Raw genomic sequence first — 72,089 nt, forward strand, 5'->3', positions numbered from 1 at the left:
CTTGCATGGGTTATTTTTCTTTTTATCAATATCTCTTTTATTAATATATCTATATCTATATATCAAAAGACAAACTTATTTTTTAACCTCTTATAAACGACTTGAAGATTTTTAAGTAATTATAAAAAACTCATTAAATCATTTATCATTTCTTATAAATTTATTATTTACTTTATTTATTTTTTTTGAGATTTTATAAGTCTTTATTGTGGATCCTCGTTGTTTGAAAAGTAAATGAAGAGAAAGGAAAAGCTTTTGAACATACATATCATTGGAGAAGACTAAAAAGTGCATAAAAATGGTCAACAAATAAAAGCGTCATGGTTTTTGCTCTTTCCACTAAAATCCATTCGAAAGAAGACTTTGTCTTTCTTCATTTCAACGTTCTAAGTTTTAACTCGTTTTCTTAGGACAACTTCATTCCCCGTTATACTCTTATATATACCCGTAAAGTTTATTTCTTAATTAATCTCAAGTCAAACTATAAACTAAAGCCGTTTGTTTAGAGGTGCAAATTAAGTTAATGGATCACAAACGAGTCATTGATGAGTTGATCAAAGGAAAAGAGTTTGCCAAGCAACTCAGGATTCATCTCAACAATTCGACATCGTCTTCTTATGAAGTCCAAGAATTGTTGATCCATAATATCCTTAATTCCTACGAAAAGTCGCTATCTTTACTTGCCACTCATGGAGTTCATCTATATCGGAGTACTAGTCACGAGTCCTATTTGCATTTCGAAAAAAGAGTCAAAAAGATGGAATCACAAGCTCCTTCGAGTCAAAGCCCACATAGCGAATTTTCAGACCTTGATCAATTTAAAGTTCCGAGTCACCAAATTTTTAGTTCCAAGAAGTAAGTCTCATGGCATTATAAACATGACATATATATTGTTTTGTTATTTGTAACACCCTTGTTTTGAATGTACATATATATTTGTAGGAAGAGTAGTAGTGATGAAAGCATGCAAAAGTTGAAAAATATTCAAGTGAAAGTGAATGGAGATAAGGGGTTTCAAGAAGCACTTGATGATGGTTATAGCTGGTCTAAGTATGGCCAAAAAGACATTCTTGGTGCCAAACACCCCAGGTATACATTTTGGATCCATTTAATCTATCTTTACATTCATGTAAAAAAGAAAACATGCATTATATATAGTTTCTTGAGTGTATTCAATTTTATTGGAAATAGAAAGCCTAAAAATAACCACCATAAAGGCATGAATCAACTATTAAAAGAGAATGATTAATGTGCCTAATCTATTTTCTAAAAAATGGTCTAAAAGAGAAATCAAACCACAAGCTCAAAGATAATTAATGAAAAACATATGTTATATAATGTATGAAGTAGACTTATTTTTAGACATATGAATAAGGTATATATCATTAATTACCGGTATATATCATTACCGGTCCAAATGTTCAATCTAGATCATACTCTATTTTTGAACAATCCATTTATAGACATAATTTTATTATTATCTTTAATATAATCCACAATCAATAGAAAGGAACCTCGTTACCCAAATAGATAGCAAACGATAAAATAACAGATAATATTAATTTAATATCGTATGTTATCCTTTTCTAGTGGATATGAATAAAAAATCTCTAATAGTCTTACAGAATTGGGCCTTAAAAAACTTGGGCCCTATGCAATAGCACACCTTAACTAGCCCAAGTCCTGCACTCCTGCAGTCCCGCTTAGCATATTCATACAAGAATAGGTTCATTTGAGATGTATTTTGCTGATAAAAAACATTTATATAAAGGGAAATGCTAAATATAGCCCTAAGGGCTATATTTAATGTGCATAAAAACTTGTACCTTCCATATTAAACGTCCGCCTCCTAATTTTCATGGTAAATGTACAAACAATTTATGCACCTTAAACACAGCCCTAAGGGCTGTATTTAGCAAACCCCTTATATAAATTGAGTAAATATAGTTATTATTATTTATTAAATCACAAAACAAACACTAATCAAGTATATTCTATTGACTCCATTAAGTTCTAGACATATAGAGCCTGTGGATCCAAGTAAGGCAAATCTTTATTGCCATTATTTTACGGGATTTGTTAACTGTTTTCAGGATATCAGTTAGTGGGTATTTAATAACCACTGAGTTTTTAAAAAATATCAATAATTGTAATTAATACTTATTAAAAGTGTATTTAATATTTATTAAATTAAGTTAATTCTTAACATTTTAAACCGAATTATAAATATCTGTATCCCCTTGTATTTTACAATTATATAATTTTCAATTGTAAAGTTCTAAGTTTGATTGGACAATATGGAGCTATTATGTATATCCATGGATTTTACGATAATTAATTAGGTTAAAGTAAAATGGAACAAATATTAGTATTGCGAAGCAAAAAGAGTAAGGAAAAGACGAAGTTTTAGCCAAGTCAACTTGAGTCTTCGTTGAATTGGACTGAGTTTAGTAAATTTTTTAATAAGTTGACCCACTTATTTTTTTTTGAACGCCAATAAAACCCGTTTTATTATTAATATTAACAAAACTACCAAGGAGTAGATTACAACGCAGATACAATTACACTTGGCAACCCGTCTATGCAACTACATTATAAAAGAAAACAACAGAGCAGTGATATCAACTAAATTTCATATACATGCATATTAAAGGGTTCTTTTTTTTCTTTTCATAATTTTGGGTTTTGTGGATTTGCCTCTTTAATTATTAAATTTATTTATCTTCGAATAAAAAAAAACTCAGTTATTTTTAGGAAATTTTTGGTCTTCCACACGAAAAATATTGATCTAAATTTCAACCAATTCATCTATTGACTCCTTTTTATTTAACATATGATGCATTTTCCAAACATTCTAATAAATTCATTTATTTTTTGTGAATTGCATTTTGTAGAGGTTATTATAGATGTACTAGTCGACAAACACAAGGTTGTCTTGCAACTAAACAAATTCAAAGAGTTGATGATGCTACCATTATCTATGACATTACTTACCATGGAAATCATACTTGTAAGCCTTCATCTTCGACACCACAATTAGAGATCCAAAATCAACCATCACAACAAAAGCAAGTCCTTAAATCCCTTGATATTATATCAACCTTCAAAACCGAAAACCTAGAGTGCCCTCTATACAACCTCCCTTTGACATCTACCTTTAATCTTCCAACGTCCGCAAACACTATTAGTCGTCCAACAACACCAAAATCAACCTATTACATAATGTCACCACACCGAGTTGGTTTGGGCCAGAAGGATGAGAACCCGGTTGCTTTGGAAACGGAACTAAACCACATTGTTTCAGCTCCCACATCTTTTAAAAGTTCTCTTGATGACGATTCAGGCTACACATTTGGTGATCCAGGATTTGGTAACGACATCAATTTTGACGATCCAACATTTTTTTGACTAAGGTAGTATAATTGGCATAAAAGATGGAAATTGTAGTTTTTGGAGATTGGAACTTAATTGGTTCCAAAATAGAGTATCAAGTTGTGTTTTTGTTGTTAATAGCATTCTATCCATGTGATATAAATTTTGTATTTTAACTTGAGTAACATTTTATTAATAGTAGCATCAGTTATTTCCTTTACACGTTACTTAGTTGTGGTGAGCAATTTCAAGTAAGAAAATTGTGCCTAAACTATTTTAATTATTAAATAAATATTTTGCCATTTTTTATATCAAAAGTAATTTCGAGCACTACAACATGAGAACAAAGGTAGGATTAAGCTGTCATTGTGAATCAAAGATTTCCCTCTGTTACCATATCATCCTGTAACAGGACTACAAGGGAGGGCCTTGGGCCTATCCTATTGGCCTTGTGTATATGCATATACAATACAATTAATATGATCCAGTAGGACCAGTATTCATTTCAGTTTTTGCTTTTAAGCACCAACACTTCTAGACTTCTAGTTGCGTAGACAAAGATATAGTCACTAGTCCAATATCGATTAATGACAAGATATTTTCTAATATCACATTTACTTAATGACACAATTTTTGTCAATAATAAGCTAAATCTGTTTAGTATTGTCATCATAGACGAAACTTTAAATGGTCTTAGTCATTATTGTTAAAATTATAAATGTAATGTGCAGATTTGTATTTTGTACTTAACTAGTTTTTTTGTCCCCGGGCGTTGCCCCGGGAGACATTACGTGACATGTAAACATGTGACAAAATTATATAAAATGAAATTTTCGTGGCAAAAGTTAAAAAGTTATGTGATAAAAAGTAAAGAAAAATGAAACGTTAGTGGCTGAAGTTGAAAAAATAAGAGTATAAAAAGTAAGTAGAACAAAACTTTGTGTAAAAAGTAGAAAAAATAAAAATGATGTGGCAAAAAGTAAAATGACGAAAACTTCGTAAATTTATGTGATAAAAAGTAAAGAGAATGAAACTTTCGTGACAAAAGTTAGAAAAACAAATGTATAAAAAGTAAATAACACAAAGTTTTCGTGCAAGAAATAAAAGATATAATAGTTATGTGACAAAAAGTAAAAGTTTAAAAGTTTCTGTGATAAAAAGTAAAAAGAATGAATTTTCGTGGAACAAATTAGAAAAATAAAAGTTTAAAAACTAAATAAAACAAAGCTTTCGTGCCAAAAATAAAAGAAATTAAATTTAAGTGAAATAAAGTTAAAAGTTTCCATCATAAAAAGTATAAAAATGAAACTTTCGTGACAAAAGTTAGAAAACATATGTTTAAAAACTAAATAAAAGCAAACTTTTGTGCTAAAAGTAAAAGAAATTAAAGTTATGTGACAAAAGTTAAAAGGTTAAAGTTATGTGGCAAATATTAAGAAACCTAAAATTAAAAGGTTAGAGTTAGCTGATAGGGACCATTGTTGTAACAAATTTAACGAAAGGGACTATAATTGCAGGAAAAAATTAACAGCCGTTAGATGATGAGGACCATTTCTGCAACAAATTTAACGACAGGAACTAAAAGTGTTGAAAATGTATGGTGCACGCAAACTGATTCATGTTTTTTAGTATATATAATAATATGTAAATGTTGTGCAAGTGTTGAAGGGGTTAGAATGTAACTTTTGTAATAGGTATATAAACCTTTCGATACATGCATTTTGTTAACTAAAGATGAGGACCTTGCGCAACACATTGTTTTCACTTTCTTTGGCAAAATTTTAACCAGTAGTTTTCATATGTGGCTCATATAATCACATGGTGACGGTACCATTTAATTTATTGTAACCGGACAACTGAATTATATCCAGCCAGCCGGTATCAATTTTTTATATGCTATCGGCTTTTAGGAACTATAAAGTCAAATACTTCTGTAAACAACATGGAAGAAACTTACATATATAAATAAACTCATGAATATTTAGATTAACAAGTTGAGAGTAGTGAATAAAGATGTTAAACTAACTGATTAAAGGAGAAATACAATTCACAACTTATCTATTACATGCAGTTACGTTGATAAATGATAGAAAATCTTACTCCAATCTTTTATTGTTATAAATAGATTGAAATAGATATATGTAGTTAGGGCGATAATTATGTAATCCTCCTTTGCCATCCTTGCTTCCTTAGATGATTGTACCGTGCTCTATAACATCATGCCCAATGCATAAGATACGATGTATCGGATATGGTCTTAAAGCAACAAAACCATCGTCTAATGAAAGGAGGCCGGTGGTGATAATTTGAACCAACAAACGTACGTACTAGCAAAAAGTGAGCTGAATGTGTTGCGCAAGGTCCTCGGCACTTAACTTGCATTCGATTCCAATCTACCAAAAGAAAAGCCACAAACGAGCAATGTTAGTATATTTGTACTTAACACAATTACCTCATAGGTTCTAGGTAAAATAAAACAAGTATTAAAGTAAAACAAATCAAATAATAGGTTCTGTTTCACTAAAACTCACCGTGCATTACGAAGTTCATTGTACATCAATATATATATAGTTGTGCTTCGTGAATCTTCATGCATCAGTTTTATCATGATCTAAGGGTCAAGATTTTATCCTATTTGTTTTTTTACTTTAATACTTGTTTTACAATAATCAACCTCATACATCAATGATATTTATACATGTCATGTTTTTCTATTAACAGCTAATTAATACACCATTCCTACTACTGCTTCTAAATTACCTCAAATATTTCTAAATGCATACACATATGCCGGAGATTGAATCATAAATTTCTCTTCTCTCTCAAAAGGTACGTATGAATCTCTATCAAGTGGGCTAACCCCACTTTGATATGAATTCTTTTCATGAACATTAACTAAAAACTACTAATACATATGTTTATTTAATGTTGTAGCCATACTCCAAAATAAGACAAAGTTGTCAGTTGGTGTGCTGTACAGACTTAATAGCTAGACATGGTATTAAATTTTCAGTCACAAACAAAGATGGAGTACCCTTTTGAAATCTGAAGTTACATATATTGTTATAATTTCTTTCTTTTGTGTCTCTTATAATTAAATTTATTATATATTGTGGTACATATAGTTTAGCATTTATAGATATCAACTTGATTTCATGAATTATTGTCTGTACCCTATCTGCTACCTTTGTTGTTACCTCTTTTATCTCCCAAATCTACCTTTCTGAACCTCCTTTATTACCCGGCCACTGTGCCTTATTTACTGTGTCTCATTTCTGTATGTATGCGTGGATGCTATAAAGAACAGAATAAGCCAAAAAATCCAAGCAAGAACAAGTTCAAATATGTTTTTTTACAACTGTATTTGTCAATACAACTATACAAATAAAGTGGTCCACCAAAAAAATACATGAAGAGAATGATGTTTTCTTCTAAAACACTAAAGGAAATTGCATTGCTCTCTCCAATTACTATTGATTGTTTTTGGATTATAAAACTTAATTTTTATTAACTAAGCAAATTAACTATTGTATTTGGCCCTTTTGTGAAAATCAGCAACAGGTTAAATTTTAGGATATTCCTACATAATACTAAAGTCATTAAACTGTAATGAGCTCTAAAATACTTGATCTAGCTACCTAATCATCTGTTTCAGATTGTTATGTTACGTTTCAATCTACTATTTGGTTAAACGGTATATGAATGCATCGGTAATAATTAGAAATATATATATTCTTATAAATATTTGAAGTAATAGTATTTAGATAAAAGATCACTAATTGAGATATAATTAACTCAATATATATTCATATCATCTAGACATTCTTTTAAAGTTCACAGTAAGAATAGGTTTTTTTTTAATAATTTTGTTTATGGATTAATTAATGGCATATATATTGCATGTTACATATATTTGTAATCATTGTGTATATATTGAGATACGCCTTGAAGAACAAATAAGCATACATATATAGGATTTACCTGGAAAAAAAATCATGTGAAACATAAATGCAACCTAGTACTCATGCAATACATGAAAATAAAAATGCTTCTTCAGAAAAAATTAAATAAGGCTTTAATTAAATTAAAGAATGATACGAGTAGTACGATCTAACCTTTATGGTAAATGCATTAACCATTTTTTCATCAACAATGTTGATTGTAGCCTGAAGAATTTCAAGAGACAAATCTTCAAGAACCGAAATGATCTTGGTCGCTTGGCCTGGTAACCGCGGTGATAGAGTCTTTAAAACAAGGTTAGGGCCCGAAAACTTAACCTCAACATCAGCAAAGGATGACTTTGAATTTGCAACAAGCTCGTTGATGGTGTCGGAATTTGATGAAGAGTTACAAGGTGAGGCTGGTGGGATAGTACTAGCCATGAATGATGGTAACTTGTGCCGGTATGGGCTTGCTGACTGAGGGGTTCTTGGGCTTATCGGTAAGGTCGGTCTCGGGCTCAAAGGTGGTTTTCTAGGGCTTAGAGGTATGGTTCTAGGGCTTGAAATGAACCTAGGGCTTAAAACATCAGTGTAGATTTTTCTTTGCTTTTTTGCTTCTAGAGATTGTAACACTTGTTGTAATTCAGTAATGTAATCAATCACTCCTCCAATGATTGATGCTTGATCACCCTACAAGTTGCATAGTTAAACACAACATAGATTACGTACATGTACAAAAAGTATATAGGTGTTTGATATTGCTTATTAAAACTACTAATATTGTTTTAGAAATATAGATAAGCAGTTTCGGATCATCAACAAATTGTAAAACTCATTATTTGAAAACTGCTTATTTCATCTACCGATCAAATAAGCAGTTTAGATGAGTAATAAGAAACACTCTTATTTTTTTATAATAATTTGTTTAATATTTTTATCTAAAGCAAGGTATAAACTGCTTATTTAATCTTAAATAAGCAGTTTAGATGAACAATAAGAAACACTCCTAATTTTGATAGTAATTTTTTTAATATTTGTATGTAAAGCAAGCCCAAATATTCTCTAGCTAGAATTTTATGTTAGTGCATGAATAAAAGGGATACCCTTTTAACATAAAAACAAGGCATGAGTGACCGAAGAACGGTTAAGTGTTCGTTCATTTGTTTTCTCCGGTTTCTCTCGACAGTGACATGATTCATCTTCAAAGGTCCATCCGAGTTTTCACCGCCTTCTTCTCCTCGTGGCGACACCTTTTGTCTCTTAGTTTTCGGTGAGATAGTCTCCATGCCACTTGAAGAAGTTGATTTCTGGGACACCAAACCACCATCCTTCACACCACCAGACGTCTCATCTATCAAAGACGGGAACTCATCTGACACACCTTCTAACGCCTCGAGAATACTAAAGATGTCGTCTGGAGACGCAACTCCTGCCGACAAGAATTTGGTTCCACCAAATTGCTCGGCAGAAGTATCAAAAAAAGAAGATAAAGAAGTGGACTCGCTTACCATTTTGATTGTGAATGAATAAAATTAGGAGAAAATGGTAGTGAACACGATAAGAACAAAGATAGAAGGTCGAATGTTATATGGAATTGAATATGTGTGCAGGGAATTGAAGGAGGAAGATGGTTAATTGGTTCCTTTTGGAATCTTGTGAAGATCGAGAAGAAATCAGGAGATATTAATAGGCATCTGATTTTGGAAAGTGACTTCTCTATCGATATCATCTTCTCTTTCATAAATAAAATCATGTTTTTCCTAACCCTAGGTACACTTTTTGTGAAATGTATGTGTCGGTACTGTTTTACTCAAAACAATTTCACTGTTCAGTCATTACATTTGTTTTGTTTCTCTTGTGTCCAAGTAATTGTTATCTATATATAATTTTTCATAAACCCAGCCTACAAGGAAATCTAACACCACAACAAGTTAGTAATTAATTTTACACACTTTATTTTTACACAATTTTGAAAAATGTGTAAAACTTTGTTGAATTGTTCACGCTTTGAAAATGTGTACAAGTAGTATGTATTTAACTAGTGCATTAGGGGCACTAGTTAGCAAATCAATTAAAAGTGTGAAAAAAGTTACAAGCTTCACATTTAATAGTGTGAAGAAAAAATGTTCACGCTAATAAGTTTGTACAAACTTTTACTTTATGCACTTATAAGTGTAAAGATCATTTCTTCGCGAATGTACAAAATGTACACACTAATAAGTTTGTATAAATGATTTTTCAGTGCATAGAAATCCCCCGCGAATAAATTGATTTATACATTTAAAAGTGTGTACAAATCTAATATTGTACACTTTCACATTTTTAATAGTGAAACATGTAACCTTTTTCCGCACTTTTTTCGGTAGATTATTTATCCACACTTTTAATTACGAACGATTTAACAAAATTTTACGCAGTGAATAGAAAAAGTACATATAAACGATAAATTTGTTGTAGTGCAAGTTGCAATCGCAGAAGTAAACTTCCATCTCCTAGATCCAATCATGCACAGATCTTTCTATAAATTGGAAGCACTTTGCATCAGCACCAAACTTAGACTCTATTGTGTACACAAAGAGTGTATAATTATCATCAATCATCATTCTATCTATTGTTTAATTAGCTAGGTGTGATTAAGGGCGGTTGCTATGAGGCTTTATTCTTCCGTCAGCGTCAACATAAATCCCTCCTTAAAAAGCCCCCAAAACACGCATCGCCTCTTTTTTTTTTAAAGGTGAATTTTGCTTGAAACTTCGTGTCATGATTCGACAACGGGAGGTATAGTATACGTTGTGTTAATCGAGTCCGCGCTAGAGAGCTCTCTCTCGAAGTAGAAATGTCTATTTCAAATATCCGATGGAAGAAAACCCCCTATTAATCCGGCCGAAGGCACGATGATTAATAGAGGTAAACCTTGTCCCCTCAGACTTGAACCTGAGGATACCCAAATCAAACCAACATAAAGAGACTTAATTCCTATGTCCTCCTCAAGGCTTGAAGACAAGACCTCATGTAAGGCTGGGGGGAGAGCTTACCCACTCCTCCCCTCCCCGATTTTTCTTCTCTTCCCTTCCCCTCCCCTAATGCTAGGAGCACCTCGCCACCCCTCCCCGGCCTCCCCTCCCCACCCTTTTCTATTTAAATTCATTTCTATTTATTTATAAAACTAAAACATTTTATTTAATAAATTAAAACAAATACAACTTAAAAACACAATTAAAACACATAACTTTATTCTAACACACAAAAACAAGTAAAACATACAACTTAATCAACATAAACAAACAACTAAGGCGCCAGTCATCCGTACTGCTTACAAAGGGCGCGTTTCTGCGCCAAAACCATCTCCTCGGCCCGCTGAGGTGATCGTGTGGCCTGATCACGAAGTCCATATCTTTATGTCGCTGCTGACTCTGGACCATCCGTGTCATTTCCTTCTCCCGTTTCTTCCTAGCCTCTTCCACCGCCATATAGTTATCCATCATCGCCTTCTGCATCTGCATCTTCATCTTCTCCTCCCTAGCTCGTTTTTTATTCTCATTGTCGCATTTCAACTCCGCGACCATCTTCAAGAACTCCTCAGATGTAGTAGAGGCGGAAGTAGCAGCCTGCTTACCCTTAGCTTTACGGCGGGGTGGCACGGGTCTAGCAGCATGTACTGGTGCATCCATATCGTTCCCACCCTCATCTTCTTGCTCCAACTTGTCCTCATTCAAGTAAATATGGACCGATGCCTCCCCGGATGAACGTGATTGACATTTGACCATTCCGTTCTTGCCCTTTTGCTACCCTACTCCTCACAAATCCCCTCCAAAGTAAGAACCTCCGACCATTTCGGCCCTTTCCTCAAAACTTGTCACGCCTCTACATGCGGAAACCCGGAATTGTTATTGTATTTCCGCATATACAATGCCACGGCCGCCTTAAACACATCCTCGTCATTTTGGCCACTCAACATCTTATTTTCTTAAGATTGTAGATACCACAAAAACCCGACACCTTATGCTTCAAATCCTTCCATTTTGACCGACACATTTCCGGGGTACGTCCCGAATCACGTTTCAAGTGTTCGTCCATCTGAAACTTCACCTTTTCCAAAATGAACCCGCCGTTTGGGCGTTTCCGACGTATGGATCCTCGGAAATGTTTAACCAAACTTTTGTCAAACACGCCTCTTCATCCTTCCCCCAATTTCGACACCCTCTTTTACCTTTAACTGAGACTTGGGTCTCGGGTATTGCTTCCTCTTCTTCCTCCTCGACCTCTTTTTCTTCTTCTTCTTGAACCTGTTGACTTTGGCTCGCGAATTGTGATGATGAACCACCCACGAATTGCGAAAACCCGGGTTGATTTTCATTCGTGAAATTCATAAACCCGGTATTAATTTGTTGGACACTTGACGGGATGGATTCGAAAAACAATGGATCCATTCCATTAAAGAAATCATCGACGGGTTGTGGCCTATACACATTTTCGGTCGTGTTTCCTTGCGAAGGAGAAGGTGGCATAACATCGTGATTGTTTGGAGGTGCTGGGTTTCTGCGTTTTTTTTGTAGATTTGCGAAAGATAGATCTTTTTGTTTCTTCCATCTATTCATTTTTGTGATATTTGATTGTATGGATTGAATGAAAAAATAAAAGAAAAGAGAAAGAAGTCGAACAGAACAAAGAAAGAAAGAAAGAAAAAAGAAGAAGAAGAGACAGAGAGAGAGGAAGAGAGTCGTTGTGGTGGGCCCCGGTGGCTTTTTTTTTAACCTAGTAACGGTCGAATGAAATGGCAGGGGAATAGGCACGGCGCTCCCCACTTTCCTCCCCACCCCACCGGTACCGGAGGGTCGGCGCGGTGTGCCAACCGGTACCAGTCCGGTACCAGTTCCCTCCCATACCCACTCCGTCCAGCCTAAAGGGGATGGTTTTTCAACTATCTAAGCTCTATTCTTCATCTCATCCTCAATATTTTATTATTTTATTTTATTTACACAAAATTATATAAACACTTTTATTGATAAAAAAAAAATTACATCAACATTAAATAAAAACATTATACTAAAAATTAGACTCGGAATTTTAAAAATATAATCAATAAAAAACAACAGATTATCATTAACAGTAGTTTTTCGGAAGGTTCCAACCGTGTTCAATTAGAGCATTTACGAAGTTCATGGTGCACCTTTCTAGCTATTTGTAACTCTCCATACATTCGAAGTTGTGTTATGACCACCAATCACCGCCGCCATTACATCGCCACCGTCACCACCACCACTTATCACCACCATCGACGTCTTCATTATACCTCCGCATTACATGAAAATACATTTCTAGTAATGCTTTAATCCAAAGTCAATTTGATCCATAATCAATTAAGAGTTAAATACTAAAAAGAGGTTTAACTACTTATAATTTTTGAAGAGGTGCGGATTTTTAGCTCAAATATGACATTAATCATTTATTTAAATATAAAAGTTAACATAAGATATATAATAACACAAGATAAGATATACTACATGATAACAAAATTCTTGATGAATCTCATTGGTGACAAAAACTCTAGCTATATTGTAACTAAACTGTCCACATTAATATATTATAATCTTTATAAAATCTTTTTACGTTAACAGTAACTGTTAGTCGTATCTTTTGGTTAGTGATTAATATAACTTTTAAGGAAAATATATATTAGAGAAGTTCAAACATGATACACAAGATCAATATATGGTTGATTATTTTCTACCTTTACCTATATTAGCATATATAGGTCCTGGGTTCTAAACCATCACCTTGCATTTTTTTATTTTTTTTACTTAATGTGGAGTAGACTAACCAAGTTGTACCTTTTTTTTGTTTTATTATTGTTGTAGCTTTTTTAGTTTAAAACTTTAAATTAGTTTGTGCGTTTAGATTTCTAACGATATCTTTATCTATTTTTTAGTTAGTATGTTATGTAAATGTTAGCTTGCATTTTTTGAGTTTTTATTTTTATTTTGATTTATACCATCACTTTTAATGTGGTAAAATTTTAGTGTTTCACATTTTAACCATTAAATCTATTTTAAGACTTGTGTATTCTTAGTTTCATACTTTCATACCATAAAAGATTATTTTCGAAGATTTATGATGCTGCAGTTTAGGTTTTTTTTTCATTGTCAAAATTTTTAGCTCCTTTTTCTTTTATCTTCCTTGAAAGTATGAAATTTTTTATTTCCCCACCAAAGGTTTGTGTTCTACCATTTACTTTGTATTGTTTAACACTGTGTTTTTTGGTACAATAATACGGTTGACATATTAAAAATGACCTACATTCAAGTATATGTCTGATTGTTATCTCCGGCTAACGGACGGTTATAACACTAGTTACACTATAACAAATAAATCATTGTAACTAGTCCTGAACACCGGTTTCAGGCGAAACCGATTTCTAACCGACTGAACTGGTTATTGGTCGATAAAACCAAAACGGTGTAGACCAAAACTCAGATCAACTTTTAACCAGCATTGTGAAGTGGAGTGCTCAACCGGTATAATCAGATTGGGACGGTTTCTAACCGAGTCTGTTAGAAAAACCGATTAATAACCGATTATTTATATATGAACTTTTAGTTTCTACGTAATTCATTATTTGGTCAAAATACTCAGACATATTTGCCAATTAGTCAACACTCGGCCTATATATTCAGCATATTTTGAGTCGGCAAAAAAGATTGTAGTAATTATTAATAATTTACTTAAAATGGCTAAAAATGACAAACAATTCAAAGTTTTTCATTATTAATAATTCAATATTTTGGTCACATAATTGCTAATAACTCATCAACACTTATTCAACAACTTAATTGGTAATAGTTCACGAATTTACAAAAACTATTCGTCGTAGTTGCTAATATTTCAATTAAAAATGGCTAAAAATTCATGTTAACTTTTCACGGTAGTTGCTAATAATTCAACATTTTGGTCACGTAATTGATAAATATTTAACACTTAACCCAAATATTTGACGTAATTGATAAGTATATATGATTTGACAAAAGTAATCAACGTAATTATATATATATATATATATATATATATATATATATATATATATATATATATATATTAAAAACAAAGGTACGGAAATGCGTGTAAAAAATGGTAACGGGCCATTTTATTTTTCTTTGGACCCATTTTCATTTTTTTAATGGGCCGCTTCATTTTCTTTTAGACCCATCTTATATTCTTAATTTTGATATTGACAAATTATGTTTTGATCTTTTAAATTGCTTCCAATTTATTTACAAAAGATCACTTATTAATATATATATATATATATATATATATATATATATATATTAAAAACAAAGGTACAGAAATGCGTGTAAATAATAGTAACGGACCATTTTATTTCTTTGGGCCAATTTTCATTTTCTTAATGGGCCGCTTCATTTTCTTTTTGACCCATCTTATATTCTTAAATTTGGGCTTGACAAATTATGTTTTGATCTTTTAAATTGCTTCCAATTTATTTACAAAAGATCACTTATTTTAATTGTATATTATTATTTTTTAAGTTTGTAACATTTTTAAAAAGGGGAAGGGAATATGAAGCTGTTAGGCACCTAAGTTGGGTGAAAAATTTCTCACATATCTTATATTAAACCATAAAAATCATAGGGGCCAAACATTTATTCAAAAATTAAAATATTGGTATGTGAGAGGTTTTTCACCCAAATTGGGTGCATAACAGCCTCATACTCACTTTTCTCTTTTTAAAATTATTTCATCTTAGTACAAGTGAACTATTACATAGTATATATATATATACATAACAGTAGGGTGTATGTTTTCAATATATACACCTAACCATCTCAGAAAAATTTGTTTGCAATACTTATTAGTTTCAATGTTATTTCGGTTGATGTTTTATTATTATGGATTATTTTGGTTTCACTTTCTATTTTTCAATGATTTGGGAAATTAGCTTTAATTATGTTTGTATTATTATTTGGTTTTTTTATTTTAAATATTCTATTTTCATACTTATTATCTTTTAATTTATAAAATATATTAATCTGTTATAAAATTATACCGTCGAATTTTTCTAACTTATAATTACTTACCCATTAAAAAAACAATATCAACTCAGGTTTTGACCTAAATAATGTTTCTAAAAGCATGTAATAATTCTTACATAGTACGGAACGTAATAAATATAATGTCTCCCGGGGCAACGCCCGGATAACGTATCTCGTTGCTAGTATATATAATTGGTAACTGATTGGTATCATAGTTGGCCCATTCACATAATGTCTGCTTACGGCCCAAGCCCGTGATTTTAGATTCGTACACAGTGCTCGTAGTGTAGACTGTAGACTGTAGACCGGGAGCATAGCGCTCCATAAGAAATGAGGTCCCTAAAAAGCCAATTTAATGTTTTAATTTATTAATATAATAATAATTGGTTTTTTTTACGTCAATCATATACTCTTACTCTGTAGTCAGTAAAAGTTGATAATTTGGAAATATAAGAACAAAAAATAAAATTTTCATATACCTTATAACATATATTTATTTCTAACATCTTGCTAATTGTTAATGAATATTTACTGTTGAAAAAGAAAAAAACTAATAACCTTTGTAGAATGGACACACAATAATCAGTTGTTAAGAATAAAAGTTATATATATGTTGTAATATATATATATTAAGTCATAAATCTATTATTGTATCTAAAAACTTTAATGGATTAGATTTATTTGAAAAAAATATGACTGATAGGCATGGATCAGTTCATCTGTTTTGCATGCATGCATCTATTACCACTATTTAATTCATGCCATTTACTGAATTTGAATTTAGTTAAAATAGTGGTCCCTTCATTCTTGGGCATCATCTCTTTTGCTTTCTTTGAAGGTAGATTGAATGACAATTAGTTCTATCTGTAGTAGACTCTGAATCAATATATATATATATATATATATATATATCTAAAACTGTAAACATATTAAACGTTCGATGAATAGTTCATCAACTATTTGATTCAATGCCTGATCGACATCGAACTACCGATCAAAAATAAATCTAAATACCTTATACTAGATAGGGTAATTGGATATAGTTTCCACGAGAAGCATATGTGGTTATAATCAAGTTGAACAATTTCGATTGGTTTTGACGATAATAGTAAAACTAAATTTGATTGACTAAAATGACAATGAAAATTAATTAACTAGACTTATGCTAATTAAACTACGCAATAATAAAAATAAGATTGTAGAACAGTAATAAAAAGGCGCATGCCTCCCGGAGTCCCGGCTCCTGGATAATTGAATAAACTAGTTTAACAAACCCAGTGAACTATTTGTTCCAAATCACATAGACATAATTTGTTAAGTTGAAATAAATTATTTTGGGCACAACCTATGTTTACCACACAACTTGTCTTAATCCCTAATCTAGTTGGACTCGGCACAAATTGTTGACTCGCAATAGACTGTCTTACAATAATCAAATAACAACTTCAATAAACAAATATTCAATTACTTGCATAAATTACCAACAAAGAATTAATGTTCATAGAAATAAATAAAAAGTTTGCTAAACATAGTTAAACAAGAATCATTCACCAGAAGAGATAACGAGAAGTTTAGCCGGACATCTCCATCTTCAAATCTTCAATGATTGATGAAGACAACCTTTGATGCATGATGGAATGATGGTTGGAATAATTATGAATGATGTGGGTGTTATGGGGATGTTGCAAGGGTTTAGATATGACGAAATACCTTAGAAGCAGCCCCAAAGTCAATTGGAATAAGTGTCTTCTGGCCCTAGGGTTTTAGAGGGGTATTTATAGGTTTTCGGATAAACCCTAGTTGAACCGACCTTGGGAGCGGCACTGGTAAGGTCCCCAGCGGCGCTGGTAAGCTTCAGGATCACTTTCAGCAGCGCTAGAAAGAAATGAGCGGCTCTGGAGGCTTCAGGTTCAACACGACAGTTGTAGATCTTTCTCTCGCCTTTTTGTGGATTGCTTACTCGTCAGAAACAGAGTCTGTATGAAGAAGTTATGCCCAAAATACTAACACATGGTCATTGGCTTCATGTTGGCATAAGTTTCTTCATCTTAAGTCTTGAATCTCGACCCGAATCTTAATCGAACCATCATTTATCTTCCATTAAGTCCTTTATCATCATTTTTTGACGTTTTCCTTCATTCCACGAGCAATGAACCTGAAATCACATATACATGTTATTGAATATCATAAGTTCACTCAAAAGACTATAAAATGGTCAAAACTAGTGCGGTAAAGTCTTTAAAATTGTCAATCATCAGTGCCGACTCAAGCTTTTTTTGTGGCCTTAAATAAGATCAATTTTGGAGGCCTAGTTTTTTAGCTTACGGAAAAAACGTACTTGCAGTTAACTTTTTAATTCTTTTCGAATTACCACATTTATATTGACGATATCGGTCCGACATTGACATTCAATAAGGAAATTTAGAAAGTGAGAAGTCACTAATTCACAAATTCACATAATCAAGGATGAAATTACATAGAAATAAATTAACATAAATAAAAATCAAAATTTATAAAAACCACATAAGGAGCTGCGTTTAATCTTGCTTTCCCTTTTTATTTAGGCAATTCTTTTCCCCATTGGTTTTAGCAACAGCCCGCTGCTGCTTTTATAGTTCTATTTTAGATTACATATAAAAGCTTTTAGCAAAAATTGGAGGGCCTTTGGGTTTTGGAGACCCAAAGCCCATGCTTGACTTTAGTATACAGTTGGATCGGCTCTGATTTGATTGAGAAGTTTGTTAAATGAAATATGAGTAATATGAGTAAAATTTATTAGTGTAGTTAAATGAACGAACAAGAACTCTAAACTTATGTTCATTCATATTTCCATTCATGAATGTTCGATTATGATCTATTTGTGAACATTTATTTTCATTTGTTCTTATTTTAATTTGGTTCTCATTTGATTGTCACCATATATATATATATGGGACCCTTATTTTGAGAAACTTTTTTTTAAGAACCGTAAGAACTCCTAAATTTCATATTGGATCACATGTTTTTTTTGTTCATTCACATGTGAAAGTCATAAAAATATATGTTGTGGAAGAATTTTTTTTTTTTCAAAACCTTATATATAGTCGTTTATCACATGTGAACAAAAAATGTAAACAAATTCATTCACAAGTTCACAAAAGGCTATTTTAAATGTTTCTTAAAAAATTTTCTTTTACAACATACATTTTTATATTATTTCATATGTGAATGAATAAAACAAATATGTGAGAAAATACATATTTTAAGAGTTCTCATAGTTTTTACAAAAAAATGGTTCTCAAAATAAAGAAACTCTCTCTCTCTATATATATACTAGATTGGTGCCTGTGCAATGCAACGACGGTAACGGCGCGGTGATGGTGTGGTTATTAACGTAAAAGTAATTTCATTACGTTTGGAGATGTGATAAATTGTTGTCTGAGATATGGAAGGGGGGAGAATTTGAGTTAGGGTTTTCGCTATGTGTTTTTGCGTGAGAGAGATAGAGATTGAATTTTTTTTAAGGGCATGTTAGTCACAGTCAATAAAATAGAAATAAACATGTATTAAGATGGAGGGTAAATGTGTCATTTCAGGTTCTTAGAATTAAAGAGTATAAATATATATATATAGTGAAGGGATCAAGTGAGAACCAACATATATGGTGAGAACCGTGAGAACCATTATAAAACCATCTCTAAGGTTTTTGTTCTTAAAATTAAGGGCTACACCCGTACCGTATCAACCCGCCACCATCTTTTGGATCACTGCCCATCAAATCCATATCATTCTTATATGCGTCCGATGACAACCCCTTTAGAATGGATGAGGGCAACGCCCCTACCGTATCCATACGTTTTCCATTCGTTTTCAACACGTAACGCATATGATTTTTTACAAAAAATAAAAAACAATTTTTTTTTTTTAAAAAAAATAATAATAAAAAGCCACACCAAAAAAGGCAAAAGTGGGGTGGGGGGGGACTAGTGGTTCTCAAGGTTCTCTCCATATTTGTTGTTCTCACATTAACCCTACCCTATATATATACATAAATTAATATATATATATATATATATATATATATATATATATATATATACTAACACGGTACCCGCTCAATGCGGCGGTGGTCATGGCTGTAACACCCCGCTAAAGCGGAATATACGGGATGTACAGATAAGCACAAGCACGCACAGTACAAGTTCAAACACAACCTACAACATTAAGGAATAAGAAGTATCATAAGTTATTACAGCATTTGGGAAAAACCTTGAATTAGATAATATTCCAAAGACAGAACAATTATCTTAAGTACTCTTTGAACTCAGAACAGGAACAAGCAAAAGGAAGTCTTCACAGCCACTAATCTTGAACGCATGAACAATCTCCATAGAAGTAAGCTGGAAGTAGGAAGACTCCTATGCTAAGAGAACTAAGAACCTAGCCTGAAAAGCATGTAAGTTCAAAAGGGTCAACTACAAAAGTAGTTGGTGAGATTCACATAAAGTACTTATTATTTATACATAATATTAGTATGTATATTAAGAACAAGTCATAAGATCTGTACGTCTGTCAAAAGTACTTTGTAATATCAAGAATAGTTTTGGAATATGTATTGTACTTAATATGTATGTATATAATTACTGCTAACCCGATTGGTCAATGATGAACGATAATGAATCATTAAGCTCACAATAACAAGTAAGCTACAAGCATGATCTAGATCAAATAAGTACAGATAATATGCATCCTCCAGAACTGTAGAGAATGAGGGTGGACCTACCCTAACAGCGCTGTCCATAATTACCTACGGTTCATTCCCTGAACTGTGGGATATGAATTGATAGCAGTAGAAAATAGAACCCATACATAGAACAATAAGTTCATACAGCGAACATATAAGTGATACAAATGTATTCAAGATCCTGCCCATTCAAGATCTAGAATACAGTTTCAGAGAATAAGTATGATGATAGGAATGTATTCAGATCCTGCCCATTCAAGATCTAAATACACTCAAGAGAGTATGAAGATATGGATGTATTCGAGATCCTGCCCATTCAAGATCCCAACACACCACAGAAGATAAGAATAGTAATAAGGATGTATTTCAGAATCATTTTATCAATAGTCTGTACGTTCATAAAATAGTACATAGAACAGTTTTAGATCATATGTACATATATTTATATATATACATTTAAGTACGAAATACTTTTCATAGGATCATATAAAAGTACGTAGAACAGTTCAAGAACATATATATATATATATATTTTTATATATATATAATTTAAGTACAAAAATAGTTTTCATGCTTTTCAGTCCCCGATAAAGAACTTTGAACAGAATGTACGAAAAGGGGATAAGTGAACTCACAGTGATCTGGTACAGTACAGTTATCGAGCAGAAAGGATAAGCACAAAGATAGATATTATTATATCTATCGAAGTCCAAGCACGTCTTGTCTGAGGCCTAAGTACACGTTGTAATTCATATAATGGGTACATATATTAGACTTGGTGATTGATTAATCACGAAAATGTTCTTGATGATCCGATGATTTGGGTCCTTTGAAGATCTTTGAACGTTTTGACTCAAAAGGGTTTAAATGAACTTTAAGTACATGTACTGGACTCGAACTGAACGTTTTAGAACTCACACATAAATACTTATTGTGTTAAAGAGTCGAACAAGTCGTAAATAATGAACTTTTAGTCTTAAGAACTCAGTTATTTGTTCATAGCACTCGTACCTTAATAATCAAGATCGAACATGTCTTTAGTGGGCATAATTAAGGTGTGCACAATGAATGTTGGTCTAGGTCGATTCAGGAACTAGCTTAGATGTTATCTTATAGCCTTGAATGTACTTAATCCGAGATTAATTGAAGCAACGATTGGTTGGGTTGATTAATGATCAAGTACAAGATCAGGTCACATAAGAAATTATAGAACAATAAGGTCTAGGGTTTTGGTGTAAGATTTGTTCTAGCTTCAAGTTCAGAACCATGTTAATATTCTTCGGGCTCAAGACCGTTTCACATTTGTCATTTAGATCGTCCTTCTGTTGCACAGCTTTAGATCGTTTCTCTGTCGCACAGCTTTAGATCGTTTTAATGTTGCTCAAATTTAGATCGTTTTAGTGTGGCTCAATTAGATTGTTTTAGTGTGGCTCAATTAGATCGTTTTAGTGTGGCTCAATTAGATCGTCCCTCTGCTTAATCATTTAGGTCGTTTCACTTGCATAGCCTATTTAGATCGTTTTGGTTCAGGTCAATAAGATCGTTTCATGCTCACGAGTTTAGATCGTTTCACCTCTCATTAGTTTAGATCGTTCCATAACTCAGCCATTTAGATCGTTCTAACTCATCCATTTAGATCGTTTTACTGTCAAAGCTTTTAGATCGTTTTACCCAATTCGTAAACAAAACAAGATCGTTTTCAAAATAATAGTTGAGCAAAACCGATTCCAAGATCAGTTACCCAATAAACGAACCAACACATTACCACACCACACAAGACTGAACGAATCAAGAACCATGAACCAAGGAGGATGTCTAGGATAATTTTGAGGGATTTAGATCGTTTCTCAAGTCCTTCATTTAGATCGTTTCATGCTAGAAACGGGCTGAACACAGACCAATGTACAACCGATTGTCTAAATCGATTTCAGAACTAGTTGGAACCAAATACAAGCACATATAAACATATTAACATTATTTCATAACACCTTTATTGGTTTCCAAGATCAAATATCACATGAACACTTTGAACTTCAAGAACAAGTTATGTTCATTTTTGAAAAATGGGTTTTGTAATTTAATCACGTTATGACCCAAATTTGTTCACCAAAATGATGTTAAACACATTTAGACACAAACCCATTGCTTATAAACATGATTTCTTAACAAAAAATCGGACCAAATCATCAAGAACAAGAACATAAAAAGTACACTTTTGTTTTGATCAAATTCTCAAAAGAGGTTGTTATTACCTGTGATTTGATGCTAGAAACGTGTTTTGATCGTCACAAGGAACCCGAAAGTACAAATGATTTCACTTAACCAACCCAAAATCAAGATGGTGATTTTAGTGTGTGAAAATGGTGGTGGAGATGTTCCTGACTATGTGTTTTTAGAGAGAGAGTGAGAAATGGAGGTGATGAATGAATAGTGAATTTTCTCATACTACAACATTCTATTTATACCTTTTCCAAATGAATGCACTAGGTATTTCCAAGGGACTACTTGTGAACATTTTGCACTAGAACACTTATGGACACGAACATTTATGAACCGAATCTTCATATTTTATCGAATTAATTCATAATCCGTCACATAAATCAAGATTTAAGATCTAACTGACCTTCAAATAAGCACATATTTTGAGTCTAAAGTATGTCAATAACTTAAGTAGATTGGACTGTCTAGCCGTTCAGATGGCGAAAGTATGATCTAAGAACTTAATTAGGATATTCGTAAGGCGGTTGTTACAATGGCAGCGACGGTGAGGTAGTGGGGGCGTGACTATTAATAGTAGAGGCGTCGTCGAATGGTATAGATAATTGACGTAAAAGGTTAATAAATATATTTTAAAGAAATATAAAGCAAATAGGGTTTTAATTTTCAATTTCAACAATGTACAAATGATAATGCATGATGTACCATACATCAACGCCTACAACTTTCTCTCTCCTACATAAATCATTTTATTCCTCTAATTCTTTCAAAATCTTTTATCTCAAAAACCGTACATCGATAATTATAAAAATTATATGGGTGTTCTTAAAATTTCATTCTCTTTCATTAGAGATGTCATTCGATATACTTTCGACGATTTTTTAAATCCGAGGGCGGAGCCCAAACGGCTAAGGCATTTGGCTATGACACTCTATCACATATCACCTCTTATGACCTATCACATGTCACCTACCTATGACCCTCACCATCTTACCGCCGCAACGCGCGGGTACTTGCTCTCGTTTTAAAGAAAAAATAATTGATGGTGTAATTTAATCATTAAGGACATTTTAGACAATTTCTCTTATGTAATTTCCAACAATGGGGACTATTTTTTTATAATATAAATATGGAAAATGATGGATCCTTTTAAAATTAGCCTAAAAGTCATCATAAAACCTTAAAATTGTGACATGTAGATTCCATTAATTTTCTTTCTTTATCTTATCACATGATTTTGTCGTTTGTCATCATCCTATGATTAGGATGATTTTTAGGCTATCTAGTTTGGAGGATTAATCATTTTTCATATAGTATAGATATATAGAAAAATGATTAATCCATCTAAAAAATCTCATAATAATCCTCCTAAGTCATAATATCATAACTATAATCCTCATCATAATCCTCCTAAGTCCTAAAAGAAAAAACGATTAGAATATATAGATATTATATAATTGTTAAAAAATTAAAAAAGATTCATATATTAAAAAGAATGAATTTATTTGGTAGATTTTGATATAAAAACTACTGATAATGCTTTTACAGTTATAAAGAAACAAAGAGAAAAAACTAATCGGTTGAAAGAATAGTTTAGTATTATAAAGTGTTATATATCATATTTTAGATAATTTGTTAATAATGAGGTTTATTTTTTAAAAAATAAAGACAAAAATAGAAAAATAAATATAAATAAGGGTAGGAAATAAAGGAGAGAAAAATACAATTATAAAGGTTTAAATGGTGCCAATTGTATCTCTAAGACTCTAACCTCCTTTTTTGGTTATAAGATCGATAGATAGATATGTTGAATATAGTTTTGATTTCACTTGATTAAAGTCGAATAATGATGACATACCCCCTGACCAGTACTAAGGTGATATTTCGCAGATCACCCGGTACACTACGTACGTGAAGAAGAAAGACAAGTCTCTATTTCAGAAAGTTCAACTACACGTCTCCGAAAAAATAGGGATTTGATCATATCCAACTCTTTGAGGATAACTCAGGATATCTCCCAAGGATAGATCGAAATGACGGCTCTGGTTAAGGGTTGGGGATAAACCTTGAAACCCGATTTCCTCTCCAAGATATAGAGAACTCTATATAAACCTAAAGACTACGAGGTGGGAGCATTCATACTTTTATATCAAACAGATTCATAGGCATGCAACTGCTCTTGCCTTACCTCCGGAGAATCGCCAACGAATCATAAAACACTTACATTGCCCATCGTAACTTAATAAGACTACCCGTCGCGATCTGGTACACAATCAAATAATATAACTATATAATGATTTAGATATTAAACATCGATTAACTATTATAGTTATAATTCTAATATTATAATTCTGTTATTTTTATAACTAGATTATAATCCCGCGTAATACGCGAGGTTTTGGTAGGGACAACCCTAATAAAAATTAATTTGGTGATTAAAATTTTTTATACCTTGCTGTTAGAAATTCAAGGATGATTTTTAATATATAATATATAAGTTTATAAGTATGTAATAAGTTGTTAGTGACACCCTTTAAAGCTATCATTATCATTTTTCTCAATCTATATATATTAAAAAGCAACTGACCTAACCTCAATTGACTAAACACAACTCTTAATTTTTTAAAATTAACTAAATCAACACGTGTCCAAATTAATTTACACTTTTTGGTTTTTTATCACCAATTTACACATTTAACCCAATTTAAAATAATATGTCTAAATTAATTTACACATTTTGGTTCCATCACCAATTTAGACCTTTAACCGAATTTAAAATAATTAATACTTACTACATAATGTCTATCTAATAGCAAAAAATATACTCCTAGTTAAAAGTTAAGAAGTTGTATGATGGAAAAACAACTAAACTATTATTACAACCTTACTCGCATTTGAAAAAACATATACAAATGAGAATCTTCGAAAGTTATTTTTATTTTCATATTAAAAAACACGTTCTAAACTACTTGGGGGTTGGGGTTTTGGGGGTGGGGTTATTATCGGGTGTGATGGGGGCAGAGCGTGAGTTGAGAGTTAAAATAATTTAAGGTTTTCAGAATTTAAAAAAGTAATAAAAATGTTTTTTTTAATTTTTAATTGAAAAGGTGGAAACAGTGTTTATGCTTTATTGGATAAACTATGATTTGATGATGTTTTCTTTTCCATCATGTTCTTAACTGGAATTTTTTTTTACTTTGAGTTAATTGTCAGAAATTTTTATGTGAGCTCATACAACATACGAGACAAAAAACTAATTATTTATTTAATTTATTTTGAAAATACCGTCAACCTCTTACACGGGACCATGTCTAATATTTTATTATACTAAAATATAGTTGCTCTAATAATTTATCGACCAATCACAGATCTCGATTTCTTAATGTTGACTTTTGTTTTCAATTTTCACTTTAATTTACACTTTTTTGTAATCCATCATAAATTTACACTTTTTATCCAATAATTTCAATATAATAAATATATAATAATAGCTAATATATATCCAATAATATGTCATATAAAATTAATTAATTAACAATAAATCTTAATCTTATTTTAATTTAATCTTAATAATAATAATAATAATAATAATACAATTGAACTAATGACTTATTAACCAATCAAATCGTTCAATTTCATCAAATTGAGTTTCACTTATGTTATTATTTAGATTAACTATAAATTAAAAATCCTAATAATCATTTTCCAAGTATATTATTATTTTAAAATTTATATTAATTTGTAGAAAGAGTCTCATTAATTTACATTTTTTGTTTTCCATCAATAATTTACACTTTTAGCCCTGAATACTAAATTTATATTTTTTTTAGCAATAACTTGAGAGATTTTTTAAAATTTATAATCATTGAATTAATTAAAAAAATTCCAACATATGAAATAGTCTACAAAAATTATTTTAAAGCCTAATGACTTATTAATAAATATTATATTAGATTTTTATAAATTGTAAATATTAATATTTAGTTGAATATTTAATATAAACACAATTTGAACTCTAAGACATATCCCAAACATAATAAGAGATGACAATCTTGAATACTAACTCCATTTAAGATTCATTCTATTTCTCAATAAAAAAAGATACATAACTTTCTCCCTTTATATTAGCTATGCGTATTAATGTTTGAAGTTATAATTGTCACTCAAATCAAGAGTTCTAATTGTTATTACAGAATATGAAAGCAATCATAATTGTTAACTAATTATCATAGGACATGTGATTGAAATAAACTTATGCATGTTATGGGTTCGCATCATGATCAAGTACATATACTTGAATGTCAAGTACAGGATCACATATCTAAATAATATTGTAAACTCGTGTCAAGTGTTGTACATAGGTCTAGACAGGGGTGGAGATAGTAGAGGGAGTGGGAGGTGCTTAGCCCCCGCCAACCATTCATGTTTTCCATTGTAGGGCTAGCTCATAGCCAACTAATACAAAGGTTTTGTTTGAAGCAAAGCCACATCCAATCTATAAATGTATGATTTCTAGCCATGACTATTCAAATAAAACATTTACATTTAGTCCATATATGTAAATCATAGCAATAAGGATATATTTTGATAAATCATATAAAGTAAAAGTATTAATATCGTCATTTCACAAAGATGAAATAATTAAATTTGATCTAATGGTTATAAATCAAAGTTGAAAGTCATCAAAGGGTTCCTATTTATTTAGGAATGAATTTAGGACCTTGTTATATATATATATATATATATATATATTGGTAAAATTCTATTTTACTAACATTTTATTAAATGATTATGTATTTCACATTATATTAAATACAACGATCAGGAAAGGAATACGGTTGAGTCCCCCACAACGTGAAATCCTGGCTCTGCATCTAGGTCTAGAATCTAGTTATTTTACTATGCAAATCAAAACTAATAAAATTTGTAAATGTTAAAAGATGTAGTACCATTGATTCTAAAAATCTATCTATAATATAACTAAAAAAGGGGGTTGGGGGTACACTTGGCACCCCTAATCTCCCTCCTTTAGCTTAATCTTCAATCCTTATTAATCTTCTAATTTTTTAATATTAATCTAAATTAATTTACACTTTTTGGTTTTCCATCACCAATTTACACTTTAACCCCAATCTAAAACAATTAATTTACACTTTTTGGTTTCCTATCACCAATTTACACTTTAACCCAATTAAAAAATAGTTAACTTACACTTTTTTTATTTTCCATTACCAATTTACACTTTAACCCAATTTAAAAATAATTAATTATACTTTTTGGTTTTTCATCACCAATTTACACTTAAAAATAATTAATTGATATGTATCAGATAGACAACCAGCCAGCACACGACAAATACGATCAATAAACACTAAGAATAATTATATATTTTCGTACGTATCAAAAGTTGTTACGGAGACGGACTAAACAACTACAAAACTTTGGACAATATATATATATATACACTAAATTATTGTCCCGCGTAATACACGAGATCACATATTTAATTAGTGACAAGTTATCGTTTCACAATATTATACATTGACAACCATATATAAAAGATGTTGAAAATAGATTAATTAGTATCATGGTGCCAAAGTTGTAAATTAATTAATATCTTGTTGTTAATGTATGTCTTTATATAGAAAAAAAAACATAAAATTTCATGATTTTATGTTTCTATAAACAATTAGTAACACTTCAAATTATTGTGTCAAGTGATAGTTTGAAATTCAATATAAACAGATTTGTTTAGCGGAATATAAATAAGATCTCTATATAGATTTGACTTCTCATTAATTAGTATAACCATATTAGTCATTTTTTACAATTTTCACGTAGTTTAATGTTTATATAAATATACATATAAAGAAAGTTTAACAAAACAAAAGTAGTTAGCATTTGAACCACGCATGTCTGAGATGAAACCCAGTATTATTGAAAACCCTCTTAATTATTCACTCATACAAACTTCGAAAGTGTGATTTATACCCTGATGGATTTCCTTAAGGTTTAAGACCTTGTCAGTAGCTCACCTTTCAAAATTTTACTTTTTGTGTTTATAGTTAACTTTTTGAAATTTTTAAAATTAGTTTCACATCAATATACATTGAGGTTTCAGATTATGTATTTATAGTTAAATTTTTAGAAATTTTCAAAATATTTTTTTAAAATCATGGTTGAATTTTATTATTAATATTAATAATATTTGAAACAAATATTGGATTTATATAACAAATTTAAAAACTAAAATATTTAGGAAATTAAAATCTTAAACTTTTAATATTTACTTTAATTAACATAACTTATGTAAAAGCTAATTATAATACAATAATTAAGATTTGAAAGTTCATAATATAATCTTATAAGAGACCTTAAATTTCAACTTCTAGATTTATTAAGAAAAACATATAATTAATAACTTATTAAAAAGTGTCAAGTAATAAGTTTTTCAATTTGATAGGATCAACAACATAAGCAAATATTAATTAAATGAAATAAAATATTTCAATTGGTTAATAATTATTTAAGAAAATCGTATTTTTGCATATATAAAAGTAAAATTATATTTTCTGTATATTACACGAGACAATATAAATAAGCGAAATAAACACAATAAGTTTTAAAAATAACATATTTATTAATTATAGATAAAACATGTTAAAATACAATTGTATTGTTATTTAAAGTTTTATTTGCATCAAAAATGGCTAGTAAGATATATAAATTTTGGTATAATGACAATGTAATGTTAATACATTTAATACTGGTGAATTTAGTAATATTCAAAAATGCTCTTTGGTGTACCTATTTTCTATAATATGGTTGTTATATATTTGTATAATGACGATATAAAAGTAAATATAAACAAAACACTTTATCTACTATAATTAAATTTCAAACAACCTCATTTAGGTGGGTTGGCCACCATGACATCATTGAGAGTCTGTTGTCTTGAAGGACGCATGTTCAATTCTTGTCGTGGATAAAACTGATAATGATAGCTAATCATCGATGCAAAAAAACTCAACATTGAGGTTTCGTAGGTACCAATTCGGTACACAGGATCAAAGGGTTCCCTTCGATCTACCATGTGATTTAAATGAAATTTCAAAAAACATATTATCTTCTTATTTATATAAAATCAAATACTCGATTATAAATCTTATACTACATTATGTATCTATTTAATAAAATAACATATTTATTTTATGTGTTTTGTTCGAATAATCTAACTTCCAATAATAAATTAGACAATCTAACTTCCATATTTTTGTGTTTTGTTCTAGTATTTTTCCGTATTTTTATAACTCTTTTTTTAATTTTTTTTTCTTGTAATATTTTGTCAAAATATAAAAGGTAATTGTTCTTGCATTGAAATTTAAATATGCGTACGAAATTAAACTAAGTTAATAAAAAATTTAACGCTTGTAATGAAAAATTCAAACTCATTATGTTTTTATAATTATATATCATGTATTCAATCTCTCTATGTAAATAAGAGATGATAATTTCATAGGTGACATTTTTAGTTTTTTTGTCACATTAGATTTTTAATGAAGTGTCATATTTTTCATTTAAATTGTTATATCTATGTTGCCATGTACAATCTTTATCATCAATTTTGATCATAATCATTAATCATAATCCTAATCATTAATATTTAATTTTCCATTTTATAAATAAGTACAAAGATTATATACATTATACTACTTTTTTTTAATTAATTCAATGATAATTAGCTTTTATCAAATAAGATTGTTTATTATATTATGTTTATTTTTTGAAAAGTATTTATTATATTATATTTAATAATTATATATCATGAGAAATACTTTTATGATTTAAATATTTATGTTTCATTAGTCTTGCTTTTATACTTGGCGTATATAATATATTCATAAACTATAATTTTATTTTATTTTATCAGTCGTAATCTGATAGTACTTTATATTACCATAACTATGAATAATAATTTAACTATCAATTATTGTTTTTATATTTATGTTCTCAATTATCCCGCACAAAATACGAGTTTAATCTAGTATCTAGTATATATAGTGAATGACATGCCTTTTCTTTTATTAATAAATTAATAGTTATCTATATTAGTTAAATAATAGTTGGATAATCTAAAAGACCTTTAATGTATATAGTATAATTGTAAACGATTTGATAACTTAATAATACGGTTACAATATAAACTCATACATGCATGAGTATATATATTAGTTCATTATGTTTACACATTACACTGATCGATCGATTTATGGCTTCCTAGGTATATACATACTTTATTAAATATACAAAATTTAATTATTTCAAATACAAGGACTAAAATTGTGTTTTCTTAATATTAGTGATTAAATATTAATGATGGAAACTGTAAATTAGTGATGAAAAATAAAAAAAAGTGTAAATTATCCAAAGTAGATGGACTAATGTTGTGTTTACTTAATATTAAATTTGGTAATGATACTATTATTTTGATCTAAGGGTTGTAATCAAAAGTTTGAACTTATCTAACGGTCCTTGTTTCTCCATAAAAGAATTTAGCACCTTGTTATATATATATATATATATATATATATATGTGCACACTTGTAAGTTTTTAGCATTCCATAAATTATTATTAATAATATTACGTTTAGCAAAGACTTCGAATAGTCTATTATTATTATTATTATTATTATTATTATTATTATTATTATTATTATTATTATTATTATTATTATTTATGGTATGCTATAATAATTATGAAGGATATATTTTGATAAATCATATAAAGTAAAAGTATTAATATCGTCATTTTACAAAGATGAAATAATTAAATTTGATCTAATGGTTATAAATCAAAGTTAAAAGTCATCCAAGGGTTCCTATTTGTTTAGGAATGAATTTAGGACCTTGTTATATATATATATATCGGTAGATTTATAGTTATGATCTTACTCATCGTTTATAAGAAAGATTTATTTATATTCCACTGAGAGCCCGAAGGCATCTTCTAAATTTCAAATCATTTTCGCTTGTCATAATTAACATCCCGACAATGAAACTGGGCTTGGCCCACCCCATCGCAGTCCACATACTACCTTTTAGCCATACCGAAGGCCAAACCTATAGCCCACCATTATATATTCAGATTGGAATGTGACGCTTCTAGACGTTCTCTATTGTGATAATGACCAAAAGAACCCTTACATCAATAAATTGCCATGGAGAAAATGAAGTAATCTTAAAACTTTTGAAACCAAATAATGTTATTGTCAAAAAGGATATGTTGAATGAGTTTAAATCAAAATCACTAAAAAAAAAAAATAATAAAGTGAAATCAACTGTCAAACTAGTAGAACTTTCTCAAGAATACTTTAAAGTGAATTAAATGTCCTTGTTAAATCATTAGATGCCAAATGAATAAAGTATTTAAATGAACGAGTAATATATGTATTATTTATATTTTTATAAATACGGATCGAATATCATAACGAATGGTATATATTATATTGTTTTAATTGGGTCCATGTTAGAGAACCCTTTATAGTCTCCCCATAAGCACGGCAACATATTGGAGAAAACTTTGTCTCTTAAAACTTGAACCTGAGTCTTTTCAAATCCAAACTTCCAAAGAAGGGGTCCTTTTACCGTTGCGCTATTAATCCATTGGTAATAATATATGTATTCATTAAACAAAAGTTATTGACATTTTACATTCAGTTAAAATCAAGCATTACTTTTTAACTTAATAAAACATCTTTTAAATTTGGGTTTTGTTAAACAAACCTTAAAGATTATAGTTATAATGTATTAAATAGTTATAAATCTATCATAAAATTCAAGGTGAGCTCTTGATAGGGAAGGTACAAATTTTTTATACATGTTTATTTAACATTGATTGTAAACCAAACCGCGTAAGCGTAATATGAGTGTTAAGATCATAAGGGTTTTGATTTAGGGTTTATTGAGTCTACAAAGAGAGTTTGACACTGATTAGGGTTGTGCATGTGTTATTCGGTTGATTGAAATCATGCCTATGGATGAGAATGACCTCTCCATTTATAAGAGAGGTTTATCTTGGGGATAAATGAAATCATGTCTATGGATGAGAATGACTTCTCCATTTATACGAGAGGTTTATCTTAGGGGATAAATGATAGTTATTAAATATAAACTAGTATGGTGCCCGCGCAATGCGACGGCGGTGGCGGCAATTAAGGCTGGCATAACAAGTCACACGAAACCTGTTAAGACACGAACTTGTTAAGGTCAAACACGAACAAGACCTGTTAACTAATCGTGTCATTTTTTCAAACACGAACACGACACGAAAATTAACAGGTGCACCTGTTAAGACCTGTTAAGGAACCTGTTAACATGTATATTATAAGATATTTGACTAATATTGAAAAAAAACCCTTAAGGATACAAAAATTCTTACAAATTCCAACTATTATATAGCGACAATAATCCTTACTTTACAAAAGTTCATAAAATCTTACCTTATAAAAATCATATATCAAATCATAATATCAATTCTTGGTATTATATATATATGTATAATCTTAACATGTCTTAACAGGTCCTAACAGGTCCGGATCTGTTAAGACACGAATCTTAACAGGTCTTAACAGATCCGGACTTATTAAGACTCGAAACCTGTTAAGGTCAAACACGAAACCTGTTAAGAATAGGTCGTGTCGTGTCGTGTTAACAGGTTCCGTGTCAAAATTGACAGCCTTAGCGGCAATGCGCTGGTGATGGGTGGCGGCGGCAACTCATGGTAGTGACAACGAGTAGTTTATGCTATTGATGTACATGTAACTATTATAATGGTTAGTATAGTTATTTTAAGAGCTGAGAGATTGGTGATGTAATTTATTTCATTAAGGCCACGTTTGGTAGGGAGAAATTCAGATAAATGAAATGAAGCAGAGAAATGAAATAAAGAAAAATGAAACTAGTTAGAAATCAAATGAATTCTAGTGTTTGGTAACACCAGAGAAATTAACCAGAGAAATGTATAAGAAATCAATTCGAAGAAAACAGATAAATGAGTTTTTTTTTTTTTTTCGGTTTTAGTTTTAGTTTTTTTTTTTCTCTCAAATGATAATATTAATTGTATACAAAATTTAATGATATACCTTATTTTCATGAATAATAAAAAGCAACAAACACAAAATTCAAACAATCAACACAAGATGTCCAAGGTTCATGATTATACCAATGAAAATGCCAATCTAACTGTATTCAACAACCACCTCAAACACATTATCACAACTCGTACACAAACAAGAAGTCGCACAACGGACACCCATGTAACAGCACCTAATTAAGTCCATACAAACATATAAGCAGAATAACTAATGAAGATTGCTGCATATTTCATAGCAGTGCACCATCAAAATCCATCCAACATCTAACATTCATACAATTCAAAAGATTATGGTATTCATAATCCATCCAACATCTAATGAGCCATATTTGATAGTATGTTAAAAGTTGCCATGGAAGTTATTGTAACCACAACCACTTTTTATTTTCGTTGTTGAGCCAACAGTGATCCTGTCATCTACAAATTAAAATTGATGTGGTTCATGAACCTATTACCAAAGAATTCAAGAACAAGTACCACAATACTGATAAGAATGGCTATAAGTACAATTTACAAGTCTGATCTCTACCTTGAGTCGTTGAAAACTCAACTTCATCAAAAACAAATATGCCTTTCTAAAAAACATCAGGAACAAATATATGTGTTCTTGAAACTTCGTAAAAAAAAATGATATACAATACCATACACACAACTCAGGAGTTCGTTTTCCAAAAATCTCAACACAAATACGGTGGATACAATAACAACAAACAAATCGTCTTTAGTAGTGGAGGTATATCAATAAGAATTCTTGTTAACCTAATAAATATTTTTCATTTTAAATTAAAAATATAATACTAGTTGTTATCCCGTTTTCACCTTCATGTGTAATTAATATATCCATTAATTTTAGTTATAAACCCAGGTTGAACAAGTGGTAGCAAATTATCCACAATATTATGGACTTTCTGGGCCGTAATTTTACAACTAAGGGCTCCAATTGACTATACATCACTGGTATTCGTAAGGACTCCATAAACACAATGTTTACATGAAGTGTTATTCATACCATTTATTTTTATAATTTTACCATAAACATGTATTAGTGATAATGTAGACTTTGATATATATAGGTAAGGTTCATGTGAAAACTATTCACATACGAAAATGGGTGATTTCAATTATAATTTATGTGACAAATTTGTTCACATACATCATTCACATATGAATATCAAGTTATAATTTAGAGGTTCTCATGATTCTTTTAATTTAAAAGGTTCTCACATGAACTTTTTCATATATATATATATATACTCCGTTATAAAAATTATCACACCTCCCATTTTAAAAAATAGTTTGTTTACATTTAAATTTATATATTTAATAAATTATCTTATCTTTAAAATGTTATAAACAATCCGCATAATCACATTTCTTGATTATCTCAAATTTATCTATCTATAAATAAATATAGATTTACACATATAAATATTAATGTCGACTACATGACTAAAGATAAATATTAGCTTATGAGAAAATATTATTAATTGATACATATAAATGTCGTAAATTGGTATCCCAATACAATATTGTTAATCCAATTTAAAAATATATTAAATTAGATTTTTATAAATTATAAATATTAATATTTAATTTAATGTTTAATATAAATAAAATATAAACTCTAGATACATATCCCAAACACAGTAATAGATGACGATATACAACATCCTTATCGTAAACACAATAGGAATCATAGAATATGAGACGATCACAGAACAAAACACCATTTACAACAGAGGGTTACTTAAATACTAAATCCAAATCAACATGAACTCCATTCAATATTCATTCTATCTCTCAATCTAAAAGGTACACAATTTTATCCCGTTTTATATATTAGTTTTGCATATTAATGTTTAAAGTTACAATTGTCACTCAAATCAATAGTCTTAGTTGTTATCAAAAAATATGACAACAATCATAATTTTCATCTAATTATCATAGGACAGGTGATTGAAAGTAAACTTATTTGTGTTATGGGTTCGCATCATGATCAAAGAGATATTTTTTCATGTCAAGTACAGGATCACAAGTATGTTTATATTTTAATTCATAATTAGGTTTTAGGTAAAATAAAACAAGTATTAAAGTAAAATAAATAAAACAATAGGATTCTCTTCACTGAAAATTACCGTGCATCATGAAAATCATTGTGCATCATGTAAATCATCGTGCATCAATTTCTTCGTGAATATTCGTGTATCAACTTAATCATGATCTAACGGTCAAGACCTTGTCTTATTTGTTTTACTTTAATACTTGTTTTATAGTACCCAACCCCTTCTTAATTATCTTTCATATTAATATCACATTATGGGTATAACTAGTTTTTAAAAATTCTATAATAGATGAATTATTGTAGCATGTGCCTTGTGGAATGACTACGGTAAACAATTTTATCAATATGTCTCAGCTAATCATGATCGTGATAAACATGCGATTATTGTGCTACAATTGCAAATTATAACATTTGGAACCGTATATCTTCAAAACTATAAGCTTTTATAACTTAGATGTATGAAGATCTAATATTGATAATATGGTAAACTTCGTATCCAGTGTTAAACACGAGTCTAAAATTTAGTAACATAATATAAATTCACTTTTTGGATTTGTTTTTGTAATTGTGGTCTCTCTTTTTCACTTGGTTTAGAAATGGGAATCCTATGAAAGAACGAAAGAAACAATAGTCATTGTTAGAGAAAACATTAAAGACAACAAAAACAAACTCATGCATTTAGTTACTAGACAAAAAGGGCCCCATTTGATATTCTTTGCGGATTTCCTTTTTGTTCACATTTGAAATTTTAGAATTTTGAACAAACGAAATTTAAACCGCTAAATAAAGTTTTTACGAGTATTTCTCATGTTGATTGTAGTGAATATTCATTATATCTAACTAAACCGCTAAATTGAATGATAAAAGTGTATAGGTGGCAAATCATGGTTTGCCACATATAAGTTTTTGATTGGTCAACGTAAAAAATTTACATTAAACGTTCAATTTAGAAGGTTAGTTACATATAATGAACCAATAAAAGTTACATTCACACAATAGAAAAACTGTAAAAGTTATTTACACTCTCAGATACTTAACACAGATGACAAATATAACTTCTTACCTATTTACATCATTTTAACCGAAACCTTAAAATACATACATTGCCTTATTTACATCAATTATCTATATTACTCATTCCCTATCACCACCACCACCACTAGTAATCGCCACCACTACCACCGTTGCAGCATTGCACGGATATCCCAATAGTTTAGTAAATGATTACATGATTCACAATGATAATAATCTATCTATAACTCAAACCTAAATCATACAAATTCTCCAACTTCACAAGACTGGCATTAAAACTATATGCTAACTGCAACATAAATTACATGATTTTATATTAATTTATGGTGATAATTGCTCATATTCTCCTATGTAACGTACCTCATATCAAGAAAGGAAAAAAAAAATTGAAAAAAAACAAGCTGAATTGAAAAAATAAAATTTTTTTTCATATATGTCATTTAAGTTATAAAATATCATATTTGTCCAATTAAATTTTGAAATATCAGATATGTCATTTCTAATACCCTCAAATATCAAATATGTCATGTTAAGTAAAAAATATAATATGTGTCCAAACACATTATTAGATATTATATTTGGATATTGAGGGTCATTATTTTCAAAATATATCTAACATGTCATTAAAATATATCGAATACATTAAATATATCATTAAACTTTAAATTGCATTTATCAAATTTTTCTTTAATTCAGGAGTTTTTCTTGCATCAAATGTCGTGGAGGCAATTACCATGCAAAAATAAAAGCATCACATAGTTCAGTCACTTACAAACCAAGACCGCAACACTTAATTATATATCATTAATTAAATTGAATAAAGAATTTAAGAAAATCAATGAAATTAAACATGTTGGTAACATGAATTAAATTTACACGGTTAGTATGAATTGAATTATAAAAGCAAGAGAGAAAACAAGAACTACGATTTCTAAATATTTTATTAATAATATTAAAGAAATTTTATGTTTTAGTTTAGACTAAATTAATTTAACTGGTCATATTAGGTATATTTCAATGAGATATTTGATGTATTTCAAAATTAACAATAAAATATATAATATTTAAAATTTTATTTGGAGATATTTAATATTTTTTATTTAGCAATGACATATTTGATATATTGGTAGATTAGGAATGACATATATTTGATACTAGTATCAATACCCGTATGATGTACGAAATGAATATATATATATATATATATATATATATATATATATATATATATATATATATATATTAAACATGTTTCCATTATATGCATTTAATATAGCAAACCTAATTTTGATAACAATGGATCTCAATTATCTTTCTAATATAAAAGTTTTAATTGTCATATGAACCTAAATCTTTATATATTTTTTGATTAATTTTGTTTGAAAGGTGTAGACCAATTACTTGTAACAGATGATCTAGTTTACGTTGTCTTAACTGGGTTTGTGATAGAGAACTCACCCTCAATACCTTGTAGGAGAAAAATTTCAAAATTAAATTGTCTGAAGGCAAAACATTTAATTAAACTCCTGAAGACACAACTTTTTTATATATATTGATTAATTTTTGAAAAGTGTGGATCATTTGCTCGCAATAGGGGATCTAGCTTACGTTGTCTTAACCGGGTCCACGCTAGAGAACCCCCTCACCCTCAATACCCATTAGGAGGAGAAACCCCCAACTAAACCCCCCGAAGGCACGACATTCAATTGAGATAAAACCTTGCCCCCTCTGCATGACTCAAACTTGCTTCACTAAATGACTTTATCTGTGAAGATCCTTTTAAATGTCATTTCCATGTGTCGAACTCGACACCTGCAACATGTAAAGCTGGTGCTCAACCAATAAATTATAGTGGGAAGTACTATTTATTGATTAATTAAGCTTTTAAACTACTTATAATAGTTATATTTATAAATACTATTATATTATGATAATCACAGTATCACACTAAAAAAAAGTGACGTTAATATATAAAAAAAAAGTAATGTCGTATGATACAAATACAAAATTTAATATATAATATATCTAAAAGGTTATAGAAAAATATAATCGTAAATCCTAAGACTTAATATAGGTTATAAATACAAAATTTAATATATAATATTTAGATTATAGTTAAGTCATATATCACAACTTAATGAATATGAAAGGTAAAGAAGAAACATACAAAAATTAACTCCATATAAATATTGATTCCAGTTTACCCTTTTTTTTCAACTTCAGTTAAATAAAAAATTTACAGTATCTTATATTCTAAAAGTGTAAACTATATAATTTGAAAAATACATATCAATTCATCAACAAAGACCATCTCGAACGTTTTGATTTTCTTCGGGTTGTTCCACTCCGAAACAGTCCATATATGCACAACACGGAGTCGTAAATGATGGTTAACATGTGTTGGCTTAAGATCTTCAAGATGAACTAATGTGGTCATATTTTTTGTTGTTGAAGAAAAAGCCATAACGAACCTCAAACTAAATTAAAAGAAATAATAATAACAATAACATAAAATTCAATGTTAAAAAAATAATAATAATGATTAATTATGTGCAAAGTATATAAAAAGAAAAAACCCTTTTGTAGTTGACCGTAGCTTCTTTTTTTGTTGTCGTACGTGAGTTATATTATAAATTACCAATAAAACCGAAAAGTGTAAACTAATTATTTTCAAAGGATAACCGCTGAAAATAGAAATAAATTTACTCGATTTCACGAAATTAGCAATATCCTTTGAAAGTTTTACTTTTTAGAAAGCACCTTTTGTTTATTAGCAGAAAAAAGTAACATCTGACATGGTAACATGCTTACGTATCAGTTTTATTTTTAATTCATATAATTAGAAATGAACTTTGGATAAATTTACAGAATTAGCAATGTTATTAGTTAAATTAACAATAATAATAATAATAATAATAATAATAATAATAATAATAATAATAATAATAATAATAATAATAATAATAATAATAATAATAATAATAATAATAATAATAATAATAAGGGGGAATTGCATATATCCCCATATATGCTATCAAAATTACAAAGATCCCAACTAAAAACTTAAATAATAAATATACATAATCTTATTAATTAGACAATTATACCTTTCTCTTTTAGACGACAACTTATCATGTGCGCTCTCCGACTTCTCTCTATAATAAGTCATTATTTCCAATGTCACATACTGCTCTAAATCACTAATCTGACGCCATTTATTGTATACTTCTCTTTTTATATAATAAAGATTCATTCTTTGGTGTAAACATGATTCTTATATTATTATGACGATATTCTTTTTTATTTATGAGATGATCAACTTCATATAAATGTATCATCTCTAATTATGTTCTTTCGAGTTTATGGCCTTCGCTACTATCCTTTGTAAAAAGCATCATTCGTATGATCATTCAGAGGGGTATATCATCAGAAGAATAGATCAGCGATCTTTTTCATCATTTTGGTTGGTTGGAACGTAGCTTGGTATAACGCCCCAAACTCTTTTAACCATCATGTAATAAAATATTTCACAAGTCAAAAAATTTTAGTTCTTAGAAAAATAATGCAAATTTTCGTCGAAAATCAAAATGTTGTAATTCAAGAAATGACAAATTAAATGTTCTTATAATGGTATAATAAGACTAATTTATGAGTTTCAGAACTCGAGAAGTTCAAACGAAGGCTCGGAAAAAAGTGAGATCGAGGAAAGCGGATGGAGGATGGTATGGCGGATGATCCGCCTTCACCTGCGGATGCTCTGGAGGATGATATGCAGCATCCGCAGTTTCCTTAGACCCACCAATATTGACAACCTTTCTTAACAACATTTTTATGACCAAAAAGACATATCTCATACTTAGATATCCAAACAAGTTATAAATACACAATCCAACATTTTAACAATGGCCATTTCTCAAAAACACAAATCTTCACCATGATGGGTCGTCTTACCCATTTTACCAACATAAAGTTTAACACTTTGACACTAAACTTACAATACCAAAGTTGAGTTGAAATTTAACAAAATACATAACAAAATCGTATCATATACTTCATCATTTCATTTACAAAAATACGAGTTTTTAGGGTACTTGGGAGCCCATGGACCAAAAGGGATATCTAACCATCAAATACTTCCAATCAACACAACATTGCTTTTACCCAAACGCTTCTTCAAAAAATTCTATTTAGCCGCTTCTTTACCTCGACTACTACCTTCTCCTATATGAAAATTTAAACAACTAAACAATAAGCAAAACGCTTAGTGAATGCATATACATATGATCATAATCTAGCTATATAATTTTAAGTGCATACAAGCAACTTTGAGCCATTCTTTCAATAGTCAAAACAACAAAACAAATCATGATCATGCTAATTCTACTTGGCCAAGGATGTTTGCTAGTAGGTATCTCATCATCTACTAGTCTTACTCATAATATATGCTAGTAGGTATCTCATCATCTACTAGTCTTACACACACCATATATGCTAGTAGGTATCTCATCATTTACTAGTCTTACCCACAATATATGCTAGTAGGTCTCTCATCATCTACTAGTTTTACATACACAATTTATGCTAGTAGGTATCTACACATCTACTAGTCTTACACAAAATTAACATACAATTGGGTCATAGGAATTTACCCACCTATGACCTATATATAACATAACTATGATCATATACATATACACTCACCTTGGTTCTTGACAAAAAAACACACTTGACTATTTGGCTCACTAGAACAATCTTCTCTACTTATACATTAAGTAAGTCACTATGAGTTTTTCTTAACTCATTTCATTCACAAAACTAACCAAACTCAAAATTCAACCATCATACATGGTGTTTAGTTTTCAAGATCATTTTCCATAAAAATTTTCCATAATTCTTACAATATAAAAATTTGGTCAAACACTCTAAAACAATACTTTCACCTATATGGGTTCACCATCAAAACACCATTTCCATCTTTCTAGTTTTCTCATAACAATCTCATTAGGGTTCTGTTTGAACCTAAATTAATTGGCTCAGTGACGAATAAGATTAAGGACCACAACCACCGCAACTCCTGAGAACTCAGTGCGAACCTAACAAGTTCTTGAAGAACCTAAGGTGGAAGTGATTGTGAAATGATTGTAAATTGATTGAGTATGATTGATTGACTGATTTAAATGTGAATTGAATGTGTCGTTTGACAAGCATTCAATTTAGCTTTTATAGAAGTATATTTGGAAGGGTGACAAACACTTTCGAGGATTCTAATGTTGTCAGTTTCCCTTTCATCGTAAAGACTGTAGCTTGATATGTATATGAATATTTATATTCATATGTGGTATGTATGTACTTTACATTTAGCATGTCCGACTACATAAATAATATGTAACAGACATGAATTGGTATTTTGAGCAGCACAACTCTAATTATACATGTTCATAATTTCAGTCGTGCATCTCGAGCAAAAGTGGTGCCTTATTTGACATAAGCCCACTAGGCCCAAAAGGCTTTTAGATGAGACATTTAGTGTTACGGTTTATCTTCACATATTACTCGAGCAACAAACATTATGGCAAAAAATATATAGCTCGAGCAACAGCTACTCGAGCAACAAATGACCTCCTCCTACTCGAGCAAAATACACTCCATCTATCTCGAGCAGGTATTTCTCCATGAGATTTAAAAGAGTTATACTAGCCCAGCCCATGAATGGCCCATTAGGTTTTCCTTCTCAATTATATATGTCTAGCTCAAGCAAAAGAGTAGTATCTCGAGCCCTACTTTTACTCGAGCAACAAGTACCCCCTTTTATTTGTTTCTCAGTTCATACAATTTGTTATTCAAGCTTGTTATATATCGAGCAACCGTAAGACTAAATATATATATATATATATATGTGTGTGTGTGTGTGTCATATCTCGGGTAAGCCATGTCATAACTCGAGCATTACATATGACGAGTCATGTATGTCATATATCGGGTGCCCGCCTACTCGAACAAGCCATCTTATGACATGTAGGTTCGGCCCATGAGTTTGACCCATTAGGTTAAATATAACCTAGCCAAGTATTGACTCGAGCAAGAGGCAGCATCTCGAGCAAGAGGCAGCATCTCGAGCAACATCCTTGAGAGTCCAATCTCGAGCCTGGCAAGCCCTCTTTGTGACTGTCATATCTCGGGCTTCCCTCCTTTTGAAATTATATATATATATATATATATATATATATATATTATATATATATATTTCGGGTAATCTTTCTTCAAGAGCCTTTCATAACTCGAGTATGTCAAATCTCGAGCCTCCTTGTCTTTGATAATTGCTTTTATCCGATGCTTTTAACATTATCTTTAATCTCGTGATATCTACACACAATCAGGTTCTAACAAATTCCCAAACTTACAAAAATCCTAATTTATTCAAATTCCCAATTTCAAATGGGAAGAACCCTAATTTCAATATTCAAAAACCTTAATTTTAATTGAATCAAAATAACACTTCTTTGATAAAATCCCCAATTTCATATAGTTCAAGAACCTTAAATTCACATAGTAAAATCTCTAGGTTAAATTCTTACCTTCAAGAAAGGAAAGAATTAAAAACAAATTGAAACTCCAATTTCTTCCTTTTCTTCATGTGGAAATTGACCCACTCTCAATTCACCACCAAAACCCTTGATTTAATTATTATCATTATGAGGAATTCCTTTATTTGAATTGTTAATTGGATTTGATTGGGGTTTTCAATCTTGGAAAACAAATTTTGGAGAAAAGAAATTAAGAATTGGAAGTTTTGAAAAGAAGAAGAATGAAGAAGATGTTAGTAGAAACATCAAGAAGAAAGTAGTTACTTCCTCCCCTAAAGTCACGTTTTTATTAAATAAAATAGGGGTATTATACCCGCTAGCCACTAAAATTCCAACTAATTAAATTAACCCCTTATCTCAAAACTAAATACTAGGAAAGTATTTTAAGGGCTAAAATACATAAAATATTGATTTATTTATCTTTTATATTTTTGGGGTGTTACACTTGGAATATCAATTCTGTAACTTGGTAATCTGCAATTGACTGGAGTGGTGACTGAGTTTGGATAGATTCTATGTATGGGTAAAATTTTAGCTAGCTAATATGAGATGCTTGAATTCAAGTTTGTTAATAAAAAAAAAAGGGTTTAATGGTCATGATATAAAATTTATTTGATGAAATGGGTAAACATGTGTTTTTAAAAGAAAATTGTGAGTATATTTGTTATTTAAGTTTTTAGTTGGGGATATTTGTAGTTTTGCTTGCATATTTGGGATATATGCAATTCTCCATAATAATAATAATAATAATAATAATAATAATAATATAATAATAATAATAATAATAATAATAATAATAATAATAATAATAATAATAATAATATAATAGATCATTTTTATAAATAGTAATAGTAATAATGATATTTTAATTAAGTTTTAAGTAAAATTTTAATGTAATTTTCAACTATATGGATGCCTGCACACACCTCAATAACAATGACAATGATTGACAAGCTTCACCAATCTGATAACTGAGTGAACCGATCCAGATTTCAGTTAAACAAATAAAGTAAAGATAAATGCAAGAAATTAAATGACTGAAACTATATTATGCTAAATAGAGTATCAAATATTGTTAGGTCCAGTTTTAACTAAACTGGAGCTCTCCAGTGACATCTGGAGAGCATGAGGAATTGTCCGAAATATTAGAAGTCCAGTTACATTGTACAGGTTTAGCAACTGATGACTTCCTCCAGTTGAGATCAGACGACTAGAATCTGAAGACCTTCCAGTTGAAGTCAAAGACAACAAATGGAAGATAGAGATTGGCAATGGCAGCGAAGCCCAGTTGACAATCTACCAGATCAATCAACTGGAGAATCCTCCAGTGTAAATGCTCTTACAAAGCTTTACACTGATTACGAGGAGGACCTTTTTACTCTACATCCTTTTAACCGGACAATGATATTGTCTTTGGATAAAGATACAAAGATGTAGAGTGGTTGAATAAAGTAACCTTTTGTCTTACTTTATTTAACACACACAAAGGATTATTTAAACAATACTTTTGTGTGCTGTCAACCATATTTGTACGTCGAAGTTGAGATCCCCATGCTCAATCTTCGACTATAAATAGAGGTCCTTGCACAAGCTGTTTCAACAACTTTGCAAATACATATATTCTGCAATATTGGTGAACTTGTGCAATATTCTCTCAATCGCAAAAAGGAACATTTCACAACTCTAAGTGTTTCGATTGTTTAGGAGAATTTCCAAGTTTAGATCAATTGTAATTCATGGGTTGTTAGGATATTTACATTCTTGTATTATCTTGGTTCCGCAACAACCTTGTATTTTATTTAAAAAGTAATAAATAAAATACACTTGAAAATTACATATTGTCTCACCAGTTTATATACTTGTCATTTGTATTATTGCACTTATTTATATTCTGTAACTCCAGTTAACCTGGTACACGATCAATCTAAACTGGTCACTTCCAGATTAATTGATCGTGTTGCAAAGTTCACTCACCATCGACATAGAGGTGTCTTCAGCACCCATCTAGTAATAGTTGGGACTTACAAGTGGTATCAGAGCAGGCAGGTTGAATTGTTTCAATTCTATAACCTAGGTCTGCTTCGATGGCTGCTGAAGGTGAGAATGGTTCTGGTCCAAATGACTCTAATCCTAATATTGCTACTCCTTTAAATACTAACCCTCCTCCTCCTCCTCCTCCAACTCCTGGAGCTAACCACGTTCATGTACATTACTCCAACTCTCCTGTTCCCAAATTCGATGGGAATGGTGAGACATTTGGTACATGGAAGGCTAGAATGCTCTTGCATTTTGGTGGGATAGAGAGGTATATGTTGAAAATCCTTAAGGATGGACCATATATACCCATGTCCAGTGGTGTTAGCCCTCTTCTCGACCCCACTGGGAGAAGAGGCACCAGGGAAAAATCTGAGGAACATTGGTCAGATGAGGATCGCAGATTGGTTGATCTTGATACCAAACTGAAAAACATGATTCTTTCTGCTATACCTGAGGAACTAATTCCTACTCTTGTGCTATTTCCATGTGCAAAATCTATGTGGGATGAATTAGTTCTCCAGTTTGAAGGAGGAAATGACACCATTGTCACTAGAAAGGTTGCTCTCAACAAGAAGTATGAATCCTTCTTTGCTCTTCCCAATGAAAGTTTAACTGGTACTTATACCAGATTTACTGGCCTAATTAATCAACTTAGAGGCTTGGGAGTGGAGAAGGATAAGGATATTCTTCTTGAAAAATTCTGTGATGTTTTGCCATCCAAATGGGCACACATGGTTCTTGTCTTAAGACAAGGAAAGACCTTGCATAGCCATACTCTTGCCTCTCTTTATGGAGCCTTCAGATTTACTGAAGATAATGATGCTGCAAGATTACTCGCTGAACAAGATGCTTTAAACCATGCTCAGAGTTCCAAGGCTGCCAACTTTTCTGGGCAACCTTGTGCTGCTTTAATATCTACTGAGAATGTCCAGTCACATTCTATGAAGGAAATGTTAAACAACTTTTTGAACTCTGGTCTAACCACTAATCTCAGTGATGGTTGTGAGGAAACTGACGATGATGATCTGGTTGCCATGATTGCTAAAACCTTTAATAGGTTTAAGCATAAATCTAATCGATTTAATGGGTCCAATAATGCTTCCAATTCAATCTCAATGGATAAGGCTAATCTTACCTGCTATAAATGTGGTAAGAAAGGCCATTTCATGAAGGAATGCAGATCTAGTCAGATGAACTACCAAACTGGTCCTATTGTCCCAAACTTTGTTAAAACTGATGATTATAAGGCCAAATACAAGAAACTTAAGGCCCAGATTGCTCTCATGTCTCTTGAACAAAATATGAGAAAGAAAAGAACAAGTGCATGATGGCTCAAACTGAAGGGAAATGGGAACTCTCTGATGATTCATCTGATGATGAAGAAGAGATTAGAGATATGTGTTTCATGGCATTGGAGAGTCAACAACCAGTGGTGAAGGATGATGTTGTATCTGGAAGATGGGTTGATATCATTTTAAAGAAGGTAAGGGATTATGATATCGAAATTGATTCAGAACTGAAATTGGATATTGCTGAATCATTGAATGATGACTTGTTATTTGTTGAAACCATGAGAACTGACTGTGAAAGATATTTAGAAACAGTTTTGGTTGAATTAAACAACATGAAAAGTCAAGTAAATGATTTGCAAAGTGTCCAGTTGGCTCTTAAAGAGTCAGATTTGAAAAACGAGGCATTGGAAAGAGATAACCAAAAACTGAAATTTGATCTTGAAAAAGAACATATGGTTATTAATTCTTGGGTTCAAGCATCTGGTAAAAATTATGACGCTTTTTCTAAAACCATTGATGCTCAAAAAACTGCCTGGAAATCTGGTGATCTTCAGATGGCAGCTGTTTTACCCACAATTCACCAATTGCCAGAATCTGTTAAAATTGAAACACCTTATGATTCCTCTGGCACAATCAAATCTGAATCAATTAAGACCAACCCTGTTGAGGTCAAAACTGGAGCCAAGAAGGCTAAAGCTCCAGTTAAAAAGGAATCTGGTGACAATCCTTTACCTCATAAGTCAAGTGAGTCCTCAACTCTAAAGACTAAAACCCCCGCTGAGCCAAAGTCCAAAGGCCAGCAGCCTGATGAAAAGAACATTTTGTTAAAAATGGAGAATCAACTCCAAAATTTGTCAAGGCAGGTACAGAGTTGTACTGCCAGAATTAAAAATCTGGAAGGAGGTGCATTCTCCTCTGTTGAAAAACAAAATGTCAAAACTCCTCAAAAACAAAAGATGAAACAATCTGCTCAGAAAGGAGCAAACATTGAAAAGAAAAAGGAGGTCAATGTTCCACTAAAACCAATTGTCTTCACTCCGGAAACTGGAGAGAACCCTCCAGTTTCCTCATCCAGTTCAACACCCAGTCAAGTACCTGGGACTTCTCAGAAGAAGTCCAGTGGACCCATCAAGAAAAGATGGGTTCACAAAAATAACTAATCAATTACTTGGGTGTGCAGGGCGATCGTAAGAAGAATATTTGGTATCTGGACAGCGCAGCTGGCCGGACTATGACCGGATGTAAGCCCCTGCTGGAAGAATTCACTGTCTGCGATGGACCAGCGGTGACATTTGGTAATGATGGAAGTGGGAAAACTGAGGGATATGGTGTTGTTGACAATGGGCAGATTCAGTTCACTAAGGTTGCATTTGTCAATGGTTTGAAATATAACCTGATAAGTGTCAGTCAACTTTGTGATGATGGATATAGGGTACTGTTCGATATTGCTCAAGGCACTGTTTTTAACAAGGATTGGAAGGTAGTCATGATTGCACCAAGAAAAGGGAATGTGTACATGATGAACATGGAGCCTGCTCCAAAAGAGCATTGTTTCTATGTCAAGGCTGATGAGGACACCAACTGGCTGTGGCATAAACGATTATCCCATCTTAACTTCAAAAATATTAACAAGTTGTCAAGAAAGCAACTAGTTGATGGGATACCCTTGTTTCCTTTTAAAAGGAGAAGCCATGTCCAGGGTGTGAAATGGGCAAAAAGAAAAGAGCCTGTTTTAAGACCAGGCAGAATTTCAGCATCACTGAACCTCTTCACATGCTTCATATGGATCTCTTTGGTCCAGTGAATGTTCAAACTAAAGCTGGTAAGAGATACACTTTAGTTGTGGTCGATGAATACACCAGATTTTGTTGGGTGATATTTATCAGATCAAAGAGTGATGCATCTGGTGAAATTATCTCTCTCATCAAGCGAATTGAGCTCAAGTATACCAAGAAAGTGTGTCAGTTGCGAAGTGATAACGGTACAGAATTCATGAATAAAGAATTGGAGACATTTTGCACTGACACTAGCGTTTCTCAAAACTTCTCGTCAGCTCGTTCTCCAGAACAAAATGGTGTGGTTGAAAGGAAGAATCGCACATTGATTGAAGCTGCCAGAAGTATGTTATCTGAATCTGGTCTTCCCACCTGTTTTTGGGCTGAAGCAGTTGCAACTGCGTGTCACACCCAAAACCGGTCAGTTTATGTTAAGAGACATAGGAAGACTGCCTATGAAGTCCTCAGGAATCGTAGGCCAAATGTTGGATATTTCCATGTATTTGGCTGTCCAGTTTACATTTTAAACGATTCCAGTCAGTTGGGAAAATTTGATGCAAAAGCTGACGAAGGTGTCTTTGTGGGGTATTCAAATATTAGAAAAGCCTATAGAGTTTATAATTATAGACTCCAAAAGGTACATGAGACAATTCATGTCACGTTCGATGAATCAAATGAAGCAATCAACAAAAGACCAACCCTTGATTTATCTTCAGTTGTCCCAGTTGATTTTGGTGTATCTGATCAGGTTCATCAATCAGTTAGTACACCAGAAAATGTTTCCAAACACCAAGTCTTGGAACCAGTTAAGGAAAAGAAGAACTTCTGTGACACCTCATTCTATCCTTCTATCAGTTTTAACCTACCTGAAAAACTGGTAATTGGATCTGATGTGCGTGCCACAACAACATCAGAACCAGTTCAAGCTTCTCCAGTTCTTCAAGAGATACCTTTGTTTGAAGATAATCATGTTAACTCTTCAGTTGACACTAATGATGAAGTTGAAGTAGTTTGGACTGATTCTCCTCCGTTGCTGCAACGTTGGAGATCGTCAGGTGTCTTGCACTGATGTTGTATTATACCAACCTAGTCAATACACTAAATGGACTGCTGCTCATCCCATTGAGCAGATTATTGGCAATCCAGATAGTGGGGTTCAGACTAGAAGAGCCACAAGTGATCAATGCTTGAACGTCACCTTCTTATCACTAATTGAACCGAAGAAGATTGACGAGGCTATGGCAGATCCAAGCTGGGTTGAAGCTATGCAAGAAGAACTCAACCAGTTCGAAAGGAACAATGTTTGGGAGCTTGTTCCTTGTCCTCCAGGGTTAAAGAGAGAACCCATTGGAACGAGGTGGGTCTACCGGAACAAGATGGATGAAGATGGCAACGTTGTCAGAAACAAAGCTAGATTAGTTGCCAAGGGTTATTGTCAAGCAGAAGGTGTTGATTTCGATGAAACTTTTGCTCCAGTTGCAAGACTTGAAGCCATCAGAATTTTCTTGGCTTATGCTGCTCACTTGCAATTCAAGGTTTTCCAGATGGATGTAAAAAGTGCGTTTCTGAATGGCACATTGGAAGAAGAAGTGTATGTTACGCAGACTCCAGGCTTCATAAATGAAAAGCATCCACATTGGGTATATAGACTGAACAAAGCTTTGTATGGTCTTCGACAAGCCCCAAGAGCCTGGTATGATACTCTAACTAAACATCTTCTCAAAAATGGTTTTCAAAGAGGTGCAATAGATAATACCTTGTTCATCTTGAAAGAAAAAGGTGATATCTTGCTGGTACAAATTTATGTTGATGATATTATATTTGGGTCAACTGATGATGGAATGTGTAAAAGTTTTCAAAAATTATGTCTCAAGAATATGAGATGAGTTTAATGGGTGAATTAACATTTTTCTTAGGTTTACAAATTAAACAAACCATGGATGGTATTTTTATTAACCAAGAAAAATATGTCAGAGATTTGTTGAGAAAATACAAATTTGATTCAATCCCATCAAAAACCACACCTATTTCAGCTCCGTTAAATTTGGACTCTGACCCAAATGGAAAACCAGTGGACCAAAAAGAATATCGTGGAATGGTTGGTTCACTGATGTATTTAACTGCCAGTCGACCAGATATAATGTTTGCAACATGTTTATGTGCCAGATTTCAGGCAAATCCAAAAGAATCACACTTGCATGCTGTTAAACGCATTTTTAGGTACTTGAAAGGGTGCCCTAGCCTTGGTCTTTGGTATCCCAAAGGCTCAGGGTTAGATCTAATGGGTTATTCAGATTCAGATCATGCAGGTTGTAAGATTGATAGAAAATCCACAACTGGTGGATGTCATTTCCTAGGGGGAAAACTGGTGAGTTGGACCAGTAAGAAGCAGACTTCAGTCTCAATGTCTACTGCTGAGGCAGAATACATTTCTGCGGCCAGTTGCTGTGCCCAGATTCTCTGGATCAAAAACCAGTTACTTGATTATGGCATGAAATTCACAAGAACCCCAATCTTTTGTGACAACACCAGTGCTATTGCTATATCTCACAACCCAGTGATGCACTCAAAGACAAAGCATATTGATATCAGGTATCACTTCATTCGTGATCATGTTATGAAAGGAGATATTGAAATACATTTCATCCCCACTGATAAACAGTTAGCTGATGTTTTTACAAAACCTCTTGATGAAAAGACTTTTAAACATCTCATCAGTGAACTGGGTATGTTAAATCCTCATTAAACTGAAGAGGCCCTTCAGTTGAGGATGGTCCAGGTGATCCTTGATTGGTTGGAGATTGAACGCCTTGATGTACTCAAAGACTAGTCACTGATCAAATGGATCACATTTTTAGGGGGAAAAAGACTCAAAATATTTTTCAAATAAATTATTGAAAAATGCAACTGAAGGTCATCAGTTGAAACTGGCATCTAAATTTTCTTTTGGTTGCTAGTTTGGTCTTGTCTCAAAATGGTGGTCAGCCAGATTTCATAACGTTGTGTTTTACTTGGTGGATACTTGTGACACGTGATGTTACTCGAGTGCTAACCTCGCACTCACGAACGTCACCTGACATGTCTTACGTGTCAAGACTTTTGCTGAAATGTACTGCACTTTTTATGGGTATTGGTGAAGTTAGTGGGTGAGTGGGAATACCAGCCGTCGTAGCATTAAATGCTTGATGGGAAGTATTAAATATTTTTGAATTCTCAAAATTTTGGAAAATAACTTTTTACAAATTATTTCAAATATTTGGAGACTAAAATATCTTTTCGTATATATTTTGGCAATATTTTACTGCCTATATATATACCCCCACCAATTATCCGTCTCATTTACTTCTCTCAAAATTCCTTCATTTACTCTTTCAATCATTCACAATTCGAGATCCTTTTCTCTCTTTCTTCTTTAAGTCCAAAACCCTAAATCTAAATCCACAAATGGCTCCTAAATCTTCTTCTTCTTCATCTCGTTCTCGTGATGTGAATCTACTCACTGCTGAGTACATTCCATCACAAAATGTTATTCGTGCCACTGGTGCTCCCATAAGTTCTAAACTTATTAAATTAAATCCAAATAATCCAATGGCATCTCTTCAAGGGCTCCAGGCCGCTGACTCTCTTATAGGGAGAATCCAATCCTTTCTTCGGATTTCTCCCCTCAGCGATGCCTTCTCTTTGAATCCACACAAGCTATTTCATGACTACTTGTGTGAATTCTGGTACACTGCCTCTCTTTCTGAGGACTGCTCATCCATCTCCTTTTCTCTAAAGGATGGGTCAGTCCCGTGTACCATCACCACTGAAACGTTGAGGGAAGCCCTTAACCTCAACTACTGGAGACATAATGAAACTCCAGTGGTGATTTCCTCCAATATTAATTTCCGCCAGGTCTTCCTTGATATGGGAAATAAGGAGATGGTGGAGGGGGATGTGTTGAAGACCAAGGGGTCCATTACAATGAAAGGGCTTTCACCATCCTGGAAGTTCTTTATGGTCCACTTGGTGGAGAGTTTGGGAGGGAGTTCTGGTGGATTGGACCAGATAAACTCCTTTCAGGCAGAGATGGCTTACTGCCTTTGGAATGGACTGAGGGTGGACTTTGCAGGTATTTTGTTCAGGAGCCTGGTGTTCAAGTTGAAGGGCAACAGGGATCCTTGTGTTCCCTTTTCAAGATTCCTGACCCTTTGTTTTATTCAGATTCTGGGCAGAGACGAGTACAACAACACGCAATCCTCGTTCTCTGTGCCAGAACTGTTGAGGAATCTGGACAACCTGGTGTCCACTTCTGATGAAGTCCAGATGTCCCCGAGAATGATTTTTGCATTCTCTAAAACTGATGCACCACAATCTGGTGAATCAGAAAGGCAACTGGGCGGGCCTCAAAATAATGAGGGACCCACCGGTTCGTCTACTGAAGTAGTAACTGTGGCAGAAGCAGGAGTCCAGGCAGTTCCTAAAGCAAGAAGATCCTCTAAAAGCAGGAGATCAAGATCTGGACTTACCACAATATGTGATAGTGGTCTCTGAAGCCGCTGCCGATGATATTGCAACTGAGGATAGAGCAGTTGTGGTTGAGGCACCAGTCACCTCTGTCCAGGGAGAAGATGCTTCGGCAACGGATCCTCAAACTGATGATACCATTGAGGCAACTCAAACTGGTCATCAGGAGTCTGAACAACTTGTTCAGCCACCCCCAACATTTATGGATCTTGGCATAAATGAGGGTGTGTTTCAGCTTGAGTCTTCGGACTCATCTGAGACAGAATCTGACCAGGAGATGACTGATGCAACTATACTTGATCAGCTCCCTTCTCTCCTTGGTCAACCCCAGAATCTGACCACAGTTTCTCCAACTCATGTACAAAGCTTAGAAATACCTCCAATATTCACCTCTCGCCAATCACCTTCTTCTATGGGTGTGCCTAGAAATAGACACATCCTAACCCCACCGTCGCCGTCGTTCACACCTGAGCATTCTCAGCATGAACGACACATTGAATCTCTTCCTTTCATTTCTACAACCCCTCCTCTTCTATCTACTGATGCTACTGCAACTGGAGAACCAGATATTGTCATACCTCGTCCAGTTGCACCTGTAGCTTTTTCAGCTGGTCCAGTGACACCTTCTCCTCCGTCATTGGACAGCCAGTTCGTGTCTTTTCAAACCGATCTCTCGAACCTTCTTGCGAGGGTGGAAGAGATTCAAAAGACACTGGAGAAGAACACCAAGTCCCTCTCCAGGTACCACAAGGATCATCTGCAAAATATTAAAGTGGTTGACCTGGGGATTAACAAGTTCTCTGCTAATGAGGACTTGGTGTTTGGCAAGCTGAACGAGTTAGTGGAATCCTCCAATCAATTGGCAATATCTTTAAGGGAGGCATTCGCACTGACTCAATCTGGAGTCACATCCTCAATATCCAACCTGCTGAACAATACTGTCAGATCTTCAGAGGTTGATATTAAGAATCTGGAAAGGCAGGTGCAAGAGCTGTGTAGCAAACCTGGCCTAGATGTGACAGAGCTTGGGAGTCGGTTGGCCTCTTCAGTGGGTCTCAAGATCGAAGAAACTTTGGCTGCCAGTGAGAGTAACTTGATAGAAAAGGTGATATCTGAGATCACCAAGATTGCAGTGCCCCAGGTCGATCTCACTCCAATTACATCTGAGATTGATCGGTTGAGGTGCAGTCTGGATACGCTGGCTAGCAAAGTGTCTGAACATTCAACTGCCATATCTGATCTGACCACTGAAGTTGGCAAAGGAAGGGCGGTTGAGCCTGACAGTGCTCAGGAAGTCCCTGCAACTGGGCTCTCTTCAGATGATCTCTCCATTCTCAAACAAATTTTAAAGAGTCAAGAGCAGACAAGTGGAAATGTAATGACTCAGTCTCAAGAGATAAATCATCTTTGGAGGACAGTTCGCATACTTTGTGGAGTCTTCAAAGAGTGTAAGACAATGCAATCATGGCAGCCTCTAGATCGCCTGCCCTCTAGTCATGCTGATTTTGAAGCCATCAGGCAGGGACTAGATGCTGCCAAGGGGGAAAGGTCGGTACATGCCCCTCACACTCTTGTGAAGACTTCAAGTAAAGGGAAGGAGATTGTGATGGCCACCAGTACTGAGGCTGGTGAGCAAGGGTTTGAGGTGTTTGATGATGTGGTGGTAGGGAGTGTTGATAAGGGAAAGGCCATTGCTGATGAATCTTTGGAACCAGCCACCGATGCACCAATGTTGGAAACTGGCAATGTCGATTTGTTGCCTCCAGTTACTGAAAGCGAGAGCCAGAAGTTAGCAAGAGTGGGATACCTGGTCAAGGAAAGGAAGAAACAAATGAAGGCAAACCAGTTTGAATCAAGAAAAAATCTTCCAACCCCTCTTGTTGATATCACTGATGCTCAACTCCTTGGCTTGACACTTGTTGAATACAAGAAGATCAAAGAAGATCCAAGAATAGTCAATGCACTGAAGGAGATGCTTGAAGTGGAACTGGACAAACACTACCAGGATGATGAGGCTGAACTGGATGCAAAGTGTTTGAATGTATCGGTGGAAAAGGCCAGAGAGATCAGATCTGAAGGGATTCTCAAGAGAACTGAGCAGGTCAAGAAGGCGGTCACCAAAGTGTTGAATCCTCCCAAGTCCAAAGGAAGAAAACAAAAGGCCTTACCAAGAGATGCAAATCTGAGGACTTGGGTAGAACCATCTGAACCCACAACTGATGATATTCGAGCTGCTACACAAAAGCTGAGCACGAGCAAAATCAAACTGACAAATGAATCTGAAGCTCGCACATATTTGTCAGATGTACAGCGTCGAAGGCACAATAGAGGCAGGATTACTGATGTTAAGGTTTCAATTAAGCCTGGTGCCAAGCATTTTGTTGTTGAGGTACAATACTTTGGTGGACCTAAAAGGACTACTGAGAACCCGGATGTCAATCAGTATGGTCATTCCGAGCATGTTGAGATGTTGAGGCTGTTGGAGGGGAGGCAGAGGAAAATAAAGTTGAAAGAGGCTGGGAGTATGTATTGCAAAATCTCATCAAGTTCAAGGAAAACATTGAAGAAAGATTAGGCCTTGATCCTGAGGATACTCAGCCGATTTCATCAGTCTCAAAGAGAAGGAAAACTGGCGAAGGGCCATCTGTTTAAGTTTATCTTCTAACTATTATCTGCTTGTAATTTTGTGTACTCTCTTGTAATTTATTTGAAATTGTATGTATATACAAGTTGCCAGATTGTAACCTACAAGTAAGATATCTGATAAGATCTACAAACACTTAAAACAAAATCCAAGACATTTGATGATCTATAAAAATGTCTTGGAAACTTAATAGGTTTTATCAAATTCAAGTATTTCAAACTTAAACTTGTATAGAAACAAGTTTGAAAATACTTGACAATATTTCAGGACAATTAGGGGGAATTTGTTAGGTCCAGTTTTAACTAAACTAGAGCTCTCCAGTGACATCTGGAGAGCATGAGGAATTGTCCGAAATATTAGAAGTCCAGTTGCATTGTACAGGTTTAGCAACTGATGACTTCCTCCAGTTGAGATCAGACGACTAGAATCTGAAGACCTTCCAGTTGAAGTCAAAGACAACAAATGGAAGATAGAGATTGGCAATGGCAGCGAAGCCCAGTTGACAATCTACCAGATCAATCAACTGGAGAATCCTCCAGTGTAAATGCTCTTACAAAGCTTTACACTGATTACGAGGAGGACCTTTTTACTCTACATCCTTTTAACCGGACAATGATATTGTCTTTGGATAAAGATACAAAGATGTAGAGTGGTTGAATAAAGTAACCTTTTGTCTTACTTTATTTAACACACACAAAGGATTATTTAAACAATACTTTTGTGTGCTGTCAACCATATTTGTACGTCGAAGTTGAGATCCCCATGCTCAATCTTCGACTATAAATAGAGGTCCTTGCACAAGCTGTTTCAACAACTTTGAAAATACATATATTCTGCAATATTGGTGAACTTGTGCAATATTCTCTCAATCGTAAAAAGGAACATTTCACAACTCTAAGTGTTTCGATTGTTAAGGAGAATTTCCAAGTTTAGATCAATTGTAATTCATAGGTTGTTAGGATATTTACATTCTTGTATTATCTTGGTTCCGCAACAACCTTGTATTTTATTTGAAAAAGAAATAAATAAAATACACTTGAAAATTACATATTGTCTCACCAGTTTATATACTTGTCATTTGTATTATTGCACTTATTTATATTCTGTAACTCCAGTTAACCTGGTACACGATCAATCTAAACTGGTCACTTCCAGATTAATTGATCGTGTTGCAAAGTTCACTCACCATCGACATAGAGGTGTCTTCAGCACCCATCTAGTAATAGTTGGGACTTACAAATATTAATTTATCTATTAGATTTATTTTGAAAATATAAAGTAATTATTCACTTTATTATTATTATTATTATTATTATTATTATTATTATTATTATTATTATTATTATTATTATTATTATTACTATTTATAAAAGTGCTTATTATTATTATTATTATTAATTAAAATAATAACATTGCTAATTCTGTGAATTAAAATCAAACTGACACGTCAGCAGGTTACCAGGTCAGATGTTACTTTTTCTATTAATAAACAAAAGTTGCTTTCTGACAGTAAAAGTAAAGTTTTCAAAGGATATTGCTAATTTCGTGAAATCGATTAAAGTTCATTTCTATTTTCTGCAGTTATCCTTGAGTGAAATTGTAAATTGGTAATGAAAAACCAAAAAGTGTAAATTAATTATTTTTTAGTGTAAATTGGTGATGGAAAACCATAAAGTATAATTAATTATTTTAAAAATTGGATTAAAGTGTAAATTGGTGATGGAAAATCAAAAAGTGTAAGTTAGTTATTTTTAAATTAGGTTAAAGTGTAAATTGGTGATGGAAAACCAAAAAGTGTAAATTAATTGTTTTAGATTAGGGTTAAAGTGTAAAGTGGTGATGGAAAACCAAAAAGTGTGAATTAATTTAGATTAATATTAAAAAAAATTAGAGGATTAATAAGGATGAAGGATTAGACTAAAGGAGAGAGATTAGGGGTACCAAGTCTACCCTCAACCCCTCTTTTAGTTATATTATAGATATAGATAGATTATTTTGTACGTAGCTTTTGGTTTCTTTTTTTTTTTTATCTATTAAAGTTTTTTCTTATTTTTTTTGGTTTAAATTATGGTTTTCTATAATTTTCTAATTAACTCCATAACTTCATATTAAAAATTTCTTTATCTTGACATTCTAAAGTTTCTTATACATTGTTAATTTGTTATCATATCCAATCCAAATATATCTACCAATTAACCGAAACAGGATTGAGATGTTCTTGAAATGACACGTGGCGTAATCCTTGATCGACACATGTCCTTTTAACTTATTTATTTTGTTAAATTAGCTTTTTTAAATTGTATATATATTAAATATCCTTATTAGGCTTAGAACTAAAAACTATAACTCTTGACTTATTAATACCAAAGGCATTATAACCTTATTTGATCAATCGTTTTCTCATTAATAAATTGTTTCTTTTTATTTCTCAATATTTCAACTCCTATTAATTATAATAAGTTATTAACAGGAGACTTCAAAATATTGAGTTCACGATCCGAAATCAAAAGACTATATGCCGTCATCCATTATGCTTATAAGTTCCGATTTTGATGTGATTCTAAAAATTTAAGGTAATCCAAAACTTTAATTAAACATATATTATATTTATCAATACTGTTTATTATAAATTAGCTTCAATCATCGGTTTACTTTAACCACAATTTATTTTATACTCACGAATCATGTATGAGGCATATTCGAATTTTTTTATAATACAATCTATAAAAATACCGTACATCATACGGATATTAAAACTAGTATTTAATATTTAAGGGTATTAGGAATAACATATATAATAATTCAAATTTTAGTTGGATATATATATAATACTTTGTAGCTTAACAATGACATATATGAAATTTAAAATAATAATGATAATAATAATAATAATAATAATAATAATAATAATAATAATAATAATAATAATAATAAAATAAATTACTGTGTTGGTGTTTGATAGCTTCAAACCTACAACTCTTTTTCATTACACCTTTCCATTATCAATCTTATAAGCAATTCTCCACCTCATGATAAATATGAGTATCGTGCACATCATGAATTTGTAGTTGAAAATGAACAAATTATACCAATCGTCAATTTTTGGCTTTTTGCTAATATGAACATTTACATAGCTTTAGCAAATAGTATAAGCGAGTTGATCATGTCTAGTGTCACGTAAACGGGTTTATGGGTATGGAAGTGTTGGTGATTTTGGACAAGAAGTAAATGAAGGCTTTGCAACTCATAGAATGCTCCATACAACATTGATCATGTCTAGTGTCACGTAAGCGTTCATAGACATGATCACCTCCATGAAGACTTTTGGCGATCACCCCGGTGGTCACTTATTAAGTTATCACTACAAATAATATTGTATTTGTTCACACTTTTATTTAGTGTGAACAAATTAAAATGTTTTCACGCTTTTATATGTGTAAAAATATGTAAAACTAAAAGTGTATAGAAATTTTTTCACACTAAAAAAGTGTGTAAAATTAAAAGTTCACACTTTTTAGTGTGGACTTTCATAATTATTTTGTAACACCTCATTTGTCCACGCTAATTAATAAAGTAGCGTGGACAAATAAGGTGTTACAAAATAATTCTGAAAGTCCACACCAAAAAGTATATACTTTTAATTCTACTCACTTTATAATGTGAAAAACACTTTTAGTTCTATATATTTTTAATTTCTCCTCTTCACCTGCATTTCACTCCTATCCCTGCTTCCCTCCCTCATGCAAAGAATGTCTTTCCCTGGCTCCCTTCCACCATTTCACACCCTAATATACCACTACATTACATTATGTAGGATATAGATGATAAATTAGGTGAACATTTCCCTTACATAATATATCATCAACCTGGTTACAGTCTACTCGTATTACATTACATAATATATCAGTGGCAATTGTTTTGTCCCAATGAATACGACATTTTAAAATAAATTAATAGTTAATTTTGTAGTATTTTTGATTTGCTCTAAGGGGTTTCTTTTTTAAGAAAGTGTAAGCGAGCGATATTACTAATAGGTAATACACATTCACATGATATGATTTATAACAAAAAAATTATTACATATTTAATTTGTTTGGACCTTAAAAACAAAGATCATGTACGTTGTGATATATAAGAATCACTTTCATGCACCAGCACAACCTTGATTGTTACGATGCTAGCTAATCATGGATATTCTTCATAAATCCAATCAAACCCTAGTTTAAAACGTTGTTACATCTAATTTTGTCATTTTCTTGTCTATATAATTACGCTTAAGACGCAATCAACACCAAGATAAGGATAACAAATTAAGAAGCGCTTTCGTCTTGAATGAATCTGCGCTTGTAGACATAATTAATCAAAATGGCCACGAATAATCTATCAGTACTTCAAGCACTAGATTCGGCTAAAACGCAATGGTACCACGCGAAAGCCATTGTGATAGCCGGAATGGGTTTCTTCACTGATGCTTACGATCTCTTCGTGATATCTACGGTCACTAAGCTCTTGGGTCGCCTATACTACCAAAGTGATGGTAAACACCCCGCAAAATTGCCCACGAATGTCAATAACGCAGTGATCGGGGTAGCTCTTGTTGGAACTCTATTAGGACAACTAGTATTCGGATGGCTTGGAGACAAACTCGGCCGTAAGAAGGTTTACGGTATAACCTTGGTTATGATGGCACTTTGTGCCATATGTTCTGGTTTGTCATTTGGTTCGAGTGCAAAATCTGTCATTACCACTCTTTGTTTCTTTCGTTTCTGGCTTGGTTTTGGGATTGGAGGTGACTACCCACTCTCAGCCACCATCATGTCCGAATATGCCAACAAGAGTACCCGTGGGGCCTTTATTGCTGCAGTTTTTGCTATGCAAGGAGTAGGAATCATTTTCGCGGGTTTTGTTTCCATGACAGTGTCTCACTTTTTCCTGATAGCCAACCGCGCACCATCATTCAACGAGAACCATGTCCTTTCAGTGCAGCCGAATGCTGATTACGCATGGAGGATTGTTCTGATGCTAGGAGCTCTTCCGGCTCTCTTGACATACTACTGGCGTATCAAGATGCCAGAAACAGGAAGGTACACGGCAGTTATTGAAGGAAACGCGAAACAAGCAGCGGCTGATATGGGCCGGGTCTTGGATATTGAAATCCAAGCTGAACAAGATAAATTGGCTGCTTTTAAGGCGAAAAATGACTACCCTATATGGTCTCAAAAGTTCGTTGAGAGACATGGACTTCACTTGATTGGGACAACAACCACCTGGTTCTTGTTGGACATTGCATTTTACAGTCAGAACCTGACACAAAAAGACATCTTTCCAGTGATGCATTTAACTGATAAAGCCGAGGAAGTTAGTGCACTGGGAGAAATGTTCCAGATCTCACGAGCCATGTTGGTAGTTGCCATGTTTGGAACGTTTCCAGGTTACTGGTTCACCGTTGCGTTTATTGAAAAACTCGGACGGTTCAATATCCAACTTATGGGGTTCTTCATGATGTCCATATTCATGTTTATAGTTGGAATCAAGTACGAAGATCTAGCAACCGAAAAGAACCGATATGTGTTTGCTACTCTTTACGGACTGACCTTCTTCTTTGCAAATTTCGGGCCTAACAGTACAACCTTTGTTTTACCCGCAGAATTGTTTCCAACCAGAGTGAGATCCACTTGCCATGCTTTGAGCGCTGCATCGGGTAAGGCAGGGGCAATTGTGAGTGCTTTCGCGATTCAAAAATACACTGTGAACGGGGAAAAGAAAAAAATCAGGACAGCGATAATCATCATGGCAGTGACTAATATGTTGGGGTTCTTATTTACATTTTTGGTTACCGAAACGAAAGGGCGGTCTTTGGAAGAGATTTCCGGTGAAGATGGAGGCAAAGACACCCCGGAGATGGAAATGAATAATAGAGAAGATAGCCATGTCCAAGAAAGTTGAGGGTATTCCAACCTAAATGCTTAATTGTCATGAATTACTATGTTTGTTTGTCAAAATAATTGCATGCCTTTATGTTATGTAATATATAAATCACATAAATAAAATAGGCAAGTATGCATAGTTGTCTCACGTTTAGTATTAGAATTCCAAATATTAAACACATATACTGTGAATTTGTTATTCAATTCGTAAAGATTTATGAGTCTATGTCCAGCTTATAACAATTTCACTAGAAAGAACTAACAAATGTATTTTCTGTGTATATTTGTTCTTGTTTGTGGAGTTGTGGCTAATTAGTCATGTTATTTGATTTGTCAGGTATGTCATTTTCTTGTTTAGATTAGATTTTCCTTTTTTAACACCGAAATTTGTATTGAGGCTATAACAAAAACGCAAACAATATACAAAGAGGGATAGACTAAAGAGAAAATAAAACCTTAGATATTCCCAAAAAGCTAGTAAAACACCATCTCAGTCTAACAAAATTTATTACTCCTTTCATCTCAGTTTTACTATCCACCATTCCATTTTCACATGTACCAAAACAATTGTATATATATTTGTACATTCCACCAATTTAGATAGAAAATGTTATTATCGTCATAATGATTGCAAAATTGTGTGATCCGTGTCTAAAGATAATGTTTTACGACTGGAGTAGTTAAAAGAAAAATGACTTAGGGGACACTCTACTAAACCGAGCAATTGAGCACGCTGTTAAGTGCTGAGCACAAAGGGAAATACCGAGCAAGTACAGAACATGTAATGCCAATAAAGATATATCACTCGGCAGAGGGATACTATTTCTACTGGACTAAATGATACGAGTACTAAGCAAGAACAGGCACCGATCCTTATGAAAAATAACTTAGTCAAATAATACCGGGAATAGATGTGCCAGTTTCTTACACTGAGCACAAACTTAATTTATCGACAAACTCCATAACTATCACTGAGCTATTAGGAACATCGGGTACCACTACCCCGAGTGAATACATCATTCAACTTATACTTAATGAGCAAATCTAAGTTCAAGTAATAATCACTAAGCTAATTTAGTTTAACGAAGGATTACCGAGCTGAACACCAGTAGCATGTAATTTTCATTTAGACATTGGATCAAACAGTTTGTGTGCATTCAATCCTCTACCAAAAATATTCAGCCAAACATGCTTTTCAACCAGCCAATAATATCAAATTCTGCTTTACTGACGAGCAATCCGGCAGTTGTTTTGCAACTTAATAATCAAATTTTTTAAAAAAATCAAGACATCAAAATAACCGCAATTAAGCAATTTGAATCAAAATCGAATCTTTGAAAACAGATAATAATTTTAGCTTGTAAATCACCAAATTAATCCTCTTGAAAGCTACAAGAACAGTAACAATGGAGAATGAGTAACTGACCTCGAAAACACAGCCTTTTTTGGTTCAAATCAAACTCCAAAATACACGAATAAACAGCCTAAATTTGATAACCTGTGGCTCGATACCAAAAATGGAAAAATACATCGAATATTGTGAATTTAAGCCTGGATTATAGATGAAAATAGAGGAATTTGTGTAAGTGTGTGAAAAGGTGTAACTGTGTTTTCTGGCAGTTGACACCGGGAGAGAAAAATAAAAGTACACGTCTAGTACGAGTCCCATACGAGTTGTATCAAACCCAAAGAAAAAATTAACGTCTTTGTTAGCATACTTGTTACTTGTTACTTGTTAGCCTTTTAGGAACAACTAAATTCTTATGACTCGAGTCAATTTATATAAAAAAAACAAGACGACTCGTTGGATGGTTTTTTTTTTCTCTCGACTCTTACGAGTCGCGGTGTGAATTTATAACGAGTCGTAATCTTATGGTTGTTGTAATTTGATAATATAGTTATATATTATATATCATATTTATAGTTATATTATTTTGTATTTTATATATGTATTTTTGATACTTTTAGTACGAATTTGGAGATAAACTGTAAGTTTATGACTTAAAAGTATTGAATATACAATATTTTGGTAATGTATTATGATAATCAACTTATATTTTGTTTATAAATACATCAAATATATATATATATATATATATATATATATAAAACAAGTATTAAAGTAAAACAAATAAAACAATAGGTTTTTGTTCACTGAAAATCGTCATGCATCATGAAAATCATCGTGCATCAATTGGTTCATGTATCTTTGTGCATCAATTTAACCATGATCTAAAGGTCAAGATCTTATATTACTTGTTTTACTTTAATACTTGTTTTATAATACCCAAACCCTATATATATATAGTATTATGTACTCCAGTATATAAAAATGTTCAGACTCTTACAGGTCGAATCACGCTTCGAGTCACGAGTCAAAAATCATGTTTTTGAGTCGAGTCAAAAGTTACGAGTCGATGACTATGTTTGTTAGTGTCTCGGACAAAGCTTTGTTTCATATGATTCATGTAACAATATGTATGTCCGATTCGAGATGTACAGAATATATTGGTCGTAAAGTTATTTGAGTACCAAGAAATTCTAACTTCTTACTACACAAACTTTAACACATTAGTTTAAATACTTTCAAAGAAACCTTTAACCGAGTTGCCCGATTTATGTACAAGTTGAACAAATTTTGACCGGAATTTAGTTGAATTACTCAAAAGTTTATAAATACTCCCAGGGGCGGATGCAACAACCTAGATGGGGGGCTGATGAACCCAGCCAATTGAGCCCAACACCACTTATTTTAATGGATTATTTGAAATGAACCCATCCTGAAATTTAGAATGAACCCAACCCAGTTAGAAAAAAAATGATAGGCTTTAGAAAAAAAATGAAATCATCTTGGTTTACAAATTAAAAAAAGGAAAAGCAAAACGTGGGTTCAGTGATTTTCATGTGATTTTCATGTAGTGGGTTCATTTTTGGAAATATTCAAAAAGAATAACATTATCACATTATCTTGATTATTTTACCTTCAAATTGAATAATGTCCTTTAATTCTTTAATTATTAATTAGAGATAGTGGTTCATGGGGTTGTTTGACTTCATGTTAATTAGAGTAAATATTACAAGCTGCTTTGAATAACAAATTTACTTTATTCTAATAATAATAATCCGTTTCTTACTTATACATTAATTTAATTTACCATGTTGTCTTAACAAAATAAAAACCAAAAAACCCTGCAGTATATATTAATTAGGTGAGGTTTGCTAATTTAAAACTGTTCTATTTCGTCCTTGTTAACAAGGTGTCTTTTTTTCATTTTCTTTTTTACAATTAGCTAGCTAACCATTTTTTATGTTACAATGAGGGTATTTAGCTGATAATTGGATGTTTACTATCAGGCTATTCGACTCTTTTTAGGGTCAATTTTTTTTGTCCCCACCGTCTTCATTTCCTGGATCCGCCACTGAATACTCTGTGACTCAACATATTAGGGCACGTACAACAATTCATGTCTTTGGGGGGTATTTTGTACAATGGAATGGAAATGAGAGAGACTTCTCATGTTTGGTTACAATGAAGAATGAGAAAGAGAATTGAGAAGAGGAAATCGATTCTATTCCCCCAATTCTCTATAAAATGTAGAGAATAGATGAGAATGAAAATTTTATTTTATTTTTTGTTTTAGTGATGTTATATGTATTAAAGTTAATTATTATTTAAATTTTTGTATTTTTTATGTATTCATTATCCGCTTGTACCAAACGACGAAATCTATTCCCTTTCATTATATTAATTCTCTTTTACATTTTCATTCTCTTTAATTCACTCCTACCAAACACCCCCTTAGTAATAGCTTTGGTATGTAGTTAAAAGTGTGAGACTTAGATAGTAACTCGCTTTCATACTAATTTCTTATAGATAAACCATATATCTATAAACCCTTATAAAAGGTATTGAAATTAAGAAATTAAGCAATTTTTCATTATTCCTAAAATACCCCTACTTCGATAATCCCTTATAAAACATATTAGACTTTGTATTTTAGGAAATTCAGCAATCTTTTCAATATCCTCATATTGCCCCTAATTCACACATTATCTCTAATTCTATATTTCTAAACACAATATCTAACACACAATCACTTCTTTCTCTCCTTTCTATTTACACACACGCATATCGATTCCTCCTCCACTATTTTGTATTATTATCACCGTTTAACCGCCGCAACGTGCGGGCACCAACCCTCGTTACTAATAAAGTGATGTTCTTAAATAATAATAACAATAATGAAAAGTGAAAAACATAAAAATAAAAAATAGTATGTTCACCTTTTTTTATATCTATCTTTTTTTTTCTTCTTTTATTTCTTCTTTTATTTCTCTTCTCTATATCTTGTGAAACAACCCCCTTATGCCGGATTTGGCTTCTCAATTGCCATCTTTTTTGGAAACATCTTATTTAGCAATGATTTGGTCGGATCGATGTTGAGTAATTTAGCTAGAGTTTGACCGGTTTACCCGAAATTTGACTGAATAGCCTGGATGTTGACGGTTGAATATTTGGTATAGTCCGAGTGCAGATGACTCGGCCCATTTGGTGCTCGAATCACGACCAAAACCCGGGTACCCGACCAAGTTAAACGGGTTTTACGACCTTGGTTACATTACAAAATTAAGAGGGAACAATTCTAATTACTTACTACACGAACATATGGTTTGTTTGGCCTGTTTATTTATTTATTTTCCTGATATTTTACATGCCAACTTAACTTCTTAACATTTCTATATAATACCGACAATTAATAAATCTATACTTTCAAATCGCCTGTAGGTTATAATGACGTCCTTTATTGCTTCTCTCGGCCTCCGCCGCGTCTTTGCTTCCATCTTCGCCGGAGATCTCCTCCAACGATCGGCCTTTTGTCTCCGTTAACAGAAAAGTACATCCAAAACCCAACATATTCGTTACGGCCAGTATAATCATCGCGGTCTTGATCTTGTGCTTTTCGCCGTCTAAAGTATATTTCTGAATCCCAAATGCACTTACCATCGCCCCAGCCTTCCCAGCCGCCGCGCTCAACGCATGACAAGTAGACCTCACCCTAGTCGGAAACAACTCAGCTGGTAATACAAACGTGGTGCTATTGGGCCCAAAGTTCGCGAAGAAAAAAGTTAGCCCATATAGACTTGCGAACCACCACCTGTTTTTTTCTGTTGCGAGAAAATCGTACTGGACTCCCATTATAAACATAAAAAGAGACATCATAAAAAACCCCATAAGCTGGATATTGAACCGGCCGAGTTTCTCAATAAACGCCACCGTGAACCAGTAGCCCGGAAACGTCCCAAGCATCGCAATCGCTAGCATGGCCCGAGAAAGCTGATACATTTCCTGTAAAGCATTCACTTCTGTTGCTTGATCAGTCAGATTCATTACTGGAAATATATCCTTTTGCGTCAAATTTTGACTATAAAATGCAATATCCAACAGAAACCAAGTACTCATTGTTCCGATTAAATGAAGCCCATGTCGATCCATGAATTTCTTGGACCGGATAGGGTAGTCGTTATTCGACTTAAACTTGGCCAGTTTATCTTGTTCGGCTAAGATCTCAATATCTAAAACCCGGCCCATATCTGACGCGGCTTGTTTAGCATTTCCTTCAATAATCGCGGTGTACCTTCCTGTTTCCGGCATTTTCATACGCCAGTAATACGTTAGCAGAGCCGGAAGAGCTCCAATCATGAGAACAATTCTCCACGCGTAATCTGCATTTGGTTGTACGGAGAGTATGGGATCTGATATGAAAGATGGGGCAGGATTATGATTTAAAAAAAGCTTAGAAACCGTCATGGAAACTAATCCAGCAAATATAATCCCTACTCCTTGCATCGCAAACACGGCTGCAATAAACGATCCACGAGTACTTTTATTCGCGTACTCAGACATAATAGTCGCCGAGAGTGGGTAATCTCCCCCAATACCAAACCCAAGCCAAAACCGAAAAAAACAAAGACTAGAAATCACTGCTTTTCTACTAAACCCAAAAGACAAACCCGAACAAATAGCACAAACCATCATCAGTTTCAAAGTCACACCGTAAACCTTTTTACGACCAAGTTTGTCACCGAGCCAACCAAACATAAGTTGTCCTGCAAAAGTTCCAACAAGAGCCGACCCGATCACGACGTTGTTCACATTGTCTGGGAGCTTCCCGGGGTGTAGGCTCGTGGGGTCGTCGGAATAGTAAAGCCGGCCCAAAAGCTTAGAAACCATGGAGATACAAAATAAATCGTACGCGTCTGTGAAAAAACCCATCCCGGCGATAACAATGGCTTTGACATGATACCATTGAGTACGGGCCGTATCAAGTGCTTCAAGTACGTACAGATTATTTGAAGCCATTTTTTTTATATATATGATTTAGCTAGATCAAGAGTAGGTTATGAAACAAAGAGGCATTTGGGTTATATTTTGGAATGTAATTTTACGTATACATGATTATTATATAGACATTGTAGGATTGATGGTACTATTATGCATGACTTAACGTTAATATCTAGAGTTTTGAAAGAGGGATTTAAAAGAATATCCATGATTAATGTTGTAAAGTCCTATGGATACGCTGGATTATTATTATTATTATTGAAGTTCATAATGTGACAGGTAATTTAAAATATTGTTTTGTGCTAATACATCTAATTAACTAGCTAGTTCTATATTTATAAGTTCTGCTAATTCTATATATACGTTTTGCTAATATATGTATTGAAGTTGTAATTAGTTTAATATGAATTGATTAATTGAAATATATTTTAATTTAATGTTATAGATCAATTAATCATATATTTCTCAATAAAGATAAGTTCACTAAATGCTATTGCAATTTAGATATACATGATTCTATCATACTTTTTGGAATGGCAGATTTTGTTAAAATTTCCGGCAGGGCACCAAAATGAGAATCACAATAGCAATTACAAAGGTAGGGTTCATCGACCAAATAATTCCTGAGACTAACTAATTAGAAGTCTATTCGACAACCATAAATAAACCAAATGATACTATCAAAATAAAATCTTCACACTGTTTCTCATTAACCTCGAAGACCTCTAACCTGGTTACGATTCTTCCAAATTGCCCACAACCAAAAGGATAACACTGCATCCAATACATATATGTGTTTGCTGTTCACATGTAATGTGTTGATCCAGATCAGTATATGATTTGGGCTAGTGTGAGGAATAACAAACCGCAACAATGAGTTCATGAAAAAATGAACTTCTCAAGAAACTTGCCAATTAACAAAAACTATGTAATGAATTCTCTGTTGGAAAATTAGTTAGTTAAAAATTTTGACTTCTCAAAACTACCTACTAAACTTGTCCACTTTTATAGTCAAATTTTATCAACTTTGACCATAAATTATTTTCTTTGTGTTATATAATAGTTGATGAAAGTTATACCAACGAAACACAAATCTAAAATAAAATCAATTCATGTAACTTTCATCAAATTTTATATAACACAAACAAAAATATTTATGGTCAAAATTCGTAAAGTTTGACTTTGAAAAATTTAATAGTGGACAAGTTTAGTGGGACGGATGGAGTATTTATTAGTTACTAGAATACTAGGTTATATATTATTTCGATTTTTTCTGTTCTAGGTTAGGAATTCGCCACGAATTAAACAGTGTCCAAAACTGGCAAAGATGAATGAGATATTGTTGCATAAAGTCGTATTGTGAGTTAATTAATGAAATGTCTTAATTAATAAGATGTGTGGATCCCTTATAATGTGGAGTTTTGGTGAAATAGTAATTCCGAATAAGGAGTTACACATAGTGGCAGCTAGGACGTCTGGCAAACGGGACTGGAAAAGAGTTCGGGTCGAGTGCGATGAAGCATAATGTGTCATTTTAGTGGCGCACTTTGCACTTAGCATCGCCACACTTAAGAGTCTCCTTCAGTTTGGCTAGGCTCTGCTCCAGCCACTGGTTAGTCTTTTAGTTGGACTGCTAAGACCTTTTGAATTATGGATGTTATTACTCCATTATGGCTAGCCTGAATGGCTAGCGTGTAAGTTCTAGGTCCATTTATCGGGTTCATCATAATTGGATAGAATCTATGGCATTACACATATGATTATATTACAGTAGTAGTTCTCCTCCTGATTGAATTGGACAACTCCTCTTCCATGACCTGATGACCAGCCCATCTCTGTTTTATAATCACTTACCTTTTGATCTTTTTTTTTTTAAATAAGCAGTAGTGACTCGTGACAGAATAAATGGTTTTTTCGGTGGATATTATTGTAACAAACTTACAATTTATTTTAGTATAAACAAATTCATATTTTGTTTTTTACCATTCCGACTCGTCCTGTTTTCTTTGTCTCAAGCAATCCACTAAGCCAAGATTTTTAAAGACCCTCCTAACCATCCTAGATCCGTCACTGTTTCTCATTTGAGCACAAGAGATTCAAAGTAGACAATTGGACTCGATTTTTAACGAATTAGTGGCAAAATGTAACTACAAGAAGTTCATTGACACCATGTCATCTTATGCAGCATAACTTAATTTCTAGGGATTAATCACGGGAAGACCAACGTATTTTCCCATTTGTACACGGTTACCCATTATACTTTTTTATTGATGAGGTTTACCCATATACTTTTTTTTTGTACACGGTTGACCCAAAGTTTACCGGTTTACCTGTGATAATCGGTAATATTGGTCAACCGTGTACAAAAAAATAAGTATGTGGGTAAACCTCATCAATAAAAAAGTATAATGGGCAACCGTGTACAAATGGAAAAGTACGTTAGTTTTTCCGTGATTAATCCCTAATTTCTACTAGTGTACACTATTTATAGGTTAAGAAACATCACCATTCAACACCAATTGTGTACTAAATAGCCTAATTACAGAGCAAAACACTCTCGGTGTGAAATTTGAAAATTCAACATCTTAAGTATATTCGATTTAATAAAACAAAAGCTAGCATCCATAAGGTAATAATACCCAATGCATTGATGTAGTTTGTTTGGGCAAAGGACTAATAGAATTCCGGAAACATTTCTATTAATCCAATCCATAAAATAAAAATAAATTATACTGACATTACTTATGTTTGTTTTTGGTACATATAAGGAATAATCCTATGAAACTTTTCTTGTATTGTATGCTAGGAATTTAGAATATCCGCTACATAACGTCAAGTCAACAACTAGTATTGGAACACCAGTTATTTCATGAAAAGTGAACACAACCATCAAATATTCTCTTATTACGTTGGACCGTCATCCAAATATTTAATTTTATATATGCGCGTATAGGAAGTCTACCAAATATTATTGTTACAAGTATAAAGCCATGGTAAAATGCTTTTTTCCCACATAGTAAAATTACTTTCTTTTTAGTTTCACCACAAAAACAAGGAACTTTCAAATTTCGTAAAGAGTAGTACCTCCTGTTGACCTGAATTAAACGGTTAAAATTTATTTTTCTTTTACTCTTGTGATCAAGATAGTTTGACTTTGTTCATAGGGCACTGATATATTAACCTAATAATTAACCTAATATCTTTATTATATGACAAGTGTAATCCATTAATTCTCTCTCCAATCTCTTCCTTTGATTATGTCTAGTGTTATCGTGTTATTAGGTTGATTTGTTAGCTTGATTTAATCATTTTTCTTATTGCCTTTGAACTGTTTTCTTGTACTCCATAGTGTCGCACATTAAATGTTTCACAAATCAGATTAAGAATGAAAATGTAACTTAAAACAAAACTATGGTCCGGGATTTTAGCATTCAACTGTTAAAACAAACTATAAATGTTACCTTCATTTTGTCAGAAAGTTGGGTCTCGGGTATTTAGCATTCAACCCAGCCCGTTACTTAACTTTAGAATTGAAAAATAAAGTTCTTGAAAAATAATTGATGGCATATATAAGATCACATTGCAAAAAACCCCAATTGTAGAGAAAAAAAACGTTTAGAATTGATACCTCTAGAACCACATCAGAAAGCTTTCTTATCCCAACGGCTAAACACAAGGGGATGTCATGATGAGCAAACCTCAGTTCCTAAAGATTACATCGGATTGGAACAACCCAAAGAAAATCAAAACAACGAAAATAATCTCAAGTGTTTTGATTTTCTTTACGTTGTTCCAATATGAGGTAATCCGTACATGCACAATACGGAGTCTTAGATTATGATTAACATGTGTTGGCTTCAAATCTTTACGTACTTGAACCAAAGTTTTTTTTTTCTTTTTCATCTAATGTCATATTTTTAATTAAAAAATTGTCAATAAAGTAAGGATGATAATCCTTTAAAATATAAGAATCAAAGCTTTTGCAGGAAGTCATAACTTACAATTATTGATAACAAAATAAAATAGGAAAATAAGTAAATAACAATTTAATATAAAATCATGAGCAAACATGAACAATTCAATAAATTTAAATTTAAAGTGATATATAAAGCAAAAAATAACCGTGAGTTTTTGTAAATTAGATTGATAAGGATGTGAGAATGATATGAATTGGATGAGAATGATTAATAAAAGTTTAGGTGGTATATATAATAACTTGTTGAAAGAGTTTTAAGGATTGTATATCTCTTTAAATTTTAAAAAGATTTGATTATTATTAATAAAGCTTTAGATAATAATTATCTATTAATTAAATAATAAACAAAATAAAAAATAGAAAAAATAGAGAAAAAAACGTGAGAGCACGTAGCATATTAGAGCATCCTTTCTTTTAGTTTTAAGATAGATATAGATGATAGAGATACAGATGTGAAA

The 72,089-nt window shown here is 32.4% G+C and overlaps 4 protein-coding genes across 4 annotated transcripts; 2 read left to right on the plus strand and 2 right to left on the minus strand.

Annotated features, from left to right (window-relative positions):
- Positions 1–477: 477 nt before the first annotated feature.
- LOC122585610 (probable WRKY transcription factor 41) lies at positions 478–3,587 on the plus strand. The gene is made up of 3 exons (XM_043757732.1): positions 478–855; positions 943–1,089; positions 2,895–3,587. Exons 1-3 carry the CDS (start codon positions 524–526, stop codon positions 3,406–3,408), a joined length of 993 nt encoding a protein of 330 aa, XP_043613667.1. The 5' UTR covers positions 478–523; the 3' UTR covers positions 3,409–3,587.
- Positions 3,588–5,378: 1,791 nt separating this feature from the next.
- LOC122585444 (transcription factor SPEECHLESS) lies at positions 5,379–8,948 on the minus strand. The gene is made up of 3 exons (XM_043757576.1): positions 8,417–8,948; positions 7,488–8,003; positions 5,379–5,765 (listed from the first exon to the last, which is right to left on the minus strand). Exons 1-3 carry the CDS (start codon positions 8,822–8,824, stop codon positions 5,700–5,702), a joined length of 990 nt encoding a protein of 329 aa, XP_043613511.1. The 5' UTR covers positions 8,825–8,948; the 3' UTR covers positions 5,379–5,699.
- Positions 8,949–59,750: 50,802 nt separating this feature from the next.
- On the plus strand, positions 59,751–61,394 carry LOC122584686 (low affinity inorganic phosphate transporter 4-like). Its single transcript, XM_043756733.1, has one exon. The coding sequence runs from the start codon at positions 59,751–59,753 to the stop codon at positions 61,329–61,331; it is 1,581 nt and encodes a 526-aa protein (XP_043612668.1). The 3' UTR covers positions 61,332–61,394.
- A 4,689-nt stretch (positions 61,395–66,083) lies between these two features.
- Positions 66,084–67,676, minus strand: LOC122587909 (low affinity inorganic phosphate transporter 4-like). The gene has a single exon (XM_043760063.1). The coding sequence runs from the start codon at positions 67,671–67,673 to the stop codon at positions 66,084–66,086; it is 1,590 nt and encodes a 529-aa protein (XP_043615998.1). The 5' UTR covers positions 67,674–67,676.
- Between the last annotated feature and the right edge of the window lie 4,413 nt (positions 67,677–72,089).

Source organism: Erigeron canadensis, chromosome 1 (genome assembly GCF_010389155.1).
Source record: "Erigeron canadensis isolate Cc75 chromosome 1, C_canadensis_v1, whole genome shotgun sequence".
NCBI lineage: Eukaryota > Viridiplantae > Streptophyta > Magnoliopsida > Asterales > Asteraceae > Erigeron > Erigeron canadensis.

Bases quoted from the DNA above. Each gene is read 5' to 3' on its own strand.
- LOC122585610 (XM_043757732.1), top strand. From the start codon at position 524: ATGGATCACAAACGAGTCATTGATGAGTTGATCAAAGGAAAAGAGTTT. The intron at 856-942 runs GTAAGTCTCATG...ATATATTTGTAG, and splicing joins CAAATTTTTAGTTCCAAGAA to GAAGAGTAGTAGTGATGAAA. The intron at 1,090-2,894 runs GTATACATTTTG...TGCATTTTGTAG, and splicing joins CTTGGTGCCAAACACCCCAG to AGGTTATTATAGATGTACTA.
- LOC122585444 (XM_043757576.1), bottom strand. From the start codon at position 8,824: ATGGTAAGCGAGTCCACTTCTTTATCTTCTTTTTTTGATACTTCTGCC. The intron at 8,004-8,416 runs GTATCCCTTTTA...TGCAACTTGTAG, and splicing joins CTTGTTTTTATGTTAAAAGG to GGTGATCAAGCATCAATCAT. The intron at 5,766-7,487 runs GTTAGATCGTAC...TTCTTTTGGTAG, and splicing joins TTAATGCATTTACCATAAAG to ATTGGAATCGAATGCAAGTT.
- LOC122584686 (XM_043756733.1), top strand. From the start codon at position 59,751: ATGGCCACGAATAATCTATCAGTACTTCAAGCACTAGATTCGGCTAAA.
- LOC122587909 (XM_043760063.1), bottom strand. From the start codon at position 67,673: ATGGCTTCAAATAATCTGTACGTACTTGAAGCACTTGATACGGCCCGT.